The sequence below is a fragment of the Nicotiana tabacum genome, chromosome 8 (genome assembly GCF_000715075.1).
Source record: "Nicotiana tabacum cultivar K326 chromosome 8, ASM71507v2, whole genome shotgun sequence".
Lineage (NCBI taxonomy): Eukaryota > Viridiplantae > Streptophyta > Magnoliopsida > Solanales > Solanaceae > Nicotiana > Nicotiana tabacum.
Genome location: NC_134087.1, coordinates 199,012,257 through 199,084,345, shown reverse-complemented (window position 1 = coordinate 199,084,345; position 72,089 = coordinate 199,012,257). Strand labels below are relative to the sequence as shown.

The 72,089-nt window shown below is 39.7% G+C and overlaps 1 protein-coding gene across 2 annotated transcripts; it reads left to right on the top strand.

Moving 5' to 3' along the window:
• The first annotated feature begins 43,486 nt into the window (after positions 1 to 43,486).
• On the top strand, positions 43,487 to 51,065 carry LOC107821168 (protein trichome birefringence-like 14). 2 transcript variants are annotated; one of them, XM_016647586.2, is made up of 6 exons: positions 43,487 to 43,722; positions 46,895 to 47,122; positions 47,774 to 48,064; positions 48,458 to 48,607; positions 48,863 to 49,058; positions 49,527 to 51,065. In XM_016647586.2, the coding sequence occupies exons 2-6, from the start codon at positions 46,978 to 46,980 to the stop codon at positions 50,353 to 50,355; spliced, it is 1,611 nt and encodes a 536-aa protein (XP_016503072.2). In that variant the 5' UTR covers positions 43,487 to 43,722; positions 46,895 to 46,977; the 3' UTR covers positions 50,356 to 51,065. The 2 variants fall into 2 exon arrangements, with proteins under 2 accessions (XP_016503072.2, XP_016503073.2); XM_016647587.2 differs by having other exon boundaries at positions 43,489 to 43,722; positions 46,905 to 47,122.
• Positions 51,066 to 72,089: the final 21,024 nt, after the last annotated feature.

Here is a 72,089-nt window from a genome sequence, read left to right as displayed (position 1 = left end):
ACGGATTTTCCCCTACTTCGGTCCGCCGTTATGTGTTGCAATCAACTTGTGTTAAAGGGATTGTCAAGATAACTGGTTTAGGTATGTTAAGGCTATCCCTTCTTTCTTTTGGCATGATCCATACGATACAAATAAAACGAGCAAAATACACAACTTTCATAAATGACTCTATTCATAGAAATACTAGGGGTGCCTATATTCTTGATTCCCCATGTGTCATAATATTCTATTATCTGTTCATGGGTCTTAGAAAATACGTAAGTTGATAAAGTTTACTTTATGGTATTATTCAAAGGCAAAATGGTCTTATGACACTCCGAAAGATTTTATTGACGTACTTCTCATGTATTGCATTCATGTACATTGACCCATGACCAGATGACATTATATACGCATATATATATTATATGTATATGGGACATGGGAAAAAGTTATGGCGTTATATACGCGTCACCACCTGATCAGTTGGTATACGTTGATGATTTGCCCACAGTGGCCGAGATAATATGATGGGATGCCCTTAGAGGCTTGATGATTATGAACACATATACCTATGTACGACATGACATTCATATGCATATGCATAACACCATAAGTATTTCATATTTATAGAGTTATCCAAACTTACAGGTTGAGTCATTTAATCTATATTTCTTCCATATATGTTATGTACTTATTTATGTGTCTTACATACTCGGTACATTATTCGTACTGACGTCCCTTTTGCCTAGGGATACTGTGTTTCATGCCCACAGGTCCTGATAGACAAGTCGAGAGCCCTCCAAGTAGGCTATCAGCTCAGCGGAAGATGTTGGTGTGCTCTATTTGCTTCGGAGTTTCTTGTTTGGTTAGTATGATTTAGACATGTATTGTTTGGTATGGTGGGACTCTATCCCGACCTTTATGAAAATGATGTATTCTTAGAGGCTTGTAGATAGATGTCATGTATGTAAAAGATTATATGGCCTTATCGGTCCATGTTCAGTACACGAGTGGTTATTTTGGTCTTATAGGCCTGTCTTCATATGTATACGTTTGCATTCCCTCATGCTTTACTCCGGTTCATTTACCTATGATAGAATGATATGAAAGATGTGTTACGTTGGTACTCGGTTGAGTAAGGTACCGAGTGCTCGTCGCAGCCCATCGGTTTGGGTCGTGATAATTTTCATGGGAAGTATTGCTTCAGAAATTTGCCATTGATTAGACCAACTCTAAGACCATCCTTATCAATGATTTTGTATGCGCCACTTGAATAGGCTTCCTTCACAACACATGGACCATCCCATTTTGAGGTAGACTTGTCGCCCATGTATTTGTTGAGGATTATGGATCTTCGAACAGCTAAGACCAAATCTCCCAAAGGAGTTGATTGTGTAGCAGTTCTGAAGGTTGTCCGATATGCCCATAAAGCCTCACCAATTCTCTCATGTCAGTCTCTCTTGTTCTTTACAACAACTATATTCAAAAGGTTACTAAGAATCTTGTTAAAAGCTTCAGCAAGGCTGTTGGCCGCTGTATTATACATTGAATACTTATGTTGCTTGAAACCAAACTTCCCGCACAGACTCTTTACGAGTTTATTGTCAAATGACGTTCCATTATCAGTGATTATGTGTCTTGGTATGCCATACCTAAAAATTATATATGACTTGATAAAATCGACAATAGTTTACTTTTTCACCTCATTGAGTGGAACGACTTCAGCCCATCTAGAGAAATAGTCTGTAACGACCAATATATACATTTGTCCCTTTGATGACTTTGGAAGCGGTCCAACAATGTCAAGTCCCCATGCATCAAAAGGCCATGAAGCTACAGTTGGATGAAGATGATCTGAAGGTTGGTGGATGTAGTTGGCATGAAATTAACACGCTTGAAATCTTTTGGCATGCTCCATGCAATCCTTCATGTAACGACCCAACCGGTAGTTTTGAGCATTTGTACTTCACTCGGTTGTTTGAGGAAATGAGTAGCTCCGTATGATATATTATGACTTATGTGAATCGTCGGCTTTGGTTTTCAGGTTACTCGGAACTGATTTGAAAGAATGATTCTCAGCTAGAAACTTTAAATTTGAAAGGTTTGACCAAGTTTGACTTTTTAGAAATTTACCTCAGATTAGATTTCTGATGGTTTCCTTAGCTCTATTGGGTGATTTTGGACTTAGGAGTGCATCCAGATCATGATTTGGAGGTCCGTAGTGGAAGTTGACTTGAAATGGCAAAAGATAGAATTTTGAAAAGTCTAACCGGGAGTGGACTTTCTTATATCGGAGTCGAATTCCTATTCTGAAAGTTGGAGCAGGTCTATAATATCAAATGTAACTTTGTGCAAAATTTGAGGTCAATCAGACGTGATTTTATAGGATTCGGCATCGGTTGTGGAAGTTTGAGGTTTCAAGTTCGTTGATTTCGAATTGAGGTGTGATCAATCGCTTAAATGTTGTTATGTGTGTTTTGAGGCCTCGAGTAGGTCTGTGTGATGTTATCAGACTTGTTGGTATGTTTGAATGTGGTCTCGAGGGGCTCGGGTGAGTTTCGGGCGAGGTTCAGAGCATTTTGGAGAATTTGGCCAAGGCTGGTTGTTGCTGGTTCAGGAGTGACCGCACCTGTGGCTGGTTTGCGCCAGTGCGATGACCGCAAAAGCGACCAAGAAGTCGCAGGAGCGAAAATATTGCTAGGAGTAGGGGCCCACAAAAGCAGAGATTTGCTTCGCATCTGCGAAGGCGCAGATATGGCAGGTTGAGCGCAGATGCGGTTGGCAGCGCAGAAGCGATATTGGATGCACACCTGCGGTTGCGCAGATGCGTGGTATGGATCGCAGAAGCGGAGGCCCAGTTTTAGTATTTTACCGCAAAAACGGAATTTTGGTCGCTTCTGCGACGTCGCAGATGTGGTTAAGTGTCTGCAAATGTGGAATTTCTAGGCAGAAGCTATAAAATCGAGGTTTTGGTTATTTCTTCATATTTTGAGATGTGGGACTTAGATTGAGGTGATTCTTGGAGAAAATTTCATTACAAGGATTAGGGTAGGTGTTCTACACTCAGTTTTGATTATATTTCATATTTCATGAATCTATCTTCATTTTTGGCAATTGGTTGATGAATTTAAAGAGGAAATTGAGGGGTTTTGGCCTAAAGTTTTATAATAAGAATTTTTGAGTTTTGAACACCGATTTGGAGTCGGATTTGAGTGAAACTAGTATGGTTGGACTTATAATTGAATGGGTTGTCAGCTTTTGTAAATTTTGTCGAGTTCCGAGGTGCGGGCCCAGGTGTGATTTTTGGCTGGATTTGGGATTTGACTTAGGATTCGATCCTTATTATTTGTAATTGCTTCCTTGAGCTTTATCTGATGTATTTGAGTTGCTTTTGTCTAGCTTTGAGCCGTTCGGAGGTTTCTACGCACGTGATGGCATTCTTGGAGCATCGCTTGGCTTGCTCAGTGTCGAAATTGGCTTATTTAAGATAAGTAACTCTTCTAAACTTAGTGCTGAGGGTACATAACCCCGAATTTTGTGATATGTGATTGGTGTTGAGGTGACACACATGCTAGGTGACGGGTGTATGGGCGTGCACCCTGTGAATTGTGACTCTGTTGTTTCCAAGGCACTGTTTAGTGGCCCACTTTGTTGATATTTGTGCGTTTCACCATGTGATAAAGTAAATGAGATGTACATCATGCTAGATATCATGTTTAGGATTTATGATGATATTGTTGGGACCCGTAATGGTCGTTTCTTGCTGTCATCTCATTGATTTCATTAATATTTTGTACTCAGTCATATTCATGCATTCATATCATATCTCAGTCTTAGTTGTTACTTATTGATACATCATATCATTACTCTAGGTCAGTTTTCATGACGTTGTGAGCATGTGGGTGAGACTTGAGAGATTAATGACTGAGTGAAGCTGAGAGCCTGATTATGAGTGACAGTTATGGGATCGGGTTGCACGCCGCAACGGTTATATTGATTTATGCCATGATTGGCCTGTTATAGCGCTTGGGCTGAAGGAGCCCCTCTAGAGTCTGCACACCCCTAGTGAGTACGGTTGATTATATTGAAGGATGGATCTTCCTTGGACATGGATCTTGTCCAAAGAATTTATATACCAGGAGATGGATCTTCACCATGGGGCTGGATTAGCTTTTCTCGGTACCGAGTGACTGATGGTCAGTGATGTATATATTCGAGATGGATCTTCCCTGGGTCGTATGGTCCATATACAGTACCGAGTGGTTGAGTATGATGAGTGGAAAATGTGATACAGTTAGGATGAGTACTCTGAGAGTGTGAGTACATGATTCATTTCTGAGGTACATGGCATTGGCATGCATATATGGCATACATGCATAGAGATGCATTTTCCTAATACTATATAGTAGCACATCGTTCATGACTTTCCATACACATTGATATGTGGGCTTAGAGTGGTATTTCACACTTGATATTTTAAAAGGGAATGAACCTATTTTGGAAAGGATTTTTTAGGAAAATTAAAGTTTTCAAACTATCTCATAGTTTTTTGATGATTTCGATAAAGGATTTTGGGCTTCCACTGATATTCTTGAAAAGCGAAACTATTTTTGGAAAAACTATGTAAAAGCTAAGCATTTTTATCTTTGAGATTATTTCCTTGTTTATATGCTCTACGTTGTTTGAACTGTTGTTTATTATTTGTGTTGGACCCGACCTATATTCCAGCTCTTCACTGCTTTCAACCTGAGGTTAGGTTTGTTACTTTTTGAGTACATGGGGTCGGTTGTACTTATACTGCACTTCCTATACATTGCGTGTAAATCCTGGATGTCGATGTTGCTGCGTTCGATGGTTGCTGGATTTGAAGGTGTGCCTGTGTTACTGCTGTAGCTGCCTCTTGGTCACGGTAGCCTTAGATTACAAAATTCTGTTCATGTACTTTTCAAACAGAAGATGTATTTTCTTCATATCAGCTTTGTAAACTTTATTCTTAGAAGCTCATGATTTGTACTACCAGTCCTTGAAAAATGTAATAGATCCAGATAATTTAGTTTGTTTAATTGACTTATTAGCATTATTGAAATTTGGATAGTTATTAGTTGTCTTACTTAGCGGGTTGGTTAGGTGCCAATACGACTAGTGGATTTTGGGTCGTGACACTTCACCATTGTCGTCCAGTAGTAGCCCATTCTCTTGATGCAAAAATGGAGCTTGAGACCAGATTGGTGTGCTCCACATGAGCCAGAATGTGCTTCCTCCATCACTTGGCGGGCTTCTTCTTTGTCAAGACATCACAATAATAGTCCTTCAAAAGAACGACGAAATAATGTCCCCTTATAGAAGATGAGTCATGGTGCTCTTTGTTTGATGTCTATTCTTTGTCACGGATCCTCAAGTAACTTTTCATGTTCAAGGTACTCTATCAGTGCTTGCCTCCTATCTTCCTCTTCAATCACTCGAACAGACGTATGATGGCTTTCTGTGATGTCTCGATAGGTCATCTAGAGTTTTAAACCCTAATCATGTGTTTCGAAACTTAAGATATCTCATTTTAGCCTTCCTCAATTTATATGCACAGTCTGTGTCATTTTCCGGGAGGCTTTTTTATGTTAAAAATTGATAAAATATGAAATTTTACCTTAAAAATCCATTTGAGTTGACTTCGGTCAACAATTTGAGCAAATAGACTCGGAGCTGTATTTTGACAGTCCTGATGGGCCAGTATCGTGATTTGGGACCTGGGCATATGGTCAAAATCAAATTCGTAGGTCCCTAGCTTGAGTTATCGCTTTTAGTCGGAAATTTGAAGTTTTAAGGTTTAATAAATTTAAAGGTTTGACCAAAGTTTGATTTTACTGATACTGGGTTCGCTTTTGGTTTCAGAACTCGATATAGGTATATTTCTATATTTATGGCTTGTCTGCCAAATTTGGTGAGAAACGGATTTAGTTCGACGTGATTCAGATGTCTAGTTGTTAAAATAGAACTTCTAAAGTTTTCTTGAAAATTTCATTTGATTTTGTGCCTGATTCATAGTTCTAGGCATTATTTTGGTATTTTGATCGCGCGACCGAGTTCGTATGGGATTTTTGGACTTGTGTGCATGTTTGGTTTAGAGCCCCGAGGGCTCGGGTGAGTTTCGGATAGGCTAAAGATGGTTTAAACTTAAAAAATTTCTAGTTTCGTGAGCTTCTGTTGCATCTGATGTCAAGTGTTTCGCGATCGCGAAGCCATTCTCGTGATCATGAAGGGAAGTTTGGATATGGGAGATTTTCTTCATTTCAAACACGATAGTTGGGTCGCAAACGCGGAGTGTTGGAGGTTTTACCCTCCGAGTACGTGACCAGCATCTCGCGAACGCGTAGGCTTGGGACCTGAGGGGGATTTCACCGTTACTCTTCGCGAACGTGGCACAAGGCTCGCGAACGCATAACAGGTGGGTGTAAGCCTGCGAACGGGAAGGGTATCTCGCGAATGCGTAGGCTAATTAAGTTGCTGCTTCGCAATCGCATCAGGCCCTTCGCGAACGCGAAGAAGGCCTGACACCCAGTGATTTAAATGTTAAAAAAAGGGATTTCTCCCATTTTTTATAAACTCTCCATTAGAGCTCGGCCAAGAGGCAATTTTGAAGAGGAAACTGAATATATTTGTACACTTTAACTCATTTTCTTCCATTTCTAACATCACTTATTAATTTCAAGCCCTAATCTTTGTTCTTCCATGGTAGAAAACTAGGAATTTAGGAAGAATTGGGAGGGTTTGCAAATTAGGGATTTAGACCTCAATTTGAGGCCGGATTCTGAAACTAATTACATAATCAGGCTCGGGGTCAATGGGTAAATGTGTTTTGGTCCGAACCTCGAGTTTTGACGAAGAGGGCCCCGGGACATTTTTTGACTTTTGGGGGGAAAAGTGTAGAAATCCTAAATTTATGCATTATAGTTGATTCATTAGCAATATTTGACATTATTGAGCTAATTGTGGTTAGATACGAGTGGGTTGGAGACGAATTCTTGGGGAAAGGCCCCAAGAGAGCTTTGCGTTTACTGTGGAGTGAGGTAAGTGTTGATTTTAACCTTGAATTGAGGGAACTAGGAACCCTAGAACTTTGTGCTATGTGAATTTCATGTGTTGCAGCATATATGCGAGGTGACGAGTGCTTATATATTATCGAATTACTTGTTTCTCTAATTTCCCATTTTTCCTTGATTATTTCCTTCCATGTCTTAACTGTTATGTGCTTCGAATGTCTCACATGCTTTATAATCATTGTTTCTCATGTTAAAAATGTTAGACCTTTCCATGCTTTCATGACTTGCTGTTATTGCCTTAATTGACTTACTTGCATATTTTAATTGTTAATTACCAGACTTGTCTTGCCATGTAATATTACATATGTAAATCTTCAATTTGGTATGAGACTTCCTTTCTGATTCAACTTTATATTCGCCAATCATAAAGGTTCTTCTGATTTGAGTTATTGACTTGATTGTACTCATTGAATATTTAATATTGATATGGTGGGATCAGGTTGCACGTCGCAACAGGTGAAATAAGGGTGGGTTGATATGGTGGAGTAAGGGTGAATTTGTACTGATATGGTGGGATCAGGTTACGTGCCACAACAGGTGAAATAAGGATGGATCGAACAGGTGAAACACGGGTGAATTGTGATATTGATTTTGTTATATAGTGTGATCGGGTTGCGCACCGCAACATATATTTATTTATGATTGGTTATATTTGTTATAGTGCAATAAAGAAGGATTGTGTTGTATGGTGGGATCGGGTTGTGCGCCGCAATAATCTATGTGTTTCTATTTCCTTGAGTTGTATTGGTTTTCAGTATTGTTATACGAAATTCCAAGGATTGGTAATTCTGATCGACATTGGTTTTTCTTCGAGGATTTAGCTATTTACTTCAGTTAACTTTCTTATTTCATTCTGTATTTTCTTCTCCTACCTTTATTATATATTGCGTATAGGTTATAGTGCAAGTGACCTGCCTTAGCCTCGTCACTAATTCGTCGAGGTTAGGCTCGGCACTTACTGAGTACATGGGGTCGGTTGTACCCATACTACACTCTGCACTTCTTGTGCAGATTTTGGAGTCAATCCCAGTGGCGGTTATTAGCGTGCTTGGACTGGCCAGCTTTGTGGAGACTTGAGGTACAACTGCTCAGCGTCCATAGCTCCTAGAGTCCCCTTTCCTTTTTATTTAGTTGTGTACTTTCCTTCAGACAACTTTATGTTTTATTCAGACTTTTATTTGTATCATTCTAGTATCTCGTGCACTTGTGACACCGGGTCTAGGGTTGTATCCATATTTTAGTTGTTATAACTTTCGCACTTTTCTTTGGATAGATTGTTCTAATGTTGGCTTGCATAACAAGTAAAATGTTAGGCGCCATCACGGTCCCGACGGTGGGAATTTTGGGTCGTGACAAATTGGTATCAGAGCACTAGGTTATATAGTCTCACGAGTCACGAGCAAGCTTTGTAGAGTCTGGAGGAATGGTTCAAAGACGTATGTACTTATCTTCTATAGGCTATGAAGTTTAGGAATAATTTCACTTCCATTCTTCTCTGTCGTGCGATTTTATTCTACCATTGATGATTAGACTCTTCTATTCTTGATCTCTCATAGATGGAAAGAACATGCATTGCATCTTCAGCTGGACAGCAGGCGGAGCCCTTAGCAGCAGCTCCTACAAGGGGCATAGGTCGAGGTCGAGGTCACGCCAGAGGCCGAGCTAAGCCTAGAGCTCGAGCAACCGCACCAACAGTGGAGCCTCAAGTAGATTTTGATGAGAAAGTTCCTGCTCAGACTGTACCTGTTAGACCAGTTCAGGTCCCGGAGGGATTCATTGCCACCATAGTGCTTCAAGATGCTCTAGTCCGTTTGGTGGGCCTTATGGAGAGTGTGGCCCAGGCTGGTACATTTTTTGTGGCACCAGCCATCTCTTAGGCTGGGGGAGAAGCACAGACTCCTACTACTCGCACTCCATAGCAGATGGCTCCCCAGTATCAGACACCAGCAGCTCCGCCAGTTGGGATAGTTCAGCCAGTTGTTACGACACAGGCCAGTGATAGGCCCGCCATGTCTTTTGAGGGCTTATTTATATTGGACAAGTTTACCAAGCTCTTGCCATTTCACTTCAGTGGTGCACCTTCTAAGGATCCACAGGATTATCTTGACCGCTGCCATGAGGTGCTGTAGAACATGGGTATAATTGAGACCAATGGGGTCGATTTTGCTATGTTTCAGATGACGGGTTCCGCCAATAGATGGTGGAAAGATTATGTATCTATTCGACTAACTGGATCGCCTGCTCTTACTTGGGACCAGTTTTCTTAGCTATTTCTAGAGAAGTTCCTTCCTATCACACTGAGGGAGGATTACCGCAGACAATTTGAGAGTCTTCAACTGGGCAGTGTGTTAGTCACTCAATATGAGACCCGTTTTACGGATTTAACTCGTCATGCCCTTATCTTGCTTCCTACTTATAGGGAGAGGGTGAGGAGGTTTATTGATGGATTCATTCATCCCATCAGGCTATAGATGTCCAAGAAGACCGGGGGTGAGTTCAGACGGCTACTAATGTTGCTAGGCGGATCGAGATGGTTTTTGCATAAGAGAGAGGGCAGGGGTCTTATAAGAGGCCTCGTCAATCCGGTGGTTTTAGTGGTGCCTCATCTAGAGGCATGGGTACTTTTGGTAGGGGCCATTTCAGTCGGCATTTTAGGTATCCTATAATGCTTTAGGGAGTCGTGGTCCTTATGCGCTTTATTTTGGGAAGCCAGCCTACAACGCACCATCAGCTCCTATCAGTGCGCCTCTGATTCAAAGTTATCACCGTGGTTATCCAGTCCGTTCATGACAATCTCAGTTTTAGCAGCCATAGCACCAGGGTGGATGTTTGAGTGTGGTGGTTTTGGGCATATTAGGAGGACCTATTCGAGATTATTAGGTGGAATGCCATAGCAGAGTTCCGGTGCCATGATTACGACACCAATTTCACCACCACCCGCACAACTAGATAGAGACAGGGGTGAGGCAGCCAGAGGTGGAGGCGGGGCTGTTAGAGGTGGAGGTCAGGCCGCTAGAGATGGAGGTCAGGCCGCTAGAGGTAGAGGCCATCCAACTAGAGCCCATCCTAGGGTTTTAGTTTAGAGTGGTGGGGCCCAACCTCGATGTCATGCTTTCCTATTCAGTCCTGAGGCTGAATCATCTGACGCTATTATCAGGTATTGTTCTAGTTTTCCATATAGATGCTTCAGTTCCATTTGATCCGGGCTCTACTTATTCTTACGTGTCATCCTATTTTGCTTCATATCTGGTTATACCTCGTGATTCTTTAAGTGCGCATGTGTATGTGTCCATACCTATGGGAGATTCTATTATTGTATATCGTATCTATCGTTTGTGTGTGTTTACTATTGGGGGTTTTCGAGACTAGCATAGATCTCCTACTTCTCGATATGGTAGATTTTGATGTTATCTTGGATATGGATCAGCTATCATATTATCATGCTATATTGGATTGTCATGCCAAACAAAAAGGCCTAAGAGGGTTCTTCTTTATATATTACATAATCCCTAAAGTAGGTAGCCCTGAAAGCCAAACTCAGCAGAGTAGGTTTTCGCTTGGCCCTTTCTATCTTATTAGTCAAACCTAAATGTCCTTATTTCAAAACACAGCGCTAACACCATATCTATAGTAAGGGGACTTTTAAATTCAATCTCCCACTTGATTTAGGATAGTCAAATATAAAGACTCTTTGTTAGCTCTTCGTGCCTCCTTGACTTCTCAAACTGAACTAAGACTGTCCAACTAGAGTATAGCCGGAAGGAGCTCTTTTTGTATTGAAAGTGTTTTCAAATAGCAATCCATCGCGTCGGTGATATGACTTAGAGTAAATGCACGATTCAAGCTCTTTACAGAAGGCAATCCAGCTTTATAACTCGATAAGCTGTATTGACAAAACAAAACCACTTTTTTAAAGGTAGGATCAATCCTACCCTACTCAGCCCATTTCTGTTCTGCCATACCGTATGGCCCCGTTAGAGTTGAAAGAATTGAAGGAGCAATTACAAGATTTACTTGATTCTTCGTTAGACCTAGTGTCTCTCCCTAGGGTGTGCCTATATTGTTCATGAAGAAGAAAGATTGATCGATGAGGATGTGCATAGATTAACGGCAGTTGAACAAAGTTACCATCAAGAACAAATATCCATTGCCGAGGATTGATCACTTATTTGATCAGGGTGCCAAGGTGTTTTTGAAGATTAATTTGAGGTTTGACTACCATCAGTTGAGGATCAGGGCATCCGATGTCCCTAAGACAGCTTTTCCGGACTCGGTATGGGCATTATGAGTTTCTAGTGATGTCATTTAGGCTGACAAATGCCCCAGCAACATTTATGGATTTGATGAACTGAGTGTTCAAACCCTATTTGGATTCCTTTGTGATTGTGTTTGTTGACGATATCTTGATCTACTCCCGTAGTCGAGAGGAGAAGAAGCAGCATCTTTGGATTGTACTTTAGACTTTGAGAGGTAGCCAATTATATGCCAAGTTTTCAAAGTGTGAGTTTTGGTTGGACTGGGTCGCCTTCTTGGGGCACGCCATTTTGGTAGAGGGCATAAAGGTGGATCCTAAGAAGATTGAGGCAGTTCAGAATTGGTCTAGACCGACTTCAGCTAAGAAGATCCAAAGTTTCTTGGGTTTGGCGGGATATTAGTGACGGTTCATGGAGGGATTTTCATCTATAGCAGCCCCATTGACCAGGTTGACCCAGAAGGGTTCCTTGTTAAGAGGGTCAGACGAGTGTAAGACAAGCTTTCAGAAGCTCAAGATTACTTTAACTACGGTGTCAGTGTTGGTATTGCCCACAGGTTCAAGATCATATACGGTGTATTTTAATGCATCTCATATTGGGTTCGGTGCAGTATTGATACCGGATGGCAAGGTGATTGTATATGTGTCGCGGCAGTTGAAAGTTCATGAGAAGAATTACCATGTTCAAGACTTAGAGTTGGCAACCATTGTTCATAGGTTGAAGATTTGGAGGCACTATCTTTACGGCGTATCGTGCGAGGTTTTCACGGATCATCGGAGCTTGCAGTATTTGTTCAAACAAAAGGATCTCATTTTAAAGCATAGCAGGTGGTTGGAGCTATTGAAAGACTATGATATCACCATCTTGTATCATCCCGGGAAGGCTAGTGTGGTGGCCGATGCCTTGAGTAGAAAGGCAGTGAGTATAGCAGCCTTGCATACATTTCGGTTGGTGAGATACCGCTTGGATCAGATGTTCAGGCTTTGGCCAATCAGTTTGTGAGGTTGGATATTCCAGAGCCCAGTCGTATTCTAGCTTGTATAGTCGCTCGGTCTTCCTTGTTTGAGCGCATCAGGGAGCGGTAGTATGATGACCTTCATTTTTTTGTCCGTAGGGACATAGTGCGGTACGGTGGTACCAAGAAAGTTACTAAGTTTTGAGGATGTAGGGACGTATTTGTGGGCCTAATGTAGATGAACTTCGTGAGTTGATTCTTGAGGAGGCCCACAGTTGCTGATATTCTATTCATCCGTGTGCCGCTAAGATGTATCAGGACTTGCAGCAGCATTATTGGTGGAGAAGGATGAAGAAGGATATAGTTGCATATGTAGCTCGGTGTCTAAATTGCCAGCAAGTAAAGTACGAGCATCAGAGACCTGGTGGTTTGCTTCAGAAGTTAGAGATTCTTGAGTGGAAGTGGGAGCGTATCACTATGGATTTTGTTGTTGGACTCCCACGGACTCAGAGGAAGTTTGATGCACTATGGATTATTGTAGACAAGCTGACCAAGTCAGCACATTTCACTCCTATGGCAGTTACCTATTCTTCAAAGTGGTTGATTGAGATCTATATCCGCCAGATCGTCCGTATTCATGGTGTGCCCGTGTCTATCATTTCTGATCGAGGTACTTAGTCCACCTCATACTTATGAAGGGCAGTACAGTGTGAGTTGGGCACTCAGGTTGAGTTGAGCACAACATTTCATCCTCAGATGGACAAACAGTCCGAGCACACTATTCAGATATTGGAGGATATGCTTCGTGCTTGTGTTATAGATTTCGAGGGTTCTTGGGATCAGTTCTTGCCACTTGAGGAGTTTGCCTAAGACAACAACAACTACTAGTCAAGCAATTAGATGACTCCATATAAGGCGTTATACAAGAGGCGGTACCAATCGCCAGTTGGATAGTTCGAGCCAGGGAAGGCTCGCTTGTTGGGTACAGATTTGGTATAGGATGCCTTGGATAAGGTCAAGATTATTCAGGATCAACTTCGCATAGCTCGGTCTTGGCAAAAGAGTTATGCTGACCGTAGAGTTCACGATGATGCATTCATGGTCAAAGAGAAGGTGTTGCTCCGGGTTTCACCCATGAAGGGTGTGATGAGGTCCGAAAAGAAGGGCAAGTTGAGCCCTAGATATATCAGACTTTTTGAGATTCTTGAGAGAGTGGTAGAGGTGGCTTATAGGCTCGCATTGCCACATAGTTTATCAGCAGTTCATCCGGTGTTCCATGTGTCTATGCTTTGGAAGTATCACAGTGATCTGTCCCATGTGTTAGATTTCAACTCAGTCCAGTTGGACAAGGATTTGACTTATGAGGAGGAGCCGGTGGCTATTCTAGCTCGACAGGTTCGACAATTGAGGTCAAAGAGTTATCCTTTTAGTTCAAGCGCAGTGGAGAGGTCAGCCGGTCGAGGCAGCTACTTGGGAGTCCGAGTCGGACATGCGGAGTAGAAATCCACACCTTTTCACCAGTCCAGGTACTTTTCTATGTCCATCAAGGACGAACGATTGTTTTAAAGATGGATAATGTGATGACCCGATAGGTCATCTAGAGTTTTAAACCCTAATCCTGTATTTTGAAACCTTAGATATCTTATTGTAGCCTTTCTCGATTTGCGTGCACAGTCCACATCATTTTTCAGAAGGCTTTTATGTTAAAATTGATAAAATATCAATTTTTTTCTTAAAAATTTATTTGAGTTGACTTCGGTCAATGTTTTGAGCAAACGGATCCAGATCTATGTTTTGCCGGTCCCGATAGGTCCATATCATGATTTAGGACTGGGCGTATGCTCGAAATTGAATTCGGAGGTCCCTAGCTTGAGTTATCGCTTTTAGTCGGAAATTTGAAGTTTAAAGGGTTGACCAATTTTGACTTTGTTGATACCGGATCCATAGTTTGGTTCCGGAACTTGATATAGGTCGATTACAATATTTATGACTTGTCTACCAAATTTGGTGAGAAACGAAGTTAGTTTGATATGATTCGGACGTCCAGTTGTTAAAATAAAAGTTCTAAAGTTTTCTTGAAAATTTCATTTGATTTGGTGTCCAATTCATAGTTTTAGGCTTTATTTTGGTATTTTAATTGTGCGAGTGAGTTCGTATGAGGTTTTGGGACTTGCGTACATATTTGGTTTGGAGCCCCAAGGGCTCGGGTATGTTTCAGATATGCTACGGATGGTTTAAACTTGGACAATTTCTGGTTTCTTGAGCTTCTGTTGTATCTGGTGTCATGTGCTTCGCGATCACGAAGCCATTATCGCTATCATGAAGGGGAGTTTGGTACAGGAGAGATTTTCTTCATCGCGAATGCGATAGTTGGGTCGTGAACACGAAGTATTGGGGGTTTTACCCTCCGCGAACAGCTTCTCATGAAAGGCTTGGGACCTGTGAGGGGTGAGGGGGTGGGGGATGGGGATTTGACTGTTACTCTTAGCAAACGCAACACAAGGCTCGCGAATGCGTAGGCAGAACGGTGTAAGCCTATGCAAACGTGAAGGGTATCTCGCTAACATATAGGCTAATTAAGCTGTTGCTGCTGCTTCGCGATCGCATCAGGACTTTCGACGAAAGCGAAGAAGGCCTGACACCCAGTAATTTAAATGTTCAAAAACACGGGATTTCTCCTATTTTTCATAAACTCTCCATTAGATCTCGGCCTATAGACGATTTTGAAGAGAAAACTCAATACCAATTTAGATGTTTGTACACTTTAACTCATTTTCTTCCAGTTCTAACATCACCCATTAATTTCTAACCCAAATCTTTGTTCTTTCATGGTAGAAAACTAGGGATTTGGGAAGAATTGGGGTTTGTTTTTTTGTAAATTAGGGATTTAGACCTCAATTTGAGGTCGAGTTCCGAAACTAATTACATAATCGGGCTCGGGGGTGAATGTGTAAATGGGTTTTGATCTGAACCTCGTAAGCGGGCCCGGGGTCGATTTTTTACTTTTTGGGGCAAAGTGTGGAAATCCTAAATTTATGCATTGTAGTTGATTCCTTTAGCAATATTTGACATTATTGAGTCAATTGTGGTTAGATACAAATGGTTTGGAGGTGGATTTTAGGGGAAAGGCCCTAGTAGAGCTCTGAGTTGACTATGGAGTGAGGTAAGTGTTGAGTTTAACCTTGAATTGAGGGAACAAGGAACCTTCGGATTATGTGCTATGTAAATTAATGTGTTGCGGCCTATACACGAGGTGACGAGTGCTTATACATCGCTGAATTACATCTTCCCCGATTTTTCGCTTTTTCTTAATTATTTCCTTCTATGTCTTAACTGTTATATGCTTTAAATGTCTCCCATACTTTATTTGCTACCTGTTAATCATTGTTTCTCCTGTTAAAAATGTTAGACATTCCCATGCTTTCATGACTTGTTGTTATTGCCTTATGGAAATGACACAATAAAGGATAAATTTCACCCTCACCTTACAGAAACAGGCTATAATTGTAATTATGAATTAAAAAAATAAGGAATTTGATTCACAAAGTTGAAAAGAGTAAGTAATAAACTAATAAAAAGACTGAAACATAAGCTAAATACAAGAAAAGATAAGAAGAGATTGCATCCGCCCCTATATATTTGATACCTTCTCCTACAATGAAACTAATAACCCCAACCCTGTTAGTCATCCCATCAATTACTGGTCGATCAAAAAAATGAGTAAATTCAGCTAATCCTCTTATCCCACCAACTAAAAATCTTGTATAAAAAGCATCTATGTAAGCACGATTATATGACTAATCATATATGCCATTTATAATTTTGTCCCACAGAATTCTCTTAGGACCCTTTTTAACAAAAGAATTAATTAACTCAAATTTTTTAAAGAAGAATAAATGGGTTTATATAAAAAGGATGCTATAAATATTCCGAAATAAGCTATACTGACTGAAAGAACCATCTTTTAATTGTTAATTACCGGACTTGTCTTGCCATGTAATATTACATATATAAATCCTTAATTTGGTACGAGGCTTCCTTTCTGATTCAGCTTCATATTCGTCAATCGTAGATGTTCTTGTGATTTGAGTTATTGTCTTGATAATACTCATTGAATATTTGATACTGATATGGTGGGATCGGGTTGCACGCCGCAAATGTGAAATAAGGATGGATTGATATGGTGTAACAAGGGTTAATTTGTACGGATATGGTGGGATTGGGTTGCACGTCGCAACAGGTGAAATAAGGGTGGATTGAACAAGTGAAACAAGGGTGAATTGTGATACTGATTTTGTTTTATGGTGGAATCGGGTTGCGCGCCGTAACATATATTTATTTATGATTGTTGATATTCGTTACGGTTCGATAAGGAAGGATTCACTACAAGAAAAGTGCGAATTACATGGGGATTTTTTTTGTGGATTTTACAGAAAAATTCACAGGTAATTCAATTTCCTGCGGATTTTCCTATGAAAATATTTCCGATGGAAAAACCTTCGTAGGTAATTATTACTTGCGAATTTTAAAATCCCCATGTAACTTACCTGGGAATTTTGAATCCGCATGTAAAATGCCTGCGGATTTTATCGCAAGAAACACTAAAAATTCGCAAGAAATTTTGGTAAAAAATCGTGAGAAAAAAGGATTGTTTGTGGTTTTTTTAGGGAAAACCCGCAAGTAAATTCGTAAGGAATTTTCACAATGTTTATGAGAAAGATACATTAATTATTTTTAGTGTCACATTTTCAATTTAATTTTTCTATATCTATTCCTTTCTTATTTTCAATCTTCAATTCAATATATGCGTATTGTACCCTATTATTTCATACTCAAACCACTCCTGCCCACGGAAAAGCAACCGCGTTCAATGATATCCTAATACACTCCATTTCTACACCACGATTTGCCTAATTAAACTCCTATGATCCCTCACTTACGTGATAGCTCCCTGGCAGCTGCTCACTATAAATGCCTGGATCTTATTGTCGAGCCTAAGCCATTTATCTCATAATTTTCCAATTCACTAAATCAAGATGTAAATTCTTTTTTTTGTTTTCGTTTGAAGAAAAGATACAGTGAGTATGAAGTCCAAAATTCACAAAATAATTTTTTCTTCAAGTATAACTAGGTGGATTGAATTACGATCATTTCTTTAAGAATTAATTGATTGTTGGTAAATTCTTCTTTCTTTCAAGAAAAAGAACGAAAATATAATTTAGGGAATTAGAAGTCTCAAATAAGGAACAAAATAATAATGAGACATTTAAATACCTTGAATAACGCATTAAATCTTTATATAATAATTCTTCTAAATAAGCGTTAAACACACTGTACATAATTAAGTAACTGATAAAAATTATTTTGCCAAATTTTAACTACGAACACACAAGATTCAATTACTTCAATAATATTATAAGTTAATCAAGAGAGTACGTTTGAAAATAAAGTTAGAAGATCACTCAATCCTTACGTCTCACTTATAATATTTACTATACATAAATTAGAGGATCACTCAATACTTAAGCCTCGCTTATAAGTTAATCGTTAATTATAAATGTAACTGTACAATTGTTCTACTTAAAAACTATACTTATCCTAAATCAATAATACACAATCTAGTATATGTTCTAAGATATTAGTTCAACACTAATTAGATTAATTAATAATAATTGATATGCCTCAATTCCTAACAAGCTGGGTAAGAGCAATTAATTATTTTAATTATTTTGTTTTTAATTTAATTTTTCATATTTAATTCTTTTGTTAACATTAATTAGATTTATGATAATTATTTTAATATTGGATTAGTACTATATTTAGCTTTAAATATTGATAAATATGTCATGACAGTATCATCATTAAATAAATAAATAAATTAAATATATTAATTTTATTAATAATTGTGTCAAACTTATTAGTTTAATCCTTTTCTTTTCAAGAACTTATTCGAGTGAGATTTACATAATAAACTATTTAAATAGAAAAATGAATCTACACAGCAAACATCCCCAAGTAATTTTTCAAGTAAGAAAACCCCAAGAAAATTTCACAACTAAAATTGTAACAGCGAAATCCCTGGATAGATCTACAAATATGAAAATCCCCAAGTAACTTCCCAAAGAAAAATTGTATCTAAGTTCGCAACAATAAAATCCTCAAGTAGTTCCCCATGTAAGAAAATCTCCAGGAAAATCCCAAGGAATAAATCCCCACATAATTTCACAGATCAACAATCCCCAGGTAAGAAAATTCCCAAGTAAATTCCCTAGTAATTATCCACAGCCAAATCCGTAGGTAGCTTTACCTAGGGAATTTCCTATGAAACAACAAAGGAATTTATTATTATTATTTATTTACTTGCGGATTTACCTATAAAAATGGTACTTGCAGATAATTTTCCCAAATAATTCCCCAGGTAATATTTTGGCGCAAAGTGGCGCCAAAATTACATGGGAATTTTCTTGAAAAAATATTTTTCGCAGATAAAATATTCATCAACTTAGGAATTTTAAATTTTCGCATGAAAATCCGTAGAAATTTCCTGCGAAAACAATTTCCAGGTAAAATTTCCAGGTAATTTACATTTTTCTTGTAGTGATTGTGTTGTACGGTGGGATAGGGTTGCGTGCCGCAACAATCTATGTGTTTTTATTTCCTTGAGTTGTGTTAGTTTTCGGTATTGTCATACAAAATTCTAAGGATTGGTAATTCTGATTTACACTGGTTTTTCTTCGAGGATTTAGCTATTTACTTCAGTTAACTTTCTTATTTCATTCCGTATTTTCTTCTCTCGTCTTTATTATATATTGCGTATAGGTTATAGTGTAAGTAACATGCCTTAGCATCGTCACTATTTCGTCGAGGTTAGGCTCGATACTTACAGAGTACTTGGGGTCGGTTCTACTCATACTATACTCTGCACTTCTTGTGCAGATTTTAGAGTCGATCTCAACGGCGATTATTAGCATGCTTGGATTGGGGAGCTTTATGGAGACTTGAGGTACAGCTGCTTAGCGTCCGCAACTCCTAGAGTCCCCTTTCTTTTTAATTTAACTGTGTACTTTCCTTCAGATAGCTTTATATTTTATTTAGACCTTTATTTGTACCATTCTAGTAGCTCGTACACTTGTGACACCGGGTCCTAGGATTGTATCAGTTATTTTAGTTGTTATAGCTTCTGCACTTTACTTTTGATTATTACAGTTATTTCAGTTCTTCTTATCATTTAATTTGAACTATTGAAATTAAATAAATTATTCTAACATTAGCTTGCATAGCAAGTGAAATGTTAGGCGCCATCACGGTCCCGACGGTGGAAATTCTAGGTCGTGACACTTTTGTTGATTTGAAGATCAAGAAGTCTAGGAATAACCCATCGATGATACATATATACCTTTGTTGACTCATTCTCTCCAAGTGCTATCGTCATGGCCAAGTTACCCAAAGCATCGTACTTGCGATTTTCTTCTCTTGGGACGTGGTTTAAGAACACTTGGTCAAATCTTTCAAGTAAACTAGAAGCATATTGATGGTATGGCAAGAGATCTTCCTTATTTACCTCGTAACTCCCCAAAGGTTGGTTGATGATCAGCTTAGAGTTGTCGTAGATCTCCAACCGTAGAATCTTCATGTCTAATGCCATTTCGAGACCGATCATTAAAGCTTGGTACTCTACGACATTGTTGGAGCATGTTTCACCTAAAACAAAGGAGAATGGCAAGACTTGTCTTTCTAGAGAGACCAACACAACACCTGCCCCGCATCATTACGACATGCACATCCATCAAAGAACATTGTCCATTGTGGCAATTCTTCAATGAACAAAACAACTTCATCTGGAAACTCATCGGAAATCTCTCATTCCGCAAAAGAGGGTGATCAGCTAGAATATTGGCTAGTGTTTGTCCTTTCACAGCCTTTTGAGGTGTGTATGTGATCTCATAGTGGTTAAACAATATGGACCATCTTGCTAGGCGTACATAAAGAATAGGTCGAGTCATCAAGAACTTCACGGGATCTGCTTGAGAGATGAGTTTGATGGTGTAAAATAATGCCTTAGCTTCTTTATCACATAAAGTAACGCTAAGCATATTTTCTCAACAGGCGTATAGTTCAACTCAGCTCCTATTAGAGTTCGACTGAGGTAGCACAAGGCTCGTTCCTTTCCTTCCTCATTCTCTTGAGCAAGTAGTGCTCCAAGTGAACATTCCTGTGTTGCGATGTAGAGTATCAATGGCTTCCCAAGCATTGGCGCCCCTAACACAGGTGGATTTAGCAAGTATCTTTTGATGCTTTCAAAAGCATTTTGACATGACTGATCCCAATGAAAAGGGATATCCTTCCTCAATAGATGATTGAAGGGTTGACACCGTCCGACAATATTAGAGATGAACCTCCGGATGAATGCTAAGTTTCCTTAGAGACTTCGAAACTCCCTCAAGTTCTTTGGTTCGAGCATTTTCTGAATGGCGTCAATCTTTACCGGATCAACTTCAATTCCATGATGATGCACAATGAAGCCAAGAAACTTTCCTGAGGTAACTCCAAATGCATACTTGAGTGGATTCATCTTGAGGTCGAATTTTCTTAACCTTTCAAAAACAATTCGAATGTCTTCAAGGTGGTAACGCCTACTCTTCATCTTCACCGCCAAGTCATTGACGTAAAATTCAACCCTCTTATGAAACATGTCGTCAAAGATATTTTGCATCGCATGTTGGTAGGTGGCACTAACATTTTTTAGACCGAAGGGCATCACTTTGTAGCAGCATATCCTTTTTGGAGTTCGGAAAGCGGCGGAAAGCAGTACACTCTTTATCTTTTGGAGACATTCTGATTTGATTGTATCCGGAGGACCCATCCATGAATGACATAGCTTCATACCATGTTGTAGCATCAACCACGAGTTCAATAATTGGTAGCAAAAAGTCATATTTCATACATGCCTTGTTTAGGTCTCGAAAGTCAACACAAACACGTATTTGACCATTCTTCTTCTTGTCAGGCACAATATTCGATATCCATGATGGGTACTTCACCTCTCGATAAATCCCACCTCGATGAGCTTGTTGACTTCGACTTTAATTTGTAGTACTAGCTTGGGTCGAAATATGCGTTGTGACTGATTCATAAGGCGTGCTCCACCTTTCATCCTTAAATGATGAACGACTACCTTAGGACTAAGACCAGGCATTTATATATACGACCAAGCGAAGACATCTTTGTACTCAGTCCATAACTTAAAGTATTCCTCCTCTTCCTGAGGCGTAAGAAGCACACTTATGAAGGTGGGGTGTGGATCTTCCAAAGTGCCTAAATTGAGTTCCTTAAGCTCATCCACAGTTGATTGTCCGCCATCTTCTAGTTGAAGGGGAACCTTGTGTAATTCATCATCAATGTCAAGGCAAGGAATATCTTCCACAGTTATGTGATAGGATGTTTCCACAAAGTTTGACTTTTCTCTTTGACTTCCTTGGATAGTTGGCATGTCTTATTTCTCTTTCTCTGCTTCTTTACGAGGTTGACAAGTGTAAATAATGATTCTCCTTTGCACCTTCAGTGGACCATCTGTGGATATTAATAAAATAGACTTCCTCTTCATTTGTGATGGGAAAGCACTACAAATTTCTTTGTCAGCAACAACTTCAAAATAACCCCACTCTTAATGGACTTGCTCCTTATATTTTGATAGCATATTTCTAGACAGTGACTTCTTTGTAGTTCCCAGGAGACAAAAAAATGGAGGTCTTTGAGGTAGTGGAGACTTCCTTTAGATGTTTTGAAGATACACGTTCACCATTGTGACTTAGCCTTTCAAACACCGAGACCCAAGGGATTAAGCGTCCAATACGATCAAACACTGAAGCCCGTTATTTTATTTTCTTTCCCTTAACTTCCTTTATCTCCTTTACCGAGGTGTGTTGTAATGAAGCTATATCTTTGCTTCTCTTAGATGATATTCGAAGAGGCTCTGCCAAACTGAATCCCAACCCAAACTTTAGAGTGGCGACGTAGTGCCCTCGCTTTCTCAACTTCATTTGGGACTCATTGAGCCCATGTATCTTTTCACCAGTGACTTCGTCATTGAGTTCTCCTAGTCTTGCTGGATTGGAGAAGTCGTAACCATACTTTTCAAGTAGTATGAAGGCCTTAGGATCAAAGTACCCTTTTATTTTATTGGCTTGGAGACTGCCTTTAGCAGACTCACAAGTCACGGATGCGATTTGTGCACTTGGGATGGTCATATGTTCCTTCAACTCTTGGATCGCTATGTGACTCGCTTGCTTCTTTGGAGTACATTTCTGTAACAAAGGTTGCCCTTTATTTCGACGCTCACACGGAATATAGCGAAAAACTGGATGCTTCGTATCAGTCTTTGTCTGTATGTCATCATCAGATGATAATAGCTTAATAGAGATATCTTCAGTTCTCTTCTTAGACAGCTTGGCAATAGTCCATTGAGCCTAATTTTCTTCTTCTGAATTAACATCAGCTTTATTGCCTGATGATGGTTTCTCCATACTCGGTTCACAAGAACCTAGATAGAATTTTGCATCTACAAAGTATGACTCTGTCTTAGTGAAAGGATTGCTATCTGCATCAATTTTGACTATCTCTCCATCTTTTCTATACTTCAGACATTGATGCAAAGTAGATGATACCACCCTATTCTCATGAATCCAAGGACGTCCAAGCAGCAAGTTGTATGATGTTTTAGTATCTATGACGTGAATCATGGTATTTGAATTCATCTCACCAATGGATAATCCTACGCGGATCATACCTATGGCTCGTTGTCCTCCTTGGTTGAAACCTTGGATTGTTAGGCTACTTTTGGATAGCTCATCGATAGAGATCCTAAGATTTTTTAGCACCATCTTTGGCATGATGTTGATAGCCGAACCATCATCAACAAATATGCGATTGAGATGTTGTTCCCAAATGGCCCCTACAACGAACAAAGGTCTGTTATGTGGCTTAGACCCTAGCAGCAAGTCATCATCTGCGAAGGAAATCATTGCATAACATGTGACAACTTTTCCATTATGATAATGTTCTTGTGTTTTCATTGGAGCAAGCTTATCGTTGCTTTTCTTTCTTTCATCAGTACTAGAAACTACATGAGTTGCACCAACGTGACCATGATAAAGGAATTTTCTAGGAAAGAATTCACGCAATGTGATGGTCTTTCGGAACTTCGGTGATAAGGCACCGTTAATCTTCTTGCTAATAGAAGATTTGATAATTCTTGGTGGTTGTAGCTTATCCACATCGCTTATTTTTACTCTTGGCTTAGGAAGTCGTAGCCTCAAAACTGCTTGATGTTTTCATTTCTTGTGAGTGACTAGAGTCCAATCCTCATTGTCTTTGTCTTTGTACTGAGTGTCCAGCTCTAGTGAACCTTCAAGAGTTTTCCTTGGAAGATCAACTTTAACGAGCTCGAAACTTCCAAATTGTAAGAAGGTAGTGTTTGACAAGTTCTGTAATCTTGAACATTTCTTTTCCTTGAGTGCAATAGTTGCATAATTTTCTTTTGTTGTTTCATTGATGTCTATGTCGATCTTTCCTTCACTTACAAGAGCCATGATTTTCTCCTTCAAGACGAAGCATTTCTTAGTAGGGTGGCTAATGGCGCGATGAAACTTGCAGTATTTCGGATCGCCAACTTTACCAATTTTGCTCAAGCCTTTTTGATTCAGGAAGACCGATGACTTTCTTGGCTAGCAATTCATCAAGGATTGTGGGTACGTCTGAATCTAGAAATGGATAAACCTTCGACTCTAATTCCTTCAAGGTGGGACAACATTTCTCCTCTTTGATATATTGACTTCGGGCCTTATCCTCCAATTTTTGCTTGGTCGTGACTTTCACGGAAGTTGCTTTCATCGCTATAGATTCTTTGGTTTGGAGCTTTGATGTAACATTTTTCTTGAACTCCTTCTAATCAGCATATGGAGATGCCTTTCCATGACTTGTGATGCTTAACTTCATGTCTTGCGCCCACGTTGCAAGTTCTTCAAAAATTTGTGGGTTGATCCTTTTTAGGGTGTACAAAAGGCCCCAGTGCATTCCTTGAATGCACATATCCACAACAGATATTTCTGAAAGGCGATCCTTGCAGTCCAAACTTAATGTCCTCCAACGATTGATGTAATCCACCACGGGCTCATCTTTCCTTTATTTGGTTCCTGTCAACTCTACCATGCTTACAGTTCTTCTGGTACCGTAAAAACAATTGAGGAATTCCTTCTCAAGTTGCTCCCAACCATCAATGGAATCGGGCTCCATGTCAATATCTTAGTCAAATGGGTTCCCTTTCAGCGAACGAATAAACTGTTTTACCAAAAGATCACCATGTGTTACAACATTGCAACAAGTCTAGACAAAGTGGGCAATATGTTGCCTTGGATTTCCTTTGCCATCAAATTGATGCAGCTTTGGTGGTTGATAATTGGTTAGCATAGTAAGACAATCAATCCGCTTAGAGTAGTACATCGAACTTTGTGATGGTCCACCATATTGAGCTCTGATGGTGTTTGTTATCATGTCTTGCAATTGTTGGACAGATAACGATGCAACTAAAGTGGATTATTGTTCTTTTTGAATGTTGAGTTTGGCAAGCGACTCTTTGACAACCATTTTTGTGAGGTGAAGACAGGTGAACGAGAAAGGACATGGCTCGAATCTCCAGGTGCATAGACCTCCAATTTGTTCATGAGTTGAGCCATTTGAAGGTCTTTGTCTTCAACATATTTCTTCAAGACTTTTATAGTCTTTTCCATTATGGTGAACTTTTCGTCCATGTTAGTTGCGTCAGTCATTAAGGCATTGACTTTCGTTGAAACTGGAGAATCCACCAAATCTCAAATCCACCAAGTTTTGAGGTTGTTTGAGAAAGTTCATCAAATAGCAAGAATATGGTATTGCCCCCAGAGATTGCAGTTGCGAACGTCATATAAGATCTTTTCTTCTTTGTCATCTCCAAGTAGGCGAAGTATTTGGATCCATCCAAACCACTAGCTATGAACTTGCTTCGAGTGATTGCACCAACATGACTGAGCTCAGCGGATGCGGCAGGAGTAGCAACTTTGCATAAAACATCACACTTGTAGAAGGCTATTGTAGTAGTAGATCTGAAGTTTGTAGTTTTCAACTTGCAAGAAAGAGAGATGAAGGGCAGAACCGGTACCACTGGATATGCTAAAATTTGTTCGCAATAAATTTTTATAGAACGAAAAATAAACTGCAACAATAATAATATGAAAAAAGAGATTTTATTGATGAATATTTGTGAGTAAAATTCTATGTATCCCTTGATTCTCCTCTCTGAAATTCTCTGTGATCCGAGGGCTTGAGAAGTGTCTTTCTCGAATGTAGGATGATGCAGACCTTATAAGCACGTGATTTTTGCCCTATATGAGAAATACTCCCAGAAAATGCAAAATAAAATGATTTTCCTTGGTGTGCAATTTTGAGTATTTTTGTGATATTTTTGGATAATTATTTGTATTTGTCTGTGTTTGCTTATTTGTTAAATTAATAAAAAATATAAAAATATGTTGCATTTTGCATGTAGGATTTCATTCTACAATTGTTAGTAATTAAATTAGTTTTACAAAAAAAATTAAAAATTACAAAAATAGGCATCTTTTGCATTTTTAGCATTTAATGTCCAAATGAACAATTTTATGCTTAATTATTACTTAATTGTGCGTTAATTGTTATTGGGAGTTAATTTGCGATTTTATAACTTAATTTAGTTCTTAATAATAATTTAAGTATTTTTATAATTTAGTTTTAGAAAATAAAAGAAGAAAAGATAACAAAAATACAAATAAAAATCGGATTGGGCCACTTCTTCAATTTTCAACCTCAGGCCCAAACATTTGTCCAACCTTCTCCATGACCCAGTCCATCTCCACATGGGTCGACCCGGTCCACCCCATTAACCCAATCCATAACCCAATACCCCTATCTTGCATTTCAAAGACACAAAACAAAAGAAAAAAAAAGAACAAAAAAACCCTAAAAAAGAGACCTAAACCATCCGCCCCCATTTTTGGTTTCTTCTTCTCCAAAAACACAAAACACCCCAAGCCATCCATGGCTACCTCCCCTTCCACACGAGCAGCTCCCATGGCTGCCTCCCTATCGACAACACACGCACACACAAGCTCCACCTCCCTCGCGTCCAAGTAAACCCCGCGACTGCTGCGTCTCCGCCGAGCTCAAGCTTGAGCTCGACGTCCATGGTCACCACTGCTGCGTCGTCGTCGTCAACCACCATCACGTCCAAACAGACCCAGCTGCCCCCGACCTCGTTCCAGCTTCATCGGAGCTCATCGCTGCTACTCCTCCGGCAAACGCCACTGTTTCAGCAGCTACTGCTGCGTCTTCCCGTTCCAAACGTGTAGCGGGCTGCTGCTGCGGTGTTCTTCGCCGTTGGTTGCTGCCGTGCTGCTGCTTTCATTTCATCTTCTTCAGCTTGAGCAAATGTTTAGATATTTCATGCCGAGACTGCTTCGTTTGGTCGAGACTGCTTCGCCTTCGCGCGAACAACTGAACGAACCTCCATTGATGCGGCGTCGACCACTAGCCCTCATGACTACTGCCCATTCCGCCATGGACGTCGTCCACAGCTGCCTTTGATGCTTCACTTCTGCCGCGCCAACTGCCGATATAGCTTCGGCGTGGATTCAGTTGTCAACTGCCGATATAGCTTCTTAAGTTCGTTCATCGTCGTGTGGTCGAACTTTGGTCGAAGTTCGTCGAGTCAGTCCATACATATTTCATGTCAGTCCGGTTAGTAGATTTTTGAGTTTTATTTTGTCCGTATTTTGTTTTGATATTTTCGAATCTAAAATCGGCAAATGTTTGTTTTGTTCATGTAAAATCGGTAAATATTTGATTTTTGGTTTTGTTCATGTTCATGTGTTTTAGTTGAATTAATTTTCAGATTTCAAATGGAAGTTAATTAGTTATTTTTTCATGTTTATTTCATGTTTGTATTATTGTTTAAGTGAATATTTGTTAGTTTAATGTTTGCTAGATTCAAATTGAAAATTAATTGATTATTTCTTCAATTTGTTTCATGTTGTTATGTATTTTCCAGAAAATATTAATGTTGTTTGAGTCATGTGAATCCGTCATGTTTTGTTGTTTGAAAAATAGATTTAATTCATGTTCATCTTTGTTTGAAGTTCATGATTAAATCCAGTGATTTAATGTGAGTTTATATTTGTCTTTGATTTGTTAATTTAGTATTTTGTTGTTTGTATTGTTGTGTTCTTGCTCATACATTCATGGTCTAAATTAACCAGGATTGGTTCCCGATATGGTTAATTCATTCCATTGATTTTGAGTTGTTGTTGTTCATCGTGTTCATATAATTGTTGTTGAAGATTGTTGAGAAATTGGTCATCTTGACTATATTTTGGTCAAGTTATGATTAATTGAGTGTTTAGAGCTGATGGGGTAATTTGGTAAATTGCATTGCATTCAGGGGTAGATTTGTAATTGCAATAAGGTCAGAGGGGTAGTTTGGTAATTGAACATTATTTTTGATTCTTTATGTTAAGCATGGGGGACAAATATAATGGGGTGGGGTTTTTGATGTACTTGTTTAATATAATGGGGAACAAGACAAAACATAATGGGGAGGAATCTTGCACTTGTTTAATGTAGGCATGAGGAACATATTGTAATGGGTTGGTAATGTGGCATTTATTTAATGTAAGCATGGGGGACATATGGTAATGGGTTGGGAATGTGATATTTATTTAAAGAAGACATTTAATAGTGGGACACAACATGCCATTGGGGGAATAATTTGGGGTTGGGAATTGAAGACTTGTCTTGCTATATATAGAGTCATTCTTGACATTAAAAGGAGAGACTTGAGAGTTTTAAGAGAGATTTTTGGGGGGAGAGAAAAAGAGTTGAATATTATTGAGAGGATTTTTAGAGAGAGTTGACAGATTCTTTTTACACTTGAGAGTTGACATACTTTTATACTTGGAGAGAGTTTGTGATAGTAAAAGAGAAAGACAATTTGAACTTTCACTCGAACAATTCTGTTTGCTTTTCTTCGAGTGTTATTCAAAAGTCAGAAACTACTGCATCTCGTATCTTTTCTCTCTTCTGCTTTGACTGCGATTGTACTTTTGCACTGCTGAGTTTTCAATCTGTTACTGGGTTATTCTACTGGTTGTTACTGGTTTTGCGGTGTTGCTGAACCTGTTGTTGCCGCGTTATTACTGTCGCTGACTCCTACTTCTTTTGTTCTTGTACTGCTGTTTCCAGGTACACATTTGTACACTCTTGGCTTGAAGCGAAAAATGAAATATTAATCAGGCTCCTGTTCCTGTTGAATTCTTTTGTTTGGATCTGTGTTTGAATATTAATTTTCCTCTCTTTGTATAAAAATGTAGTCGATTAATTAATTAGTAATGAGGCTGCATATGTATGATGTCTTCATCTAATAATGCTAGTTTAAATTACTTGAAGAATAGTTAATCGGCTTTGATATTATTGTGTATCCCTCTCATGTTCCAGCATTAGTAAATAATAGAATATAAAAATAAAGCAGTTTTTCTTTGTACAAACTCGATCGCAATTTTCCAATCGCATTAGCCGTAAACTAATAACTAATAAGTTACGTTTTCAGCATGTAAATAATTAAGAGATTTTCTTTTATTTTTAGAGACGAACTTAATAGAAAATATAATCACTATAGGTTTATCCTTTAAAAAATAATGAGATGAGCCTCGCCAAATAAAAATGCAAATTGCGGGGCCCTCAACAACTAATCATAATATTTAGAATTCAGGCTAGGCCGTTTAGTGAATCTCATGGCCTTCTCAAAAAATAATAACGCGTTAGACTCTTTAGGCGCGGCTTAATTAAATCATATTCTTAAATTCGGGTGCACATTGATGTGACCCAAATCCAAATCTCAACGAAGTCAAAATGTGTTGACGATCACGGGTGCATTGATTGTGACGTGGTTCGAGATGCATTTTCACGACGTTGCAATTCTATAAAAATAAGTGATAATGATAAAAGCGGTTTAAACTTAATAAAAGCACGTAAGTCATAACATGTATTTAAATCAGATATTTAGCCATTATAACAATTTAAGCGACCGTGCTAGAACCACGAGATTCGAGGGTGCCTAACACCTTCCCTCGGGTCAACAGAATTCCTTATTTAGAATTTCTGGTTCGCAGACTTCATTTGGAAAAGTCGAAAATTTCCTCGATTTGGGATTCAAGATAAACCGGTGACTTGGGACACCAAAAGCCAAACCTTTCCCAAGTGGCGACTCTGAATTAAATAAATAATCCCATTTCGAATATTGTCACTTAAATTGGAAAAAACCCCTCGCGCATTTAACCCTTCGGGGCGGGCGCGCAAAAAGGAGGTGTGACAGCTCTGGCGACTCTGCTGGGGATTCGTCCGAAGGCAGACTTGCTGAGGGAAATTTCTCTTTTTCCTCTTTACTTTGAACGCCATCAAACATCATGATTCATCAGGCTTGGACAAACGTACCAACGAAACGAGGCGTTTTCCTTCATGAAACGGAATTCCGTGAAAACAAACCTATCACCTGCCCTTTCCGGTGTATCCTAAACTTGGGGTTAAAACATAAAAGGGATTCGAAGAGAAACAAAGAAAGGAGAAAACAAATTTCAGGAAGGGAGTGTCCCTTTTGGGACGAGAAAGACTTATCTGAGGAAGATAACGCTGGTTTTAAATGACATGACATGCTCTTTGGACTGGACGCCTGACCTTCCATGAACTTGCGTTTCCCTGAACCAGAACGGATCTGTGATTCCAAACCGGTGGAGCTTTGCCGAGACCTCCTTGGGGAGGAGTCATTCTTTTCGGCCAACAGCGCCTTTTGCGGGTTTTCGCTGGCTGACCTCTCTCATTTCTCTTCCTGTCATCGCTTGATAGCACTCTTTGTGAGTTTTTAACTAAACAAGCTCTCTCATTTTGGTTTCTCTACTCCCGTCGCCTCGCGGTGCCCGAAGGTTTTCACCGACGAGACTCTCTCATTTTATCTCTCTCAATTCAGAGTGTGTCGGTCTCTATTTGTGACGCTTATTGGCTTCCCACTATCTTTGGTAATTGATCTGAAGGCTTGTGTTTGGTAAAGAGAGGTAGATGATACTAACTTCTAAACTGCTCGACGTGCCCTGGTTTCAATTTCAGGGTGAATGGGATTTTATTGTTGGTGTGACTGAACCTCAGGGAGAGGCTGCCTACGTATCCTTTCGGAATCAAGTCAAACGTAGTTTAGGCTCAATCAATTGTTGGTTTTTTTTTCTTTTTTTTTTCTTTGTTTTTCGGAGCATCAGGGATTTTTTTTTGATCCTCAAACCTAACTGCAATGGCTAGTCGTGTGGGACTTAACCTTTCCAACTTTATTTTGCCTTTGTAGGCCTTTCTTTTCTGTCTTCTTTCTTCCAATTTCAATTTTAGAGCATTTGGGGGTACCTTGGTTTCTTCGACTTTGTTGAGGCGATTAGCCATGTGAAACTCAACCCTTTCAACTTCAATTGCCTTTATAGGCGCTTTAATTTGATTTTCTCCTTCCAAGAGTTTTGATTCCTGAGCATCGGCCACCATGGCCAGTTGAGGTCGACTTGATGCACCTGCTGAGGCTGGGTGCCTTTTGCACATTAGCGTGTATCAAACGAAAGCCCTGTAAATCAGTCTTGCCAATCTTTCTTTGTCTTGGTTTTGGAACAATGTTAGACCAAAAGGGATTCAAAGAGAAACAAATAATTGAATGGAGAAAGAGTTTAAAAACTAGAAGTGTCCCTTTCGGGCAAAGGAGAGAAGGACTTATCTGGAGTACATGCGGACTTCAATGAACATGACATGCCTTTTGGACTGGATGCATGATCTGTGTAAACCGTCCGACTCTCAAAAATTCATCACAACTTTGCCTTGAATACCGAGGAACCTTGCCAGGACTCTATTGATGCTGATGGCTGTGATGATCTTGTTTTCGATCACGGGCGCCCTTTGTGGGTTTTCACGAGCTGGCATTTTTCATTTTATTTCTTGCCATCTCCTTATAGTGCTCGTGTGGGTTTGCATTAACAAGACTTCTCATTTTGATTTTCTCTGCTTACCGTCGCCTTACAGTGCCCGTGTGAGTTTTCACCAATAAGACTCTCTCATTTTATTCTTCTCATTTTGTTGTATCAGACCCAAATAAATCCATCCTCCCATTTTGAACCGCTTTGCCGATTGATTAGAAGGACTTGAACAAGGTTTGGGGTGAAAAGAATTTGGATTGAACTACAACTTTGGAACCTTTTGGGCGGGATTATTGCTGAATCGTTATAACTTCTGCCCCAGTTTCACTTTTGGGGGACTTCTTGGATTTTTGTTTTGGTGTGACTGAACCCCAAGGAGAGGTTGCCTACGTATCCTTTCGGAATCAAGTCAAACGTAGTTCAGGCTCTTTTATTTTTTTGCGCTCTTTTTTTTCCTGATTTGCTTTTTTGTATATATATTTTCTTATTTTTCCAATTCTTTCTTCTTCTTTTTTTCATTTCAATTTTTTTTCATTTTATTTTCAATAATATTTTTTGGTTCCAAAGAGGGTAATCAAAGAAGAGTAACCAGCTCAAATGGGTTTTGCAAAGGGTTGATAGTGTTTGGGTAGCGAGAATGAAAGCCTTCGTCATCTCAACCGGAAAAGATTTTATTATATAAAGGATCCAACATAGTACCTTTTGACTGCATTTGCATTGACAGTTATTTCAAGGACATTTCCTTCGATGTGTCCCAAGTACAACGCACTCTTTCTGGCAGTACTCTTGTTGTAATGTATGGACCTTTCCAATTTCGGGAATCAATTTTCCTTCAGTTGTTCCAACTCTTTGTCTTGTTTCCTTAAGCTATTCTTCATGGTGACCCAATTCTTGATTCATTATTTCGAGGTCTGACAGAGTTTTAAGATCCGGGCATGAAGTCCGCAAGCATGTCATATTATTGAAATCTGCATTTAACATAACTAAAAGAGAATGAGAAAATTGACAAGATTTAAGAAAAGAGACATTCCGGGAAAATGAAATATCAATTTCATTTGATTTTCTTTTTTTGATTTTTTTTTGATTTTTTTTTTGATGATATTTTTTTGTTTTTATTTTTTGAAGATAGAAGGGTTTACATTGGAAAGTAAGATAATAAAGTAAAACATCTGGATCACACCCTGAGACAATCCAGATGCAGAAAGGATAGTAAGACTGGCTACCGAGACTCCCGTCTGATGGGGAACTTTCAAGCTTGACAATCGTTTTTTGGCTTTTCTTCTGTCTCGGCAATGGCTGCAATAGCCTTCAGTGCCAGATCAAATTCCTCAGCTTCACATATCATTCCATCTATTGGCCCATTTGTGAGAGTAGGCAGGGGAATGTTCATCATATTAGGAACCTTTTCGTCCCGGTGAACGATTCTTTCAGCTTCAATCAAGTCCTCAACTGCTATTTTGAGGGTCTAATGACCAACAGTCCTTTGTATCGTGCCCCACTGCTCCAGAGTGGTATTCACATCTAGTATCAGCTCGATGCGGGGAGGGGGGACTCGGTGTTTGGCCGATTTGGGGCCACTGGCTGCAGCAGACTTCGCCTGACTAGCTTTTGGAACAAGCCTGAGTATGATTCACCAATAGAGGTGAACTGATTCCTTTTGAAAGACTCTCTTGGGTGAGGATTGTACTGATGAACATTTGATTGGGGGATTATATGGAGCTTGGTAAGGATGGGCGTTTCTGGGAGGTGGAGCTCAGTTTTGTGTATAATGTTGTGGCCGCGTGCAGGGTTGCTCATCACTGCATACCAACAAAACCAATCACCTGAACAGAACCTGGCTAATTTACTCACACACACAACCTTGTTAGTTTTGAAGCATTTAACATATAGGAAATCGCACGATGGGATGCAATGCACCTAAACAGTTAAACGCTTTTACCATGTGTTTGAACGGGTTGCATGTTTCATCCCGATCCTAAACTAGCCCTCTTCACTATGTACCTCTTTTCTTTTATTCTTGCCTCTCTTTAGTCTCTCTTGATCTTGTTTTTGCCGCTCTCTGAACTTTTTCCATTCAGCCAGCATTAGGGTTTTAAACCCTGAACTGAGTTTTTCCATGCAATCAGCATTAGGGTTTTAAACCCTAAACTGAATTTTTCCTTTAGTCAGCATTAGGGTTTTAAACCCTAACTGAACTTTTTTCCATTCTGCCAGCATTAGGGTTTTAAACCCTGAACTGAGCTTTTCCATGCAATCAGCATTAGGGTTTTAAACCCTAAACCGAATTTTCCCTTTAGTCAGCATTAGGGTTTTAAACCCTAAACTGAACTTTTTCCATTCAGCCAGCATTAGGGTTTTAAACCCTAAACTGAGCTTTTCCATACAATCAGCATTAGGGTTTTAAACCCTAAACTGAATTTTTCCTTTAGTCAGCATTAGGGTTTTAAACCCTAACTGAACTTTTTTCCATTCCGCCAGCATTAGGGTTTTAAACCCTGAACTGAGCTTTTCCATGCAATCAGCATTAGGGTTTTAAACCCTAAACAGAATTTTCCCTTTAGTCAGCATTAGGGTTTTAAACCCTAAACTGAACTTTTTCCATTCCGCTAGCATTAGGGTTTTAAACCCTGAACTGAGCTTTTCCATGCAATCAGCATTAGAATTTTAAACCCTAAACTGAATTTTTCCTTTAGTCAGCATTAGGGTTTTAAACCCTAACTGAACTTTTTTCCATTCCGCCAGCATTAGGGTTTTAAACCCTGAACTGAGCTTTTCCATGCAATCAGCATTAGGGTTTTAAACCCTAAACAGAATTTTCCCTTTAGTCAGCATTAGGGTTTTAAACCCTAAACTGAACTTTTTCCATTCAGCCAGCATTAGGGTTTTAAACCCCAAACCGAATTTTCCCTTTAGTCAGCATTAGGGTTTTAAACCCTAAACTGAATTTTCTCTTTAGTCAGCATTAGGGTTTTAAACCCTAAACTGAACTTTTCCTTTAGTCAGCATTAGGGTTTTAAAACCCTAAACTGAGCTTTTTCCTTTAGTCAGCATTAGGGTTTTAAACCCTAAACTGAACTCTTTCCATTCAGCCAGCATTAGGGTTTTTAAACCCTAAACTGAACTTTTTCCTTTAATCAGCATTAGGGTTTTAAACCCTAAACTGAATTTTTCCTTTCAGTCAGCATTAGGGTTTTAAACCCTAAACTAAATTTTCCCTTTAGTCAGCATTAGGGTTTTAAACCCTAAACTGAAATTTTTTCATTCAGCCAGCATTAGGGTTTTAAACCCTAAACTGAACTTTACCATTCAGTGAGCATTAGGGTTTTAAACCCTAAACTGAACTTTTCCTTTAGTCAGCATTAGGGTTTTAAACCCTAAACTGAACTTTTTCCTTTCAGTCAGCATTAGGGTTTTAAACCCTAAACTGAATTTTCCCTTTAGTCAGCATTAGGGTTTTAAACCCTAAACTGAACTTTTTCCCTTTTAGTCAGCATTAGGGTTTTAAACCCTAAACTGAACTTTTCCTTTAGTCAGCATTAGGGCCCCAACCCTAAACTGAACTTTTCCCCAGTTGGTCAGTATTAGAGTTTCAACTCTAAAATTGAACTTCTCCCCAGCTAGTCGGTATTAGGGCTCCAACCCTGAATTAAGCATTCATATCTTCTTTCATCAATTTTATGAACTTCTTGGCGAATAATTCACGAAATTTTCCTAGTGAAACTGGGGCAAAAAATTTCGTTCGTTTGTTTTTCCCGCAGGTCTAACCTCGAGCCACACGGATCGAAATGACCCACGAGATGAGTCTCAACTCAGAATCTAAGAACAAAAAGACAAAAAGAAGATGTCCCGAGATATTCGGAAAGGCGAGAGAGGCGGATCTTTCAAAGGTTTGATCAAGGTCCCGAGTTCTACCAACCCCGTTCTATTCAGTATCGCAGAAATAAATAGGCGCCTACAACTTGCAAGCATCAAGATTCAGATCGGAGTCTACAAGCAGAATCAGCTAAGACCCAAGATCAAGTCGCAAAAGAATCATAGATAGGAATCTTGTAACTAGCAGTTGACATGCATATAAGTGTTTAGTTCAGTTTCAATTTTTCTTTGGTTGTAATAAGGCGGTCAGTAAAGCAGCGGTGACAACAGCAACAGCAGTAACAACAAGCATTGCAATCCCATGGTAGTCCCAGCTACCCAAAGTTTCCCGAACTACATTAACCTGATTCCCCTTTAGCCAGGGATATGTAGGAAACCTTTGAAGCAGAGGTTCGGTTAAATCTTTTTCAGAAAAAAAAATGCTTCACACGGAGTACTCGGATAGGCAAAAATCGCTCACTTTATCTTTGCGCGAAAACCCTTCGTGTCTTCGGGCAAAGAGGGGCAGCTGTAAGCACGTGATTTTTGCCCTATATGAGAAATACTCCCAGAAAATGCAAAATAAAATAATTTTCCTTGGTGTGCAATTTTGAGTATTTTTGTGATATTTTTGGATAATTATTTGTATTTGTCTGTGTTTGCTTATTTGTTAAATTAATAAAAAATATAAAAATATGTCACATTTTGCATGTAGGATTTCATTCTACAATTGTTAGTAATTAAATTAGTTTTACAAAAAAATTAAAAATTACAAAAATAGGCATCTTTTGCATTTTTAGCATTTAATGTCCAAATGAACAATTTTATGCTTAATTATTACTTAATTGTGCGTTAATTGTTATTGGGAGTTAATTTGCGATTTTATAACTTAATTTAGTTCTTAATAATAATTTAAGTATTTTTATAATTTAGTTTTAGAAAATAAAAGAAGAAAAGATAACAAAAATACAAATAAAAATCGGATTGGGCCACTTCTTCAATTTTCAACCCCAGGCCCAAACATTTGTCCAACCTTCTCCATGACCCAGTCCATCTCCACATGGGTCGACCCGATCCACACCATTAACCCAATCCATAACCCAATACCCCTATCTTGCATTTCAAAGACATAAAACAAAAGAAAAAAAAAGAACAAAAAAACCCTAAAAAAGAGACCTAAACCATCCGCCCCCATTTTTGGTTTCTTCTTCTCCAAAAACACAAAACACCCCAAGCCATCCATGGCTACCTCCCCTTCCACACGAGCAGCTCCCATGGCTGCCTCCCTATCGACAACACACGCACACACAAGCTCCACCTCCCTCGCGTCCAAGTAAACCCCGCGACTGTTGCGTCTCCGCCGAGCTCAAGCTTGAGCTCAACATCCATGGTCACCACTGCTGCGTCGTCGTCATCAACCACCATCACGTCCAAACAGACCCAGCTGCCCCCGACCTCGTTCCAGCTTCATCGGAGCTCATCGCTGCTACTCCTCCGGCAAACGCCACTGTTTCAGCAGCTACTGCTGCGTCTTCCCGTTCCAAACGTGTAGCGGGCTGCTGTTGCGGTGTTCTTCGCCGTTGGTTGCTGCCGTGCTGCTGCTTTCACTTCATCTTCTTCAGCTTGAGCAAATGTTTAGATATTTCATGCCGAGACTGCTTCGTTTGGTCGAGACTGCTTCGCCTTCGCGCGAACAACTGAACGAACCTCCATTGATGCGGCGTCGACCACTAGCCCTCATGACTACTGCCCGTTCCGCCATGGACGTCGTCCACAGCTGCCTTTGCTGCTTCACTTCTGCCGCGCCAACTGCCGATATAGCTTCGGCGTGGATTCAGTTGTCAACTGCCGATATAACTTCTTAAGTTCGTTCATCGTCGTGTGGTCGAACTTTGGTCGAAGTTCGTCGAGTCAGTCCATACATATTTCATGTCAGTCCGGTTAGTAGATTTTTGAGTTTTATTTTGTCCGTATTTTGTTTTGATATTTTCGAATCTAAAATCGGCAAATGTTTGTTTTGTTCATGTAAAATCGGTAAATATTTGATTTTTGGTTTTGTTCATGTTCATGTGTTTTAGTTGAATTAATTTTCAGATTTCAAATGGAAGTTAATTAGTTATTTTTTCATGTTTATTTCATGTTTGTATTATTGTTTAAGTGAATATTTGTTAGTTTAATGTTTGCTAGATTCAAATTGAAAATTAATTGATTATTTCTTCAATTTGTTTCATGTTGTTATGTATTTTCCAGAAAATATTAATGTTGTTTGAGTCATGTGAATCCGTCATGTTTTGTTGTTTGAAAAATAGATTTAATTCATGTTCATCTTTGTTTGAAGTTCATGATTAAATCCAGTGATTTAATGTGAGTTTATATTTGTCTTTGATTTGTTAATTTAGTATTTTGTTGTTTGTATTGTTGTGTTCTTGCTCATACATTCATGGTCTAAATTAACCAGGATTGGTTCCCGATATGGTTAATTCATTCCATTGATTTTGAGTTGTTGTTGTTCATCGTGTTCATATAATTGTTGTTGAAGATTGTTGAGAAATTGGTCATCTTGACTATATTTTGGTCAAGTTATGATTAATTGAGTGTTTAGAGTTGATGGGGGTAATTTGGTAAATTGCATTGCATTCAGGGGTAGATTTGTAATTGCAATAAGGTCGGAGGGGTAGTTTGGTAATTAAACATTATTTTTGATTCTTTATGTTAAGCATGGGGGACAAATATAATGGGGTGGGGTTTTTGATGTACTTGTTTAATATAATGGGGGACAAGACAAAACATAATGGGGAGGAATCTTGCACTTGTTTAATGTAGGCATGAGGAACATATTGTAATGGGTTGGTAATGTGGCATTTATTTAATGTAAGCATGGGGGACATATGGTAATGGGTTGGGAATGTGATATTTATTTAAAGAAGACATTTAATAGTGGGACACAACATGCCATTGGGGGAATAATTTGGGGTTGGGAATTGAAGACTTGTCTTGCTATATATAGAGTCATTCTTGACATTAAAAGGAAGAGACTTGAGAGTTTTAAGGGAGATTTTTGGAGGGAGAGAGAAAGAGTTGAATATTATTGAGAGGATTTTTAGAGAGAGTTGACAGATTCCTTTTACACTTGAGAGTTGACATACTTTTATACTTGGAGAGAGTTTGTGATAGTAAAAGAGAAAGACAATTTGAACTTTCACTCGAACAATTCTGTTTGCTTTTCTTCGAGTGTTATTCAAAAGTCAGAAACTACTGCATCTCGTATCTTTTCTCTCTTCTGCTTTGACTGCGATTGTACTTTTGCACTGCTGAGTTTTCAATCTGTTACTGGGTTATTCTACTGGTTGTTACTGGTTTTGCGGTGTTGTTGAACCTGTTGTTGCCGCGTTATTACTGTCGCTGACTCCTACTTCTTTTGTTCTTGTACTGCTGTTTCCAGGTACACATTTGTACACTCTTGGCTTGAAGCGAAAAATGAAATATTAATCAGGCTCCTGTTCCTGTTGAATTCTTTTGTTTGGATCTGTGTTTGAATATTAATTTTCCTCTCTTTGTATAAAAATGTAGTCGATTAATTAATTAGTAATGAGGCTGCATATGTATGATGTCTTCATCTAATAATGCTAGTTTAAATTACTTGAAGAATAGTTAATCGGCTTTGATATTATTGTGTATCCCTCTCATGTTCCAGCATTAGTAAATAATAGAATATAAAAATAAAGCAGTTTTTCTTTGTACAAACTCGATCGCAATTTTCCAATCGCATTAGCCGTAAACTAATAACTAATAAGTTACGTTTTCAGCATGTAAATAATTAAGAGATTTTCTTTTATTTTTAGAGACGAACTTAATAGAAAATATAATCACTATAGGTTTATCCTTTAAAAAATAATGAGATGAGCCTCGCCAAATAAAAATGCAAATTGCGGGGCCCTCAACAACTGATCATAATATTTAGAATTCAGGCTAGGCCGTTTAGTGAATCTCATGGCCTTCTCAAAAAATAATAACGTGTTAGACTCTTTAGGCGCGGCTTAATTAAATCATATTCTTAAATTCGGGTGCACATTGATGTGACCCAAATCCAAATCTCAACGAAGTCAAAATGTGTTGACGATCACGGGCGCATTGATTGTGACGTGGTTCGAGATGCATTTTCACGACGTTGCAATTCTATAAAAATAAGTGATAATGATAAAAGCGGTTTAAACTTAATAAAAGCACGTAAGTCATAACATGTATTTAAATCAGATATTTAGCCATTATAACAATTTAAGCGACCGTGCTAGAACCACGAGATTCGAGGGTGCCTAACACCTTCCCTCGGGTCAACAGAATTCCTTACTTAGAATTTCTGATTCGCAGACTTCATTTGGAAAAGTCGAAAATTTCCTCGATTTGGGATTCAAGATAAACCGGTGACTTGGGACACCAAAAGCCAAACCTTTCCCAAGTGGCGACTCTGAATTAAATAAATAATCCCATTTCGAATATTGTCACTTAAATTGGAAAAAAAAACCCTCGCGCATTTAACCCTTCGGGGCGGGCGCGCAAAAAGGAGGTGTGACAGACCTCCTTGTATGTATTTAATCACCAAGAACGTCGAGCAGCACTTTGTTGGTATGCTTGATCCCCAAGAAGAACTCCGTTGATCATTCCTTTGTTGAAGAACTATGCACTTGATAATTGATCTCTCTATTTGTGGATGTGTTCATCGATTGCGGAATGCTCATCCCCAATTCTGAATGTCCTCAGAGAGTTATGTAACCCCTCTATTTATAGTGGTAGAGGATGGACAAGCCAGCTACATATGAACTCTCTTGCTTGATTCTGATTGGCTCATGTAAGTCATCAAACTTATCACATAAGCTGTGTGATAAGCTTGCTTGTGATTGGCCAAGATATGTCATTTTAGACACTTGACAACTCTTGATTGGTCATTATTTTGGATTAGAATTGCCACATCACTTAACACGTGGCATCACCTTATTGGCCTGGAGTTTGACCGGATATGCCATGTCACTTGACACATGGCATGAGTCTGGGCCTTAGGATAAAATGGGTCTTGGGCTTAAAAATATTAAAATGGACTTATTTAATTTACAAAGTCCAAATTAATTATTCGATCCAAAATAATTTAAAATTGAGATTTTTACATTCTTATACACTATATGAAACTATATTACCCTTCCTACTCAAGTTTTACTATAATTATATTTTATATACCCAATACCATTTATGTACATTTTAAGGGAATTAATAATAATTAGTGTCCTAAAATTGCTCTAACATATCTTCCACTCCCCTACGTTTCTCTCTCCATATCCCATCCCCTTCCCCCACGTATCTTGCACCCACCCACGATTCCACTATTGACAACCATTAAAAAGCTTTGAAGCTTTGAATTCGAATTTGGGTTTTCAAAAAATATTATTTTTTTGAATTGCATGTTGTTGCAAAGAATTGAGAATTCTCTCTACGTCTCTCTATCTCTCAATCCCTAATTTCAGTAATGTAAAGCAAAGGAACAATTCCACCATTGACAACCATTAAAAAGCTTTGAAGCTTTGAATTCGAATTTGTGTTTTTAAAAATCATTATTTGTTTGGATTAGGTGTTATTGCAAACAATTGGGTTTATGGTTTGGAGTTTATATCTCAATTTTGAGGGGTTTTGGTGAAGATTAGACTTGGTTTTGACTGAATTTCAGATTGAAACTCGAAGAAGAAGAAGAAGAAGAAGAAGAAGAAGAAGAAGAAGAAGAAGAAGAAGAAGAAGAAGAAGAAGAAGAAGAAGAAGACATGATATATATTATATTTATGAAATTGTAGTAAAATTATAGAAAAATTGTATTCTGTTATTTATATATTTTTCTTTTATTTATTTAACTATTGTATGAAAGTTGAACGACATTGTATTAAAATTATATTTAAGTTGTATGATATTGTAGTTGTATATAACTGAGTAGAAATAACATATGAAAATTATATGAAAGTTGTAGATAAGTTGTATAATATATAATTAGTTGTATAAAATTTATTTTTACTATGTATAAATCAGATACAAAATATACAAAAGACATATTGTATAAAATTTGTATAAAAATTATATATTTAAGTTGTAATTGTTGTTGTATTTAAGACCTTCGTCAACAGCCTTTTGTGAAAGTTGTAGATACGTTGTAGATGAATTGTAGATAAATTGTATAATATATAATTAGTTGTGTGAAATTTATTTTTACTATGTATAAATCAGATACAAAATTTGTAAAAGACATATTGTGTGAAAGTTGTATGTTTAAAAAATCAGATATAAAATATACAAAAAAAATTAAATACATAGAAAATTCATGTGTTTGACCTCTTCATTTTTGCATTTGAAATTTGTACCACTGAGATGACTATCATAAACTTAATGTAGTTTACTGAAGAAGAATATGTATAAATCAAAAGGAATAAAGAGTGTGGTGTTAGAGAAATCAGAAACGTTAAGAGCAGCTATAAGGGAGAAAGAGAGAATCTGGAGAGAAAATGGGAAAGTGGAGAGGAAAAAAGGAAAAGGTGTAACTAAATCTCTTGATTGAAGGCACAAATAATGGATTGAGAGCCTTTTAAGGTGAATTGTATATATTTCGTAAACAAAACTTGCTTATGCCGGATAATTAGCTAAACATAAATATTAAGGGTAATAAAGTTTCAAATAGTGTATAGGAATGAAAAAATCCCTTTAAAATTTAATCCAAATATTGTATGGACTAAATTCAATAATTTTTACATGTCTATAAGGACGTATACTAATTTTACGTCACGTTCAAAAACATAATTTTAAAGAAGATGAATAGATTATTACAACAATTTTATCACTAATTTCTTTATATCAAGTATATATGCAAAAATGATCCACCAAAAAAAAAAAAACGATTTCAGTAATCGAAGGCAAATCATGATGCCACAATAAGGCATCCGAGATCTGTGCGGCAGAATTTCTTTCTGCATTAAGCTAGCTAAATTTAAATAACATATATTATTTTTATGAGTTTACACTCTTTTCTTTGATATTTATTTTTTAACACAAATTTATTTTTTTAATAATATTTACATAAATTTATAAATTTATGTAACCAATAATATGGGATACACACCAATAAATTGTTATGTTTACTATATATTTTTTAACTTATTGACATGATTTACGCGTAACACTAAGACCGGTAAAAATAATAGTAAGTAATAACAATAGATAGATTAATTAGATAATAGATGAACTAAAGTCAATAAAAAAAGGAAACTTACACAAATGTCCCAAATAAATCTCAACTTACCAACCTCTAGTCATTAATCATAGACTTATCAACATTAGCCAATAAAAATTGAAAAACCAAATAATAGGGTTCTTTCTCTCAAAGAATCACATGCAAAAATTACCTTCCATATTTTTAAGCGTGATTAGCAGCACTAGATACAAGACGGAAAGGAAATTTTATGGATGAGGTAGCAAATAAGGTGATGAAATACAAAAAATATATAATATATTCCAAAAATCTAAACAAAAAGGAACTTTTTCAATGGGTATAGTTGAAATTCATTGAAAATATATAGATAAGTCAATATACAAAATTTGAGGATTATTGAAGGTGATTTGTACTGGTTTGGTATCAAAATTCGTAATTAAATCGAGTTCAAAAAGTCTTCTACGACACATGTATCAAACATGTATCACGCATATATCTCACACACAGATATACATGGATATACATGTGATACACAATAGATACAAATATGATACATATGTGATACATATGTGATACACAAATGATACACATATAATTTTTTTCATGTTCAGTTTTTATCGAATTTTCAATTCAAACCACCTCAAAACTTCACCAAATTATCCCAAAACTGAAGCTACTTAAGTTGTGCCCAATCTATTCTAATAATACCCACTCAAAACAAAGTAAAAGTTTGATTTTTTTTGCTATAAATAGCTAATTGGCTAATATTAGTAATATTTTTATCAATTGGCCAATTTTTGTAATGAGCTACTATAAATGGACATAGCCGGTAATTTCCCAAAAACAAAAACGGTGCATGAAAGCGTACGGAAGTGGACAAGTATAAACGGTCAAGTTATGAAAGAATAATCTTTTAAATAGAATCCCCAAGGCCATGAATATATTGTTTTGAAACATATTATAATTTTTCAATAAATAGACCACACTTATGTCAAATACTAAAAAATAAAAAAAGTACGAAAATGGACCGTATTTCAACTACTACTGCTCCCTTTTTTCCCGTGATTTACTCCGTTAACACATGTCTTCTTTCTGTTCTTCTTCACTCTATGCCACTTTCTTTATCCCATCTACCCCATTTTCTCTTGATTTTCCAAGTTATTACTTCTTTAATTTCTGCCCAAATTCACCATTATTATATGATTTTTTAATTTCGTACTTGCTTTTATTTTTCCTCCTGTATAATTTCTCCAACATCAATCCTCGGCTTTCCAGCTTCAATTTCGTCCAATTTTAGGTATGCATTTCTATATTTAAATACTCCATATCTGTTTCACTCTAGTCAGATTCAATACAATATATTATTTTTTTAGTGTCTACTGTTTGTGACATTGCTATACAGTATTATTATGTCTCCTGTTTTTTGCTGGCCTTAAGTTTCTTAAAGATCCGACCTTTTTGCTGAGTTAATTGTTGCTATTATTCCTTCATGTTGGCAAACTGCTGCCATCTTTTTTTTTTTTACTAGTATTATTAGTACTCATTGTTATGTTTTTTGCTCTGAATTTCTATTTATGTTAGTAGATTTTGTGGTAATTTACGTATTCGGTATTATTTTTAATTTAAGCCCTTCACGCGACCTAAGCCTTGTGGGCAGAGTTACCCAATACCCGTGCTGGTGGGCGGTAGCATGTACCCAATAGAATAGTGGAGCTACACGCAAGCTGTCCCAGACACCATAGAATAGTGGAGCTGCGTGCAAGCTATCCCAGACACCACTGATATCAAATTTTTTTCTTCCTATTACTCCATATTGGTGAAGTTACCATCTTTGGCTTTTAATAGATGTATTAGTACTGATTGCCATGTATTTGTGCTATAAATTTTACTTATGTTCCTTGATTTTGTGGTAATTTACAATGTTACATATTCTACATACTGGGTTTTCAATTTAAGTCCCTTATCCGTTTGGAGCTGCACTGAATAAAATTGTTGCTATCATTCTTTCATGTTGGTAAAGCTACCATATTTGCGTTATAGCAGCTTTAGATTGTTACTTTGATTATTAGGATTAGTTAGCAAGGTAGAAAATAATAGTGAGTAGGATGGATCTGCTTCAAAGATAAAATTTGGGTCAACCATTAGTTGAAGGTGGCCGCTAGGAAGAAGCAGTGACATTATTTATGTTTTTGCTGGAAACAATTCCTATATGGGGTTACTGAGCCTTTGACTTGGGAAACAATTCTTACAGGAAGTGACTGAACCTTTGTTGTCTTTAGAGGTGAGGTTAAAGGGCAGCCCGGTGGAATAAAACATCCGTCGGGGGAAGGGTTGCACCCCAAGGGGGTGTGCGTGTGATGTAGGTAACCTACCCTACCCTTTAAAGAGTTCTTTATTAACCGCCATCTACTTCAAAAATCCCAATGAAAATCTTTTTCAAATACAAAAAATCAGTATTTTACCCTGAATTGGTGAATTAGACAGGATTCCAGATAAGAAGGGCGTCAAGTGGTTGATATTATCCCCCCAGACCAGAATTTCTTGTTTCCGAGGGCTAATATATCAAATTTAATCTAGGAAAAGGTATCTCAAATCTTTCCACCGGAGAACCAAACCAGGACTAGGTTAGGGGCCTTGAAAAAGGGAATTCCCTGCTTCCTGTTTTGCTTTTGTAGGGAAATGCTTGCTTCCGTTCACATCAAACATCGTTCTTTTCCCTTTCGCCCCTACCTTGGTGTTGACCTAGGTTCGCTAGCTTCCTTTACTGCCTCGTGCGGGAAGTAACTTCATTAAGCCATTCCACTAAAATGCTCTTTATTGATTGAGCTTTCTCTGTGTTGGTTTGAAAGCCTTGACAATTCAATTTGCTTAGTTCGTAGCCATCGTTCGAGGAAAGAACTTGTATTACAAGTATTCAGTAACTCAATCATTGTGGAAGGCAGGAAACTTCCGTCTAGTGATCATGGGAAAGCCAAAACCTGTATATAATAAGTCAATACTGGGTCATCGAGACATTCCACTCGAATCAATGACCTATAGTTCACACGAAGAAAACTTTACCGTTGCTCCGCTCCCCTTCGGGTTGGATTGAGTATGGAAAGATTTTATTTGGGTTAAGGCAGGGGTGTTGGTTTTTCTTGAGATAAAAGGAAGGAACCAGAAAGGGTCTGTAAATCGGAATGGTTAAGTATTTTTTTTTTTGATGAAATAAGGTGTTTCATTAGCAAAAGGCATCAAGGAGATGCAAGTTACAAAAGTAATGAAATGCAGAAAAAAGAATAAGAATTGTAGCTCCCTTTACATTGTCAATCTAAGACCAGGGAGCTAACAAAATCCAAACATTGGTCAAGTGCTAATTACAGAAGCTAATTTAGTCCAACAAAAAAGATTGAGTAGGCAAATAGCTTTGAGAGTGTGATTTGGAGTTGAGATTCCATCAAAACATCTTCTATTCCTTTCATTCCATAAACACCAAAAAATAGCACCAGGGATCATCAACCAGATTTTTTTGATGGTCTTGTCAACTCTCCATAAACTCCAGCTCAAGTGTGCCTCTTTCATATTCTGTGGCATGACCCGAATCAAGCCAAAAATGCAAAGGAACATATTCCAAAGGTCAAAAGCCACAGGGCAATGCAAAAACAGGTGGTTGACAGTTTCTGCATCTCTCAGACATAGATGACATAGATAACACCTGTTGACCAACTGGAAACCTCTTCTGTTGAGGTTGTTTTGAGTTAAGCAGGCCTCATTGAGGGCAATCCAGTTGTGGCAAATGACTTTGATAGGCAGTTTGGTCTTCCATATTAACTTCCAGGGCCATGCATCTAACACCTGGTTCTGGAATCAGTGAAGGTGCCCTTGCTTCCCCAGCATATGGTATCTCGTTGGCTCACATCAATATTGTGCTCCTCCACTTTTGCTGGCAAATCAAATAGGCTATCAATTTCCCAGTCTTGCACTGCTCTTCTAAAGTGAACATCCCAGTTGCTAGCATTTCTGTTTTGAGCTATAGAGGAATTCTGGCGTAGAGCAATCTGATATAGGCTAGGAAACTCATCCATGAGTGAAGAGTTGTTGAGTGAAGAGTATTTGTTGATTCATCCTTGTTATTGGACTCGATCGATGAGAATTGAAAAAAATTATTTCCATGTAGTTGAGCGGCATTTATCATTCTCAAACCTAGAGAAGGAAGGTAAGGAAGGCAGCAGCTTTTGATAGAAAAATGGAGTACTATTTAAATGCCATGTCTTAAAGATGCTTACTTCCTGAATTGAGAGCGTGTATTAGTTTATAGAGTATCATTGTCCATTACCTTCTCCCACAGGTGGCTTTTTGCGATCTATAAGTGTCTCATTTTGTGGTCCATATCAAAAGTCTTCAAAATTGTGCCTGTGAATCTGTAACTGCACATTTTACACCAGAAACAGTACTTTTCCTATTTTTGCCTCTTAACATTTTCCTTTCAGTAATTGACAGATGTTAATCTGAAGCAAACACAAGTCCATTGTGGTGGAATGAGTTCAAGTCCAGACATCCCTAATCTTCAAGGATGAAGGGAGGTTTGAAGGTGTCACAGATCTCTCTCATCCTTATTGGATTCGTATGTGCTACTGTTCTTCTTTTGGCATATGTGAAAAGCCTATTTCTTTCTTCTCCAGTACTACCTCAGAACCATGTGCTCCAGCTTTCTCCAGGTTTGCATAAACCCTCTAACGTACCATTGGTTTTTTTTTTCTTTTCATTTTTCCATTATGGGTTAGCTAATATTTTCATCAAGTTTAAAGAATATGGTAGTATTTAGCTTTGGAACTCTGCTGTTTGCGACCTCATTAATGATTCAACCATTTTATATATCTTTTGAGTACAATAGGTCTTTCTTCAGTTGAGATGCATTTATGTGTCAAAGCTTGCATAAAACATCAGTACTATAGAATCAGCCAGCTTTGACTGTGTCTGGAGAAAACTTGTCTAACTGGGAAAGTCACACTCCTTGGAGTGAAGACGTCTAATTTTTTTAATGTGAGTTTAAGTCAACATGCTTACTTGGCGGACATGGAGTCTCTAATACATGCACCTTTTTGTCAAAGGGTTTTGGCTGGATCTTTGCCACAGTGATATTATTTTGTTGTGGGCACACTGCTGACCTTGTTGATCTAGCTGCAAATTGCTAAACTGTAGTTTTTTCTGTTCTCAATTTTCTTATCTTCTAAGAGAATGGTCAAGTTCATGTATTTCAACTACTTTTTGAAAGGACTATTCTGAATTAGGAGTTTAGGACTGAACTCCTTGGTGGAAATGTTGCAGGATCCTTTTGGATTACTTATTTATAATCTTTTCTCTGGCAGATCTTAAAGTGAAAGATGAAGAAGCTTTGGTTGAAGGAAGCGGTTTGGGCCAATCAGAAGAAAGTGTAAACTTGGTATCCGAGAAATATTCTACTTATACAAACTCTTCACCAGCGATTAAGGTGACTGAAGAATTGATTTCTCATGATAAAGAAGCTTTGGGAGAAGGAGGCGGATCGGGGCAAGTAGAAGAAAGTGTTAACTTTGAATCTGAAAAATATTCTACTTATACAAACTCTTCACCAGTGATTAAGGTGTCTGAAGAATTGAGTACTCGTGAAGAAATAGGAGGTAAGTCTTGTTCAGGACATCAAAATTTCCTCATCTCAAATACCTAAATCTTGACGAATTAGAGGCATTATAAAACGTTGTTAATTTCTCTATCTGAAAATGTGGATGCCTTTTATCCTTTCAAATTTAAACAAAAGAAGAAGTGCCCTTTCCCTGAATAGTAACAGTAAAAGTAACTTATACTCTAGCTTGTTTTATACTGAATCATACCTCACAAACTTGATCTGTGTTTACAAAAGTGGCATATTACATTGTAATGAATTACTTTCACAGGGTCCTCTTGACGTGCTAAAGTTTAATGGACTCTTTCGTTTTAGTCTGAGATACTACTAAAGTTAACTGATCTCTAGTCTCTACAATTTGATACTTTAATTGTGTTTTCCGGCAGTGCAGGTGGTGCTCCCAACTTTACTAAAAAGGGAGATCTAAAAGATGTTTCAGACAAGAAAATTGGTTCAATAAAACAGCAAACTGACGTTTCCACTCCTGTGAGTTCTGGGGGTGAACATAGTAAAAATTTGACAACCACCCTGAAAAGACAAGGTGACCTATCTTTTTTTTTTTTTAATTCTTATTTATCTAGTCATTGATTTTCTTTTTCCTTTTCTCTGATCACATGATAATTAGCGTTGTGCAACTGAGAGAATTTCTCTTAGTTTGTACCAGTTCTTGAGGTGTCCTTCTTTTGGGTCTTTATTAATCAGAGAAGGCGTGTTTTAGCTGCCCTTAAATTGGTTGGTGGATTTTATTTAATAGGTAGAAAGTGATCAGATACTAATACCTTATCTAAATTTTCAGGTTGTCGCTTTGCTAAAGGCAGATGGGTTGTAGATGATAGCCGACCGTTATATTCTGGATTTGGCTGCAAGCAATGGTTGTCATCTATGTGGGCTTGCCGTTTGACACAACGTACAGATTTTGAATACGAGAAGTTACGTTGGCGACCAAAAGATTGTCAGATGGACGAGTTTACAGGAGTTAAATTTCTAAAAAGGTAACAATATAACTTATCTTATGAAGTCATTATTCTGATCCTTGAATCAAGTTTGAGATGTGGTCAGAATCCATGTTATTTTCATTCAAACACTACATTTTATTGACTGGATGAAAACCTTTTCGCTGTTGTGTTCCTAGCATAACTTAAGTAGTGCACCTTCATTTGGCTGGTTGTTTTCGAGGCCAATAAGAATAGGCGCTTGATTGAACCAAAATATTCAAAATGTATGTCCTTCCTGAAATGCAATAGTCTGTGACAGTAGAGCTATCTTGTATCTTGTGGCTTGTTGCCCTCCCTCTCTTGCACGTACAAACTCAAAATATGAAAAATATGTTGCAGCATCTTTCAGAGTCTAGGTTCTTGTTGCTTAATATTACCATCTCTCTTCCTTGATTCATCAAGTAAAATTATTTGGTTCTAGTATTCCACATTTAAGAGATTCACTAAATTTGATGGTGCATCCAGGATGCAAAACAAGACTCTGGCTTTTATTGGGGATTCGCTCGGTAGACAGCAATTTCAATCACTTATGTGTATGATTACTGGTGGAAAAGATAGACCCAATGTTCTTGATGTGGGGCATGAGTATGGTCTTGTCCAATCTCGTGGTTCTGCTCGACCTGATGGATGGGCTTATCGATTTCCAGACACCAAAACAACTATTCTTTACTATTGGTCTGCTAGTCTCTGTGACTTGACACCCATAAATCCATCCGACCCTGCTACTGATTACGCCATGCACTTGGACCGTCCACCAGCATTTTTGAGTCATTTTCTTCCAAAGTTTGATGTTGTTGTCTTAAACACAGGACACCACTGGAATAGAGGAAAGCTTAAAGCCAACCGTTGGGTTATGTACGTCAATGGTGTTCCTAACACGAACAGGAAAATGGCAACTATTGGTGGTGCCAAGAATTTTACAATTCACAGTATAGTCAATTGGATGAATTCACAGCTGCCAAAACACCCTCATTTAAAAGCATTTTATCGGTCTATATCGCCGAGACATTTCTTTAATGGAGAATGGAACACTGGTGGGACCTGTGATAACACTACTCCACTTTCCGAGGGGAAGGAAGTTCTACAAGATGAATCAAGTGACCCTGATGCAGCAGCAGCTGTAAGAGGAACAGCTGTTAAGCTTTTAGATATCACTGCTTTATCCCAGCTGAGAGACGAGGGTCATATATCTCGATACAGCATCAAAGCAACACCTGGAGTCCAGGATTGTTTGCATTGGTGCTTACCTGGTGTTCCAGATACATGGAACGAAATTCTTTTTGCTCAACTTTAACATACCTAAACTGGCAGATGACAGTGTCTAAAGTTATTTTCCATTTGCCGGTCAAAGGAATGGAAGTTGGCAAATGATGCAGATACTACATGAATAATGTCTGGTTGATTTTACTTATTGGAGCTGGACAGCTTGTGTTCAGGAGGTTGATTCATGGATAATGTCTGAGGTATTTGCATGTGTTCATCGACCATTTTTTAGGAGTAGATGACATATACATTATCTGTAGACAATGGAGATGCTCCGGCTTTTTGCTGACTGGACAACATGCAGAGAACTACCGCCGCTGCATTATCATATGTTAGAGACTAGGCTTTTAGGATTGGAAGAGAGCTCGACCCTTAATTTGTACACTGAATTCAACATGAGTTTGTACTATTAGAAAGATGAGAAAACTATCCAAGTTTTTTCTTTCTGGCAATCAAGTGATGCTTAAATGTTTCCATATGCTTATGATCAAGATCATTTATCTCGGAGGAAAGTCGAGCAACCTGATTAACTTTGGAGGGCACAAACGTAAGACTTGACTCTTCCTTGTTATTACTGAATCACGTGTGGCAATCTGTTGCAGTTTTGTAAGTATTTGCCTATCCAGTGCCAACCAATCAGTAGCATTTGTGATGTATGATATCAACTTTTGTTCTTTGTTGTGCAGGGTTTTGAGAATTGTTAATAGTACTTTATAATGTTAGATCTAATTATTCTCTGCATTCAGTAGTTTTGAGTTACAGTTTCTGCAGTGTCCCCCTTTTGACGCGCTGTGGGAACATATTACTGGAGTACATGCTATGTTGCTCGGATTCTTCAAAACATGCTATCGGGTATGTGTCAAATCCTTCAAAAGTTGTACATTGTTGGAGGATTCGACACGAGTGCGGCAACATTTTGGGAGAATTCGAGCAATATAGAATGTAGTCCCGTAATACTTTTTCTCCACAATCACTATGCCAGACAATTCCTCACAGCTTCATTCTCCATTCTGCTAATCAGCTGATTATAATGGTAATATAAATTAGTTTTTTTTTTGAATAAAAAAATTGGACTTAGCTTAAAGTTTATCTGTTTACCGTGAAAATGATAATAACAATTAAATTTGTTGATGAGACTCCAAAAATACGTGATTTATTTTTATGCTAGTTTGTTAAGCAGTTGATGTCAAGTATATGAGATTTAGAGACGAAATAAAGTTAAGGAGGGAGCTATAACCAAATTGATAGACCAGTTACTCTGGACCTCGGGTTTGTCGATTTTGGGCCTCGAGGTCGATCCCGGGGCTCGGCTACGAGCTATTGAGGATAATCGGAGCAGGGCTAACAACTACACTAAGATCAATAGAGGCTCTTTATGGCCAATAATAAACAATAAGTGAAGAACAAGTTTGAAGACATTAAATGGAAGCAATAATATTGAAAGAATGTGCCAAAGAGCAAAGAGAAAGTTCTTGTATATTTCGTGTGGGGTAGATGAGGCAACAACCTCTTACAAAGTGTCAAGAATCCCCTTTATATAGGAGGGGAAATCCCAACATAGTACAACAAGCATTAATTACAAAGATACGGAGATGTGACAGCTAGCTAACTTCATGATGCAGGCTTAGACTAGCTTCAGACTAGCCTGACAAATTTCGCCGGCCCTGGCTGCACTCTTCGGGAACTCCCTGTATCTGTCAGGGTCGTGGCCAACGTTATCCCTAGGTCGAGCGTCGATGGACCTTGAGGGAGGGTACTCGGTCCGTGGTCTCGAACCTTCGAGGTGATCTTCCGAGATGCCTTATCAACGAGAAATTGGTTCCTCTGATTTTGCCGTATACAAATAGTCCCCGCATTTCTTAGAGAGGAGCAACAAGAAACGATTTTGACATCCGACTCTTCAGACTTCCTGCGATGACGTCACACTGATGCCACAAGCCTTCGTGATTACCGAGACGTCCCATGCACTTGTCCTTTCAGTGTTATTCAATGTGCTGCCAATTCCCATTTTTCAAAGCGACGGTACCGCTGTCGACCCGGCTTCTAATAACACATTGATTACACCTGTCGATCCGCATGCCTAAGGCATTGATGGCGTTGTTGGCCATGCTACCACCCCTTATAAATGGGGCCTTCCGGTATTATCTTTTTATCCAAGTGCTTTCCAACATCTTTCCATCCCTTTCTTTTCATTATCCTTCTCCATTGCTACCTACCATGTTTGGGGTCCACGGCCTTTTGCCTGGGCTTTTCTTTGTTAAGCGAGACTATACTGTCTCGTCGCCACTGTTGTTGTTGTTGTTGTTGTTGTTATGGTTGTTACTGTTGTCATCGTTGGCTCGAGATGATGAGATAAGGAGGCTGATTTCTTCCGTCTTGGGAAGGTATTTGGACTATACACCTCTGCTCACGAGGGTGCTCGGATTATACACTGCTGCTCACCTTTATACCCCGGTTCGGTGTGGCACTTCGCCCCCGACCGGTAGCTTGCATGACTCGATGTCCCAAGAAATGGACTCAAAGTAGCCGTGCAAGTAAGGCCGACGTTCGCCAAGTCTCTTACCGGTCTGAGGTTCTCTTGGCCGACGAGGGTCCTCGTCCTTTGGCGGGCTATGGCGTTTTTTCATCCCCTCCTGCTTCTCCACTTTCCTCCTCTTTATCCTCTCCATCGAAGACACTGCTTTGGAAGATTGAGACGGGCCCCCCGAGGCAGTGGTGGTAGAAGATATTGCCGCTTAGGACGCATACCCGAGGGGATGATGCTTGAGAATTGATTAGACTCTAGGCTTCTCTTGCATATGTACCTTTTTTGCTTCTTTGTTTCTGTGTAGGGACCCCTCCTGGGCTTTAGTAATCATATGTAAATACCCCTCGCGGGCGATCGTAATCAAATGTTTATGAATATAAAGATGTTTCCTCAACTTTGTCTTTGATGCTTTCTATATTCTTTTACATTTGTAGAGACTCTGAATGCATGACTCTACCGGTCGGTGCCAATATCGAGCCCAAATGTGAGTGTTTCTTCCTAATTTTTGATTGATTAGTATGGCTTCTCATGGAGTCCTCCGCCGTTCCTTGGATCGAGCCTGGATCGGCCGATGAACTCGGTCGTCGGGACCTTTACTTCGAGTCGAATGAAAGTAACACTTTGGACCTTGAAACCGTGATTTATCACTTAGGATCCGTGGTAACCTTTGAGAAGAAATTTGCCCGGAGGCCTGTGGACAAGGACTGCCTTTGATCTCTCGAGGGTAGTCCCCGAGCGGAGGTTCGTTCAAATTCGGACCACCTGGAAACTCGCTTTGGGCTTAGTGTAAATAGCCTTAAGGCGTTGTAGATAGATCTTGAAAGAGGGTTTGTCCAATCTCAGATGGTACCTGGGGACCAAGCCCATATGGGTGGAGTTTAAATGCTTATTCCCTAGAGCCTGATTCCCTTTGATGGAGATCCTCGAGGTCGGGTACCACCTCGGGACTAGAGAAGGTGTTACTGGCTTCTTAGAGCCTAACCTTGTTCTGATGGAGATCCTCAAGGTCGGGTACCACCTCGGGACTGGAGAAGGTGTTACTAGCTTTCTAGAGCCTAACCTTGTTCCGATGGAGATCCTCGAGGTCGGGTACCACCTCGAGACTGGAGAAGGTATTATTGGCTTTCTGGAGCCTAACCTTGTTCCGATGGAAGTCCTCGAGGTCAGGTACCACCTCGGGGCTGGAGAAGGTGTTACTGGCTTCTTGGAGCCTAACCTTGTTCTGATGGAGGTCCTCGAGGTTGGGTACCACCTTGGGACTGGCGATGTTGTCGACTCTCTGGAGCTTAACTTTCCTTTGATGGAGATCCTCGAGGTCGGGTACCACTTCGGGACTGGCGATGATGTTGTTGGCTCCTTAAATCCTAACTTCTGTTTGAAGGGGGTCCTCGAGGTCGGGTACCATCTCGGAACTAGCGATGATGTTGTTGGCCTTTCAGAGCCTAATTTCTTTTTGATGGAGATCCTCGAGGTCGGGTACCACCTCGGGGCTAGCGACGGCGTCATCGGCTTCCTGGAGCCTAGCCTTGTCCTGATGGAGGTCATCGTGGTCGGGTACCACCTCGGGACTAGCGATGGTGCTTTTAGCTGGTTTTGAGGCAAGCGAATCGTAGCCATTTTTTCCATATATATATACATGGACGTTTTTTGCTTTTTAGGGGATCCCACCACTTTAAGCAGATGCCCTTCTTTTTCTATGCCAGCCTTTCGGTACTTCAGCACTAATGCGTCTATACATATTCCTGCTTTTTAGTTCTCTAATTTTGTCACCGCCACGTTCTCTATGTTGGGGTCTGCCCGACAGGGAGGGGAGAGCTCTGCCTCCAGCCTTCAGGACTAATGAGAGTACGCCTTGAAGACCACTTCATTGATAGGAGAAGAGCATTTTGAATTAGCGAAAAAAGACTGCGGATGAGGGGAGAAAGTGATGTTACAGGCATTTTCCCCGGGTGAGGGCATCAAGGATCATGCCGATGGGTTCTTGAATGTGTACACGTATCCTTTCATGCTGGGACCCCTTGATAGGGTTGTGCTTGACTTCTGCTTAGAGTATCGGGTTACTGGCGCAGGTCTATCCGTCGTTTTGGCGAACGGGGTTGATGGTGAGATTTTTCGCGGAGAAAGCGGGGCTTGAATTTTCGCTCAGTCATTTTATTAGGCTGTACCAGCCCTTTCACCATCGAGGTCTGCTAACCTTGCGATGTCGCTCGACCACGCCCTTCATCATTGATGACGAGGAAGATAGAGATCGGGGATGGATGAGTCGTTTCGTCCGAGTGCAGACCGCTGACATTATCCCCGTGGAGATCATGCCATTCCCTGAGGAATGGAATTATACTCGTAAGTGGTGTATCTCGTGCTTTCTTAGTTCTGTCTATGACGAAAGCCCGGTTTTGTAACTGTGCCTTCTTTTCTTTTCTTTTCCCGCAGTGATTTCATGGGCGCCGGGCGACGTTCCTGATCTACCGGATTGAGTCCGAGAATTGGTGACCCACTCGACTGTGAGGAGCGCAAGTGGCGAACCTTGTCCCGGGGCAGATGGGAAGCAAAATACCATGGTGAGTGCTGTGCTATTCTTTCATTTCCCTTCTTTCATGTAGAGAAGCATATCCCCCTTACGCGTATTAATCTTATTGTTTTAGGCATTGGAGAGCCTTTCGAGGCGAGGCCGTGCTCTTTCGGAGAGGGGGAAGGGTTGCCAACTTTCGGGCTGAAGAACGGTATCAATGAACGAGAGGTGCTTTCACAGGGCGATGGCGTTCAAAGTAAGGCAGAGCGAGACCGGGGCTTCAGAGCGGAAGCATCATCCAAGCCTGTCGTGTGCGCCTCCCGGTTCTGGAAGGAGGGTTTCTTCGTTGTTGTCACATTCCTTTTCCGTTGATAGCATTTTGGGAGATACTGGAAACCGGGGTCGCATACACCGAGCGACCGTGCTTCGACCGGAGTAGGCTCTTTCAGGGCCGAAGGGACTGGATTGGCAGGTATGTGTTCGGCCTTCGAGGAGGCCCAGCGGCTTCACTTTGCAGTGAGTTTCGACATAGGTTTTTCGAGCTTCGTGCCTTTCCTTTCTTATTGGGCTTTCTTTTGCAGGCGTTCGACAAGCTTAAGTCCGGGCTGCTTCATTGTGAAGTCAAGCTACGGAAAGCCCTGGATGAAGAGAGATCCCTTAGGCTCTTTTGTGAGGTAAAGGAAGTCGAGCTGGCACACTTGTAGTATGAGGTGGGTCAGAGCTTGAGCTACGAGAACCACCTGAAGGAGCAGGTAATTTTCTGTCCTGGGTGAGCGTGCACCCGCCTCCTGGTTCCTGAGGCTAATACTTAGTTTATTTCAGTTGTATAAAAAGACGAAGGCCCTGTAGCGCCTTTGAGATGAATTTGGTCAGGCCAGGCATGAATATGATGAGCTGAGAGCTCAGACGGAGGCTCAGGATTTAGAGGGGAAGGACGCTCTGGCTAAAGTTCCTGCTTTGAAGCTCAACTCCGCTTAGCCTGTGATAATGCTTCGGCTCAGACAGACATGATTGCAAAGCTTGAGTCCGAGCTTTCGAAGGTCAGGGCTGAGATCGTCGATGCTCGGGTAGAAGCTGCGATGAGCCGGACTAAGGCTGACCGGGAGATAGCGATCTATTAAAAGGACGTTGTCGATGCTCAAGCTGAGCTGAGAAGGATCCGTGACCGTGAAGGGAGGGTTGAAAAATATGCTCGCTGCAAATCTCGAAGAAAGACCCTCGAAGAGATCTGCGCTAGGGGCTTCGCCCTATCGGAGGAATTGGCGCTAGTAAGGGCGGACGAGCGTGATGCTCGGTTGCTTTTGTCCGACGTCGTAGAAAGCGAAGATGAGGCCAGCAGGTCGTAGCCCCCCGGGGGGCATAGGCTTTGCCATCTGTATGTAGCATTTCCGAAGCATGTTTGTAGACGGAGATTGCGTTTTTTCCACATGTGTATGAAAGAAAAACTTGCAGCTTTATTTCCTTTGTATCTCTTACTGTCTTGAATTTGGCCATCGGACTAGTCTTCAAGTTGGTAGGAATCCTTAGAGTCATGATATGGCCCTGGGGCTTGTTGGACTGGTCCGTAGGCTCTTAAGAACTTTTGCTCTTAGGCATAATTAGGCCATCTGCTTTGGGCACAGTCCTTGAGTTAGGCATCGATTCGAGCTTATTTAGCCTTCGAATGGCCGAACTTTAGGCTGGCGATAATGGCTCTTACGCTTTTGGTCGATACGACTTTTAATAAGGGCTGGCGACAATGGCTCTTACGCCGTGGGCCGATGTGACCTTCTAGTGTATTTGGATTGGCGACAATGGATCTTACACTTTTGGTCGATGCGACCTTTTAATGAGGGCTGGCGACAATGGCTCTTACGCCTTCCTCTCAGGCATATTTAGTTAACTGTTTTGGGTCTGGTCTCCGAATAGGGTTATGACTCGAGCTCATTTTGACCCTCAAGTTTTCAGATTTCAAGTGACGACAGTGGCTCTTACGCTTTAGGTCAATGCGACCTTTTGTGTGTATGGCCCTGGGGCTCATTAGGCTGGTAACAATGGCTCTTATGCGCTTGGTCGATGCGACCATTTATGCAGGTTTTATTTTCCTCTTGTTAAGGATTTTTGAAGTAATTTTTGCCTGACTCGTCATCGGTTCGGGAAGAACCTCGATTTCGAGTAACTTGTGGCGATGTTCGAGCACCTCGGGAGGTTTGGCTCGGAGGCTGAGTAGATCGAAGCCTGTGATTTGGAGCTGACATGGCTGAAGCATGTTTGCCTATGCCGAGGGTAGCCTGATTAACCGATTATTTCTGAAGTAGATTCGGAGTAATTTGAAAGCCTGTGCGGGCTGGCGACGATGGCTCTTATGCCTTGTAGCGACGGTTGGGCATCCCCGAGTCGCGTTAGTTCAGTTGGTACAGCCGTGTGACTGGAGTCACTCGTGTTTGGTCGGAGCCTTTGAGTCCCGAGTGAAGTAGTTTCGACATCTATCTCGAGGGTATGCCTTTTTAAGGGTCTTACAAGTTTGATATATAGCCGAAATTTTGGGATCGGGTTTATGCCTTTAGTGAGGTCTTATAAGTTTTACATGTCGTTGGGGTCTTATAGTGTTACATGTCGTTGAGGTCTTACAGGCTTTACATGTCGTTGAGGTCTTACGATTTTACATGCCGTTGAGGTCTTACATGTCGTTGAGGCCTTATAGGACCGAGTCTGCCCGCTCGACGTCTTACAACCTCGGGTTTTGATAAGTCGGTGGAGATGACACTTGACGGCAGTCCCCGAGTCATCGAGGGTTTCTCGACTTGGGAGCCGTTATTTGCAAACTCTGTATTGCCTCATCGAGGGCTTATGGTTTGGAGATCCCGATCCTGGGGTCGTGCAATTTAGGAGATATCGGCGCCAGTACCCGAGTGTTCGGGGCATTTTTGGCCTTGGAGATGTTTCGTGATTTTCATGTTGCCTCATCGAGGGCTTACAAGCTTGGAATCCCAATCCAGAGGTCGTTCAGGTGTTGAATTGTTGATGTCAATCCCCGAGTGTTCAGGACATTTTCGGCAGAGGAGTCGTTTTTATGAAGGTGTTGAGGTTCCTTTGGAGTGTGAGATGCCTTGGTAGAAGATATTCTTCAATTATTTGGTACAAAGTGCATATGTATTCGCCGTCGGGGGCTCCGGCTATACGGACACGGTTCGTTCGACCGTTTGGCCCGGTACATCATTTTTCTACTAGGACCCCTTTCGGAGCTTCTTAGCTTTTCCGAGCGGATGACCTTCGTGGGGGGATGCCCCTCAGTGTTCGAGGTTAATTGCAAAAAAAGCCTCGGACACTTGTTGAGTCTCCCTTAGGCAGCATGCAGATGTTGCCTTGTTAAAAACCTTGCCAGTAAAACCCTTTTTGGGATAAAACTCGGTCGAAGGAAAAGAGTGCAACAGATGCTTTAATACCTTAAAGTCTTCGAGCTGGGTTAGCGCTCTGACTGCTTCGATCGGGCGCCTGCATAAGGGTTAGTCTGAAATATGAAATAAAAAAGGGAGATGGTTATACCTTAGTACGGGATGTGCCGGCGATGTTTCGAGGACCGATATGTCCTAATTACTCGAGATGAGGATGTGGTATGATCCTTTACTTTGTTCGATCGGGTTTAAACGAAGGTATGGCTTGATTACCTTTTGGCTCTTTTGCGAGCGGAGGTATTGATGTCAGTGCCACGTCGTGCACCGCGAACATTTCCCTTGCCGCATGCTGTTCCTCGTAGACATTTTAATTCCATCCTTTGTTGGGAATTTCATCATTTGGTGGAGAGTGGATGGCACTGATCTTATGCAGTGTATCCACGACCATCCGAGCAAGACGTTGTACCTCATGTGTCCTTCGATAACATGGAATTTAGCATTTTGGGTTGTGCCGGCCACGGTGACTGGGAGGGTGATTTCTCCTTGCATCGTTTCACTTGCCATGTTGAATCCGTTGAGGACTCGAGTGGAGGGCACGATTTGGTCAAGCAGTCCGAGCTGCTCTATCACTCTCGACCTGATGATGTTGGTCGAGCTACCTAGATCCACGAGTACACATTTTATTTGAAAAAAATTTACAAGAAAAGAGATTACCAGTGTGTCGTTATGAGATTGAGACAAGGTCTCGGTGTCATCTTCGCTGAGACTGAATGCGTCCCCGGGTTTGCTTTTCTCCGGGGCATCAACGCCTCCCAAGATCATGTGGATGACATGTTGTGGCTCATCAGTTTCGTTCTTCTTGGCCGCCTCTCTTTTTCGGAACTGATTTTTGGCTCGGTCGCTGAGAAATTCTCGGAGGTGACCTTTGTTAAGTAGTCGTGCTACCTCCTCTCGGAGTTGCTGGCAATCCTCGGTCTTGTGGCCGTGCGTGTTGTGAAACTCGCACACTAAGTTATGATTCCTTTGTGAATGGTCCGATTGTACAGGCCTGGGCCACCTGGCGTCCCTGATTTTACTGATGGCGAACACAATGTCTGATACATCGATGTTGAAGTTGTATTCTGATAAGTGAGGTGCCCCCGTTGGTCCCACGTTCCTATCGAATCTAGCTCTGCTGATGGGTCCCGAGGATCTTGTCCTCGGTTTATCCTTCGATCATTGCGAGGTGGATTGTGCCTCGTGGCATTCCTCCTGCCTTCGATGTATTGTTAGTACCTTTCTTTGTTCGGCTTTGGTTCCTTCGTCGGAAACCTACTTGGATATACTGAGCCCGAGGGGGCTCCTAGCTGTTCGTCTTCGGCCCTGATCTTCGACTGGTATCGGTTATGGATGTCCGACCAGGTCACAACGGGATATTCAATCAAATTCTATTTCAACTATTTCGAAGCCGCTGAGCTTCGTTCGTTCAGACCTTGAGTGAAATCCTGCACTGCCCAGTCATCGGAGACTAGCGGTAGCTCCATCCGTTCCATTTGGAAGCGAGATACGAACTCTCGCAGCATTTCGTTCTCTCTCTGCTTGATTTTGAACACGTCAGATTTCCTCGTTGCTACTTTGGTGGCACCGGCATGTGCTTTTATGAAGGAATGTGCTAGCATGGCACATGAATCTATGGAGTTAGGAGCTAGGTTGTGATACCACATCATGACCCTCTTCGAGAGTGTTTCCCCGAACTTCTTTAGCAAGACAGACTCGATCTCGTCATCCCTTATATCGTTGCCCTTTACTGCACATGTGTATGCAGTAATGTGCTCATTGGGATCTGAGGTCCCGTAGTATTTTGGGAGTTCCGGCATTCTGAACTTCTTTGGAATGGGTTTCGGGGCCACTTCCTCGGGGACGGCCTTTGTACGAACTTCTTCGAATCCACACCTTTCATGACCGAGGGTGCGCCCGGAATTTGGTCAACCGTGGTGTTGTAGGTCTCGGCCTTCTTGTCGGCTTCTATCATTTTCTCGCCCGATTCGATCCTTTTGGTGAGGTCCTCGAGCATTTTTATGATGGCGAGATCGGTCATCGACCCGTTATTACTCGATCTCTCCGGCACCTATTCGGCTGGAGGAGCTGTCCCCGGTGCTACCGTGCTGGGAGTTTTCTGGTGACTTTGCAGCTGAGCACTAGCTAGTTGTTGTGCCTACAACATTTTAAAAATAACATGAAGGCTCACCTCACATTCTTCTCTAGTTGGGGTTTTCTAAGCTTCTTGTAGATCTCCTTGACGCACACTTATGTCGGTATGCAAGCCTATATCGACCCGTTGGGCATCGCGTGAGATTGCGTCCATGGGGACTGGCTCTAGTGCATTCCCGGGGTTTTGTGGCGGCACACCAACACCTGGAACAACCACACCGTTTTCCCCATGGTCCTCAAGATTGTTGTTTTCATCTCCGTTTACCGAGCTAGACATTTTGACATGAAATCGAAGATCTTGGACAAGAAAAAGCGTGAAAGATAACTGCGTTATGTAGTAAACCAGCAAGAAAATAATCACTATTATTTTTAGCCCCACAGTGGGCGCCAAACTGTTTACCGTAAAAATAGTAATAACAATTAAATTTGTTGATGGGACTCTAAAAATACGTGATCTATTTTTATGTTAGTTTGTTAAGCAGTTGATGCTAAGTATATGAGATTTAGAGACGAAATAAAGTTAAGGAGGGAGCTATAACCAAACCGATAGACCAATTACTCGGGTCCTCGGGTTTGCGGATTCTGAGCCTCGAGGTCGATCCCGGGGCTCGGCTACGAGCTATTGAGGATAATCGGAGCAGGGCTAACAACTACACTAAGATCAATAGAGGCTCTTTATGGCCAATAATAAACAATAAGTGAAGAACAAGTTTGAAGACAATAAATGGAAGCAATAATATTGAAAGAATGTGCCAAAGAGCAAAGGGAAAGTTCTTGTATATTTCGTGTGGGGTAGATGAGGCAACAACCTCTTACAAAGTGTCAAGAATCCCCTTTATATAGGAGGGGAAATTCCAACATAGTACAACAAGCATTAATTACAAAGATACGGAGATGTGACAGCTGGCTAACTTCATGATGCAGGCTCAGACTAGCCTGACAGATTTCGCCGGCCCTGGCTGCACTCTTCGGGAACTCCCCGTATCTGTCGGGGTCGCGGCCAATGTTATCCCTAGGTCGAGCGTCGATGGACCTCGAGGGAGGGTACTCGGTCCATGGTCTCGAGCCTTCGAGGTGATCTTCGGAGATGCCTTATCAACGAGAAATTGGTTCCTCCGATTTCGCCGTATACATTACCTCTCTTTCTTCACATGCTGTAGACAGAGATATAGAAGACGTCTCGTCAAACACGCAAAATTTGTTCAAATGCAATCACATCAAACTTGTTGCCATTGCTTCTTTTCTTCTTTTCTTGAGCCAAGAGTCTATCGGAAATTACTTTTCTACCTTCTCAGAATAAGGGTAAGATTTGCATATACATTATTCTTCCTAGATCCCACATGTGAAATTTCATTAGGTTTGTTGTTGTTATTGTTACAATCACGCCAACCTTCGTTAATCAAGAAAAGTGCCATTATATTCACCCAAGGAAAAAAAATTCTGAACTTGGTTATACTAATACAGGGTCTGCATCTTGTGCTAGAAATAAGGCAATAATGCCATTGAAGCTAATAGCTTGTTTGGTCAAGCTTTTCCGAGGCCAAAAATATTTTTTTTTTAAAGTTGAAATGTTTGGCTAAGCTTTTAGAGGAAAAAAATATATTTTTGAGTAGAAACAGAAGCAGTTTTGGAAAAACAATTAAAGTAACTTTTTTTTTTCAAAAATACTTTTTTGAAAAACGCTTTTGAAAAAAATACATTTAGAAATACTTTTTAAAAGCTTAACTAAACACTAATTGCTGCTCAGAAGTGCTTTCAAATTAATTTGCCAAATACAAACTTCTCATCAAAAGTACTTTTAAGAAAATCACTTTTGCAAAAAAAAAACACTTCCAAAAGTAAGTTAATTTTAGAAATTTGGCCAAACAATTAAGCTATTAACCTTCAACAAACTATTTACAGTAGCATAAATCATATAGTTACATTGCTCGAGCTTGTAGCCAAATTTCTATTACATACTCCTCCTTCTCGGGAAAATAAAAAATTTAAACTTTATATACAGATAATGTATCGATTTTTTATAAGATTAGTAAATTTTAACTATGAAAGCAGATTGCTTATATCATTTTCACCTCGTTACCTATTGGTGTTTATCATAATGATATTAAATTATAATTACCCAATACATTCACTGATTATGTAACATTTTACATTGTATGGATAGAATTTAAATTCAAACAAAAAACCAGCAACAATATCAGTAGAAGCTTTCGTCCGATAAAATATAAATCAAAGCCAGGATAAACAAACCGTATTATCGACAAAAAGAAATAATTCTACTCCAATCAATTTACATGTCCTAAAAATTCTATACACTGTTATCTACTCGTTCCATTCAATTTTTATAATAACATTACCATTTAGAGAATCAAATATTTATTATTTGACTATAATTATTCATATATTTGTTAAATATCTCTAATTTTAACAAGATCTGAATTTGTTGTACTTTAATTCACCTCGCTCTAAAATTACTGAAAAAGTTCCATAATGTAACACAATGCATATCTATCTATATTAAAAGAAGAGTAGTGAAGCATGAGGTTAAGCCAAGTGGCAAGCTAAAAAAAAACCACTTGGCAATTTTAAGACAACATTAAAAATTTGAATTATTAATGGAAACATAATTAATGGAATTAGTAGTTCAATAAGAATTATTTTTTAATTATGATACAAATCTCTATTAGTAGTATAATTTAGTTAACATTTTTTTGTATAATTATGGTAGGGACGAAATAAGTTATGGTAGGGACAAATTTTAATTAATTGATCAAGTTTTGTAACTGACCTTATTTTGGTACAATATACATTACTGTAGGTATCTTTAATTAAAATTTCATGCATAATTCAGTTATGGTAGATATCTTTTTTTGAGAAAGAATCAATTAAATTATCATTTTGTATCTTACACATTAATTTTAAGTTGAATAGTAGTTCTTTATTTAGTACAAACTTTGTATCTGACCTTATTTGGGTGCAATATACATTACAGTAGGTATCTTTAATTAAAATATTTTGTATAACTCAGTTATGATAGGTATCCTTTTTTGAGAAAGAATTAATTAAATTTTTATTTTGTATCTTACACATTAATTTTAAGTTGGAATAATAATTTTTTATTTAGTACAAGCTTTGTATCTGACCTTATTTGTGAACAATATACATTACTATAGGTATCTTTAATTAAATTTTGTGTATAATTCAATTATGGTAGGAAAAATAATTAAATAGTAATATATATATATAATGAGGTTATATTAATGTTGACAATTCGGAGTCCATACTCATTGTAGACGCGTGATTTTTGACCCTCCCCGAGAATTTTCACATTTTTAGCGTAAATATTTAATTTAGGTCTAATATAGCTATTATAGTTATTTTACTTTATTTCGTCGCAAAAGGAAAATTACAAAAAAATATATATATAAATTTTGGTTTATGTACTTCTCATAAACTTGAAAAATACAAAAAATTACATCTTATTTTGTACTTTATAAAATTTCGAAAATCACCAAAAAATATAGTTCTTTTGTAGTCATTTTAATTTTGAAAAAATACAAAAATATTACTTTATATTTTATCTTTATATCAAAACAAAAATTACAAAAAATAGTTTTATTAATATTTTGTAGCTATTTTAATCTTGAAAAAATATATAGTTTTGTTTTAAATATTAGTCTTATTTTGGTAGTTATTTTGCTTACATAGGATTAGTTGAGCAACGTCGTGTTCTTATTCTCGAGTCCGGGCAAAAAAATAATATTCGGGTTCAAACTACCCGTTTTTAGGCCTAATTTTAGGACCTAGCCCATAATAATCCGAGTCCACCACACATAGGGGACACGCGTGGGGAACACGGACGGAACACGACACACGGGGAACTCCACCGCGCATGGGGGGCACAAATCTTGGACCCCTACACACGTGGGGTCCATTTTTCTTGGCAAAGGGGTACAAAATACACGGACAAAGGAGGGGAAGGGGGGAGTTGGATAGATTTTAAAAGGGGAGGATTGTTTTTCACTGTTCAGGTTCTTCTTCCTCAAAGAAGAACAAGCAAACCCTAACGGACCTACCCAAAACCACCACTCCCTCACGTCTAAAAACCACTAGCTCCCCGCCACCACCAAACAGGCTCGCCACCAGCTCCCTTCGTCGACCACCTGCTGAAACAACAAAACCCATAACCATCGTCACCCCTCCAAACCTCTCCGTCACCTTCCCGTCGTAACCAAAAACTAGTCGCACCCCCCAACGCTCGAACCACCAGCGAACGACCATAGTCAGCCCCATCACCATCGTCCCCAGCTGCTCGTCGCAGCTGCTTCTGCCTCCTGCTTCACCCGTCACTGCCCGTCGACCCTACTGTCCAAACCACCAGCTCCCCGTCGTCACTGCCCTTCGATCGTTGCTGCCCAAGCAGCCCAGCAAACGACCACCACCAAACGACCCTTCCAGCAAGCCCCCCCACGCACCAGTCCCGTCGTCGCTGCCCTTCGACTGTTGTTGCCCGGAAAAACCAGTAGCTTCATCATCTCCTTTCGAGCAGCAGTTGTGGCTGTGTTGCTGCATTGCATCGCCAATGACCACCTAAACCAACCTCTCTTCGTCTCCAGACCTCCAAAAACGACCAGCCAGTGCAGCCATGAAACCACTCTTGAGGTTGTCGTTCGTGTTATGAGTTCCGTCGAGGTTGTTGCTGTCCATTTTTGGTGAGTTCGAGATGTTGAAGCTCGACGTTGCTATTAAACGTGAGTATTCATGCTACTTTTTGTTGGCTCGGTGTGTTCTTTGCTTGCACGTTTTGTCTAGGTAAATCTGAGTAGTAATAATATATTTGTCGTATCTTAAAATTTATATTGTCATGTTAGTTTATCACTGATTGTTAATGTTATGTTTTGTTGTTAATGTTTATATTTCTGTTTAGCACTGATTGTCAGTTGCTTTGCCATTTATTGTTAGGTTGTGAGATTATTAGCTTGTACTTCATTAAACTAGATTAAGAAGAAAAAGAGTGATAGTTTATAAATAGCGTCAAATTAGTGATTTGTGGCAATATTGTTGTTTGTATGTAATTAGATTAAAGGAACCGGGGTGCATTACATATAGCACGGCTTGCAATATGTTTTAAGTAACTTTGAATTAACTCTTTAAATAAATATAGCGGAACGTAGTTCTCCTTCAAATAATAAAATGAGATGAGCCTCGCCGAATAAAAATATAGAATTGCGGGGCCCTCAGTAAATACTTGTTTTAAAATTACTTAGAATTCAGAAGGGCCGTTTAGCGAATTTCACGGCCTTCCCAAAATAATAACGCGATAGTCTCTTTAGGCGCGTGTTTAATAGTTTACTTTCTTAAGCTTGGGTGTGCATTTCATGCGACCCAAATCCAAATCCCAAAACATCAAATAAAATGCGTTCCGGATCGTGGGTGCATTTCATGTGACGCAGTCCAAAGACGTGTTTTAAGCGATGTTCGCATTCTTTTAAAAAATAATAATAATAAAGTGATAAAAAGTTAAAACTGGCACATCAGTTCATAATTGTATTAAAATCAGATAAATAAGTCGAATATGACAGTTGAGCGACCGTGCTAGAACCACGGAACTCGGGAATGCCTAACACCTTCTCCCGGGTTAACAGAATTCCTTATCCGGATTTCTGGTACGCAGACTGTAATATGGAGTCATTCTTTTCCTCGATTCGGGATTAAAATTGGTGACTTGGGACACCCTAAATCTCCCAAGTGGCGACTCTGAAATAAATAAACAAATCCCGTTTCGATTGTCCTTTAATTGGAAAAACTCCCTTGTACCCTCGCGGGGGCGGAAAAAGGAGGTGTGACAAGCTCTGGCGACTCTGCTGGGGAACTAGACCCAGAACCACTGGTTCAGGGTTAGAAATTCGAGCTTAGATAAATTGTTATATTTGGTTTTATCTGATTTTGTTACATGTTTGGGCTCAATGTGCTAAATGATGTATTTTACCGCTTTGATATTACTTGGACTGTATATATAAACTGTGTCGAAACCCCTCTCTTCTCTCTCTTGAGGAGTGCACGCTGGTTGTGACTTCTTTCTGTTAGTGTCATATACCAAAATAGAACGAGGATTCGGAGGAGTTGCAAAACCGGATGGCCTTTTGGTTACCGGTACACAACTCCCATCCTCGGCTCGAGTTGTCCGCTCGGGTAAGCCAGGTCTAGAACAAATACCCAGGCTATGAGCTTAGAATAACTGAGCTTCATGCCGGATCCCTAGTAGGAACGTTTATTTGCATCATGTGCATTTGACTTAGGGGACTCAACACAGGGGTTGGGTCCGTCTAGGACAAGCAACTTGAAAATAATAGACCATCTTAAGGCATCCTATGTGCTACATGTTGTATTTATTCAAGGGTAAAAGGGTCATTTGGCGGACCAATGATAGTTGAGGACAAATGGCACTTCTTATCATGCTAATCACGTTAAATAAGAAAGTTGCACGATTTTTTAGATAAGCATGCTATTATGTTAATTAAGCACATGAGGAACATTTGTGGAATTCAAGAAGCCTTGGTATTCCATATGTCCCCCACACTTCATTTTTGGAAAAAGCACATGGGGGGAAAAGCACATAGAGAACATTTGTGGAATCCAAGAAGTCTTGGAATTCCCTATGTCACCCACGCTCCATTTTTGGGAAAAGTACATGGGAAACATTTGTGGAATCCAAGAAGTCTTGGAATTCCCTATGTCCCCCCATGCCACACTTTCAAAAATAATAACAAAAATAATAATAAATAATAAGGAGCATTGAAGATTCAAAAAAAAAGATTTTGTATGTTGTCATCATTCTCCACAAATTAGAAAATCGTGAAAAAGAGGAGAAAATAACAGTGTAGAGATATAACTACTTATTTTTAGAAAAAAAAGACCAATGTCCAAGTAGTGTCGAAACTCTGCCGAAATTTTGAAAAAAAAGAAAAAGAAAAAAGAAGGAATATTTTATGCTTTTCGTTAGTTTGTCTGTTATGAATGAAAAATAATAATTTGTTTGTTTGTTGTGGAAAAAATAGAAAATGGAAAAGGATCTTATCAAAAATAGTTTATTTGCCCGAACTACGCGGGTTTGATTCTCACCGGATGTGAGATACGTAGGCAACCCTCATCGGGTCCAACCCCCATTTTGCTAAAATAGCCAAAAACAGATAATAAATAATAATCAAAAAAATATATATGTCAAATTTTAATTCTGTCATAAAGAAATCGGGTGACGCTGTTTTGTCAAAACATAGCCGAATGTTCCCGAAAGGGACGCCGGAAGGCTGACTTTGCATGAACAACCACTTTTTGGGTCATGTTTAAGATTTGGTCCAGTTGACCCCCACAGCCTTAAAAATCTTCGTCCTCGAGACGTTGAAAGGCCGTGTTTGCAATATTGACCTTTCTAATTTGAAAAACGATAAAAAGAGTCATAAATAAGTCAGGTGATGTTGTTTTGTCATAAATAGCCGAATGTTCCCGAAAGGGACGCCGGAAGGCTGACTTTGCATAAATAGCCACCTTTTGGGTCATGTTTAGGATTTTTGGTCTAGTTGACCCATACAGCCTTAAAGATCTTCGTCCCCGAGGAGCTGAAGGGCCGTGTTTGCAACACCAGGTTTTTATTGTAATTACAAAAAAAAAACAAAGAGTCAGCGGTCAGGTGAATACCATTTGGATTTTAGCCAAAAATAAGCCGAGCCAACTTCGGCAGTGTCTTAAACCGTTCTTGCCGAAATAGCCTTAGAGTATCTTTCAATTGTCGAAAGGCTATTTTCGTAAAAGAATGGACAAGTTTGTAAAGCGTCATAAAATAATCCTCCCCAGCCTCAAAATTCGTGAGAAATTTGGAAGGGACTACATTTGCAAAAATAACCATTCGGTTGCATTTGTCAAACGGGGAAAGAAATTGGCCGTTTGTAAATCTTTTGATTAGAATATGTGGGTTGTTTGATTTTCGAGTTTGTAGGTCATCTTTAAACCTTTGAAACCCAGTTTGTTTTAATATGAAAATTGAAAAAAAATGTTTATTATTGTTTATCTTTTATTGCTCTGAACTACGCAAGGTCTGATTCATACGGGGTCATGATACGTAGGCAATCTCCATAAGATTCGATCGCCATTAATAAAGAAAAAAAAAGAGAGAAGAAAATACAAAAATAAAATAAAATATAGGGTTTCCCAAAGTACTTTAAAAGGACAAATGAGCAAGCCGGGATGACGCATGTTGTTTGAAGTAAAGCATGTTAGAAACGGTTAACTGCCTAGGATCATTGCATCCCCAGTGTGTTGTTATCAAATATGTTAAACTCTAACGCTAATAAAGTTTGTTGTTGTCTGAATCCAGATAGTTAGTTGTTAAAGAATTCTGGCAACACACCCTTACCAAACCAGATCCAAAGGACCGGTAGCAACGAGCATGACTACTTCAGAGAATAGTACCGAGGAAGAAAGGCCGACGAGCCAGTTGTTAAAAGAAGCGATGGAAAAGATAGAAAGGATGGGACTAGAGATGAATGCAATGCAGCTAGCTCTAGCCAAAGCACAAAAGAGCCCTGAGCCACTAGGTCACATGCCGGAATACCCTCACTCCGACCCTTCAACAAGCCTCCCGAATCACCGTTATCATCAGGAGAGAAGCCCCCATGATTCCCAAGCTCCACCACCCCATCAACCTCTCATAACACCAAATGTTCCCACTTTTGTGGGACCCACATCAGCCACCCTGCAAAGAACGACTAGCGAGCCATTGTTTCAGGCTCACGATACGCAATACTATCCCCCTGAGCCCACATTCCATGCACCCGAACCACATACCTACAATCCGCACTTGGAGGTACCGGCAGAGATTGAAAAGCCGGTTAAAGTCCCAGAACAAGATGAGGTATTGAGGAAGTTCAAAAGCCTGGAGCAGTCCTTCAAGAACCTGCACGGATTGGGCAACCAGGTCAGCGTGGCCTACAAGGATCTATGCCCTTTCCCGGACGTCCAACTCCCGGCTGGGTTCAAGATGCCTAAGTTTGATTTATATGAAGGGCACGGTGACCCCATGACACATTTGCGGGGTTTCTGTAGCAAAATGAGAGGGGCAGGCGGCAAAGATGAGCTGCTGATAGCTTATTTCGGCCAAAGTCTGAGCGGATCGGCACTAGAATGGTATACCAGGCAGGATTCCAGCAGATGGTACACTTGGGATGATCTGGCACAGGCTTTCGCAGGTCATTTTCAATACAATCTCGAGATAGTCCCTGACCGTCTCACATTTTTGAGGACCGGAAAGAAGCCCGGGGAAAGTTTTCGCGAGTTCGGGTTCCGCTGGAGGGAGCAAGCGGCCAGAGTTGATCCTCCCATGAGAGAGGGAGAAATGGTGGACTACTTCTTTCAAACACTGGATCCAACCTACTTTGGTCACTTGGTGACGACGGTTGGAAAGTCCTTCAACAAGGTAGTGAAGATAGGGGTCATGATAGAGGAGGGTCTAAGGTCTGACAAAATCCTAAATTACTCAGCGCTCAAGGCAACGACCCAGGCTATTCAGAGCGGCGCGGGAGGTGCGCTCGAGGTCGCATCAGTCGAAGCAGGTACTGGGTCCAAATTCAGAAGTCCTTCCCCTCACTACCAGCCCAGACCCCGTTATCAAAATTATCCACACACTCCATACAACCTTCCACAACCCTACTACCCACCATCAAAGCCACTCTTTTCAGCCCATCATGCCCAAACCTGCCCCCGAGCTCCATATAATCCGCCTCAGTATTATCCTCCGAACAAGGCCCGGTCGCAGGGTCAACCATCAGGTCACCCCCGATGGCGAGAGCCAGCACCGCATAATGCATTCTTGCCTTCACAATGTTTTCAAGCACCCAACGACCCTAGAAAACAGGGGCAGGGGGGAAACAAATTCAAAGAAACAATTTCACGCCAATTGGGGAGTCCTACACAAGTTTGTTTGAAAAGCTAAAGCTTTCAGGCCTGATTGAGCCGCTCTTTGGCTATACTCCAAACCCATATGCAAAAGGATTCGATCCTGTTGTACGATGCATGTACCACTCTAATGTCCAAGGACATAGCATTGAAGACTGTCATTCTTTGAAAAAGGAAATAGAAAGAATGATTCAGGAAGGGGCAATTGTGATCGATAACAGTGACAGGGAGCACGCGAATCCTCTTGAGAACTTGTTGACTGATGTTGATGATACTGAAGTTGGTGATGGTCTTGGCAATGTTGATATAGAGCTCAATGGCTAAAATGCCATGCTTGGCAGTTGGAAAGACACTCCATTTTGGGTCAGCCGGAGATGTCGTGCTTGGATAGTTGGAAAGACACTCCATTATTGGGTCAGCCGGAGAGGATCATTGATGGTTTATTTTGTTGTCATTTCTGTTGTCTGGATTATTCTTAGGGTTGTAATCCGGATATTGTCTTGTGTCAAACCTTCTTATCTTTCCATTTCGTCATAGCGGTCTGTTTAAGTTTTGTCCAGTTTGTTTAAGATTTTATTCTGGTTTGTTTTGTTTGTCTTGTCATTCAAACCATTTCACCGGTAATCTAATGCAAAATCCGGTCCTTTTTATATACAGTTTTCTCTTGTTTAGTCCTTTTATCATTGTTATTCAACGCCGATTCTAGTGACATGACATGCGCACACAGTTTGGGCCTAATCTTAAAAGTTAATCATTAAACCCTGGGAAGGGGATCAAAGCATTTAAAGGAAATAAAAATGGTTTGAGATTATTTGGACCTGAGTCGTGTGGAACTGGGGCAAGTAAAGCATAGAGAAAACTGTTAAATGCAAGGTTTGCCAAATTGACATGAGGGTCGTTCATGATAATGCGAGTGAGAGTGTTGCCCAATGGTGCTTTAGAGATGACAAATGTTGGATATAATTGTCAAGTCCAGCACCATCGGAAGAGGCTACAAATCTTTGTTTAAAGGTGTTGTTTGCACGGGGCATGTTTTGAAGACTGGAATGACGAAGGCATTTTGTTCTGTTACCTAAACACTTTATCCTTCGTTAACCCCTTTTGAGCCTTATTGTTTTTCTTTCGTATCCCTCGTTCGGAATCAGTAAAAACGACTAGAAAACGCAAGCATGGCATGAAAACAAAAGAAAGAAAAGAAAACAACAAAACGAAAAAAG

What these genes read in the sequence shown, in the direction of transcription:
- LOC107821168 (XM_016647586.2), top strand. Translation starts at nt 46,978, where the DNA reads ATGAAGGGAGGTTTGAAGGTGTCACAGATCTCTCTCATCCTTATTGGA. An exon ending in TACTCGTGAAGAAATAGGAG is followed by an intron (nt 48,065 to 48,457) that starts GTAAGTCTTGTT and finishes CCGGCAGTGCAG; the next exon opens with GTGGTGCTCCCAACTTTACT. An exon ending in AACCACCCTGAAAAGACAAG is followed by an intron (nt 48,608 to 48,862) that starts GTGACCTATCTT and finishes CTAAATTTTCAG; the next exon opens with GTTGTCGCTTTGCTAAAGGC.